Below are 72089 nucleotides of genomic sequence, written 5' to 3' on the forward strand. Positions count from 1 at the left end.
CTGTGAACTACCAAATCACAACAGTTTAAAATAATTAATAACCTTAAGGTGGTATTGGATGCATTTTCTAGAAATTAGGAAATGCTTTGAGCATGTTTTAAACAGATTAATTGAGTAGGGTAAAGTACACTGATCAATATGCCTTTTGTTTGAAGCAAATCAGACATACGGTTTCCATAATACATCAAATTATATTTTCTTTGTATCTTATTGTTTATATCATTAATCAATATAGTTTATGAGCTAAAAGGACTATAAAGGCTTGTATGTTCTTATTAATGGAAAGCACGGTGCTTATGTTTGAAACAATTACAATGGAAGCACGGCGCTAAAATGAGGTCTTAAATTCCAGCTAAAAGATTATTGGCTGCTGGTTCTAATTATGACATACTGTATCTGTCTTTGTTTTTAAAGATATACGGAGGTAAAATATATAACTGGCACCTTAATTGTTTTGCGGTCAGTACTCGTATGTAGTAAAATTGATCTTGTCCTAGTTGTTATTTCCATAAAGGTGGTCATCATTCTATCCATTTTTCGCCTCGTTTTTTCGGTCCGTGACTGTCATTTCTGATAATTGCTTGGTCCTAGGCCTATTGTATTCTTGATCAACGTGTAGATGCCCATGCCCATGAACAGCTATGATATAGCTCCATTTGCATTAAGTGCTACAGCTTAAATAAATAATTATCTCAAATCCATCATAATAACTTTATATGTTTTAAAATAGCTTTCGTAATATACATGATATAAGGGCATTGTACACGTCGTATACTGCGTCCAGCGCTATACAGTTGTAACATAACAAATTTAATATCAATTGTATATCTAATCTGTATCATTATACTCGATATGAAAATGTACGCCCACCTCCTGCCATATAAATGATTTAGAGAATAAAGGTATTGTTTTTAGCCGCTGTCGTGCATCTATCGTCTCATATAACACGGGCGATATCATTATTTTACGCCAAAAATAATGTGTCGCCCGTGTTATATGAGAAGATAGATGCACGACAGCGGCTAAAAAAACAATACCTTTATTCTCATTCTTAAACACTTCAATTCAAGTAAAAATATGTAATAAGTATTACAAATTTTAATCAAAGTAAATCCTACATTTTGCAAGAAATTATACCTAGGGCTTAAAATCGATCAGTCCCGTTGTTGCTATGCACCTCCGATTGGTTCAAATTGCGAGTACATGTATCGCGTCGATGCACACGCGCTGACCCGTACCCGTGTGATATCGTGTCATGTCACACGGGTAAGAACCAATAAGATTGCAGGAACAATCTCAAGTGTTGAAGAATTTTCAATCAAGCCCCCTAAAAAAATACGATACGCGATACAAATTTTGAAATTTCACTTAATCAGTTTTGTTGTTGCTGCTAATAACATAACTATATGTGTATGCATAGACCCCATGGTTTCAGGTTAAACAGTATTGTCCCATACCCAATATCGTTTGTACAAATCCATATACCGTAATTTCCAATATTGACAAAACATTACAATATTTACATCAAATAATACTTTACAAACGACACTGTATTTGAGAGTAATGCGAATTGAAACAAATACACACCCAATGTAGGCTACATTCAAATGCGTATTTAAAAGATCTCACACATCAAGCCATATCAAGCCTTCGGTCCATATAATGTATAATTATATAAACTACAATACCGCACAAGTTTTAACCCAGTGCTATTATGCTAATGAAAGTGGAGTACGCAATCCTTTCCGCTTGCAGGGTCAATACAAATACTTCCAGCGATCAGTCTCTCCAACTTCAGACTTGCAGTTGTACTTGTATTTACTATTCGCTGCTGTAGTGCACGTAGTACCCATTGGTTACTAGTTCAAGCCTGTGTTTATACACCTGTTCCAAATATATTGTGTTGTGATCATTTCGATCAGTGGTTCGTAAAAAAAGAAAGCGTGAGCCAGTTGACCTATACTATAGCAACGGTCATATTCTAACGTGCACTATGATAGCGAATACACTGCATACAGAGGTACTGGGTACCATCTCCAAATTCCACCCACGCATTTACTCTTTCAAAGTTATACTTCAGTCACGCGGGTCATGAGTTAAAGGGACATTCGCAGATTTTGAGTTTTTGAGGAAATTAATGTTTCACTCTGACTCTATACAATTCAGTATTCGATGTTACTATGTCAACGGGATCACTAGATTGAGTAATGGGCCCATGATGCAGTCATGTCTACAGTAGAATTCATCTCGACCTTTGCAGGACTTAACCCCATTAAAAGCTATTAAACCAAGATAACACTCATTGAAACAGCTCAACTGATTAAATCGGATCTTCTCTGGTTGTGCACAAGTGACTGTTTTCATGTGCGATATCGCAATAAAGCTGGTATTCATAGCTTCAGTTGGGTAACCGATTATAAAGGAAACGAAAGGAAACAATGTTATGTGTGGCTTTGTTCACGAAATCAGACAATGGCGTGCTTTTTGTAAACCAGCATTCTTGAAAATGAGCAACATAATGATTTTTGACTTAACACGGTTTGGAAATAATTTCTTCATATTTTTGGTGTTATCTGTCGTTTACATGTCCTTCCTAAAACACAAAAGTACGACCCTCTCCAAACACCTAAATTAGCTAAAAATTTAGGACATGTTACAAAACTATATTGTCTAGAATTTTAGAAGAGTACTTTTAATATTGGCCGGTTATTTTTCACACAGCGACGTTAACTAGGCAATGTACTATTACCTATAACATTAACTAAAACACCAAAGTACGAATATTTCCAAACATCTAAATTAGCTAAAATTTAGGACATGTTAAAAAACTATATTTTCTAGAACTTTAGAAGAGTACTTTTAATATTGGCCGGTTATTTTTCACACAGCGACGTTAACTAGTCATATCCCCATACTGTTAACGTAGGGCTATTTGTAAAGGTCACGCGTCAATGGGAAAGAGCACTGTGTATTGTGTATAGGAAAACGGACAGTAACTGCAGTATGCACGATCGAAACAATCACCACAAAAAGTGTATAAGATCCGGTAACCAAGATAATTACGTAACCCTGGACCACCAATTATGTCCAACAATAGGGCCCTATCTACATTTATTTTATCCGGCATCAGAAAGAGTCTGGAACTCTATTCAAAATACATTTGGGATTTATAGTGCACAATGCCATCCCACAGACTTCTGCACACTTAACAGATTTTCACCAACCACAGTGGCGCAAGACACAACATACCAGGAAACACAAAAATGTTCTTAAAACGTTTATGCAAAACGTTTTAATAACTTTAATTTAAATGTCGGGTTATATAAAGATCATGAATACGTTTTTAAAACGTTATCATAACATATTTTGGGCAAACATTTTTGCAAAATATTCTGTCAACAGTTAAATAACATTTTATAATATTTGAATATTTTTCGTCGCGTTTTTAAAAATGTTTTATGAATGTTTTTAAACGGTTTTTATACCCTTTATATAACCCGACATTTTTAAATGTCGGGTTTAAAAACCTTTTCTGTAAAACATGTGTTTGCTGGGTTATAAACCATTACAAATCTGACTTGTTAGAAGGCATTTCCTCATTATATATTGATGGATATGGCCCTCACTTAATTCACGTATCAGGGGCGTAGCAAAAGCCGCAGGGGCCCATGGACAAGGAGCAGTAAGGGACCCTTTTAACATCTCCTTTATCAGCCCAAGTTCACTTAGACTTTTGCTCGGGTCCCTTGAACTCAAGGTCCGTATGCACAAGAGTTAGACCGGGTCTAAAGTTAGACCTGGTCTAAGCAGAATTTAGTTCCACCAGGAATGGACCTTTACTCTTATTTCCTTCCTAAAGTAGCTAGCAAATTTTAAAGATTTAAATGCAAAGTTCAAAAATAATACAAAAGAATTTAAGAAAATGTAAAGGAAAATGTCCTTTCTCCTGATATTAAATTCCACTTAGACCATGTCTAACTTAAGACCCAGTCTAACTCTTTTGTGCATACGGACCTTGGGGTCCCTGGACTTCGTTCACCTGTCCACCCGCTTGCTACGCCTCTGGCACGTATACATTATAACCGTTAACATTTTAAATAAATTTAAAATATAACAATATACCCTACGTACTAAACAATATTTGTATCATATTGTTATTACACGATCTATGATAAATTTTTCATATACTTGGTCTGACGATAACAGCACACCATAGTCGCCATACCTAGCTGCTTTCAAAGCGCGCGATTTTTCTTCGTCCGTCATGAAATCATCTGGGTTGGTTTTCTTTCTCTTAGTAAGTTGATCGACAACGGTATATAATAAGGCAGCGACGATCCATAGTGACCCTACTATGTAGAAGCATAGATGATACGACCCCGTCATGTCTGCAGACAAGCCTGTAGGAAAAAAAAGAAAATTCAAGTTTAAAATAGAGAGTTAATTAAAGTTAAAGCATTGTCGACATACCGAAACCAAAATGTCTGGCGGAATGAGGTGAAATATAGAACTTCAACTTATAGATAGATGTAGGCCTATATCATAATGCGATCGATCCTGTGTCACAATATCAAGTTGCTACTAACGATGGATTGGGCAATATATAGCAGCGCTGCATTAAAAAAAACCCGATATACGGTAACATCTGCTCGCATCATTCCGTCTGACGGATTTCGGTTTCGTTATGTCGACGATACTTTTGTTTCCTACATTAAATTGGTAACAGTAATTTGAGCATGACGTTGAACTGAATATACAACCCGCAAGGCATTTTTGACAAAATTTGTGACAAATGATTACAACACCAAGTGATTTACATCACCACAAATTTGTGATTACAACACCATGTTAAACTTGTCCGACGGTGAACCCACTAAAAACCCACTAATTGTTATGAATTCCCGTCGTAAAAGCATATCCCACAACCATGTTAATTATCCGACACTCTCCATGCTCTCAGGCGGTACCTGACGAACAAATCGAAAATAACGACGTCGTTTATACCAAACAATGATTAATGGGTCATTGGTTGGTGAAAGTATTCCCAAATAGTCCAAGTCAGTCCTACCATTAAACTAGTTATACCGTCTGCTTGCGTATTAGGACTAACAAAACTTGAAACTAGATAAAAAAAATGTAGTCTTTAGGCCTACGGTTAGTGCTAGTCTGGTGCACGATACCCAGCACTATGGACTACAATAGCCTCATCCCAATGGCATAGTTCAATAACCTCAATTAAACAATAATATGGCAAAATTTGACCTCAAGTTACAGATTATGAGTTTTTGTACCCAAATTGTTAAAGGTCATTAATTAATGTAGAAATGTATTGGGGTTAAAGACTGTGCCCTAATAGATGAGGATGTTGTGGATCCTAGTGCAGTGAAATGATAGTGATGGTTATAGTACAAATAATCTGTTATGCATACACTAAAACAATAATTCTTATTATAAACTGCATTCGAACACTCAAGTTACGACACAATGTATAATCAAAGAAAATATTGTTGGCATACTATGTCATAGTAAATGTATGAATAATCATCCATCCCCCCCCCCCCCATTCAAAAGAAATCACATTTCACAGCAGGTATGATCCCTAACATAGATTGAAGATGAATGGGGAGCAAGTGGGCATTCCTCCTTTATTATTCCCCTCAGTTTTAACCCAGTCAGGACGAAAATCCACTGTCGTGGGCCATTGCCCAATTTTAAGGGAACATCACCCCCCGCCCAAGAAAGAAAGCAAGCGGCATTAATGGTTTCAAACATTATTGTCGAAGTGTGCCAACTAGTTTTTAATAAACTGCTTCAAGGAGCCATTCCTTAAATTAAAAAAAAATCACCATAATCACGGTTTTGCATCCAGTCTGTTTTTATAGGAGGATTAGTCCCAGACTAGTCCTAACCATCACGACCCTAACACTAGCCTAACTTCCTAACAGTAACCTTATCCATACTAACCCTGACTCCCACCTTATCCCTAACTCCTAACCTAAAATACCCTAAAACCATAACTTTAACCCGATTTGACCTAATGACCCTTACTGGGTTGTTCCAACACGAATAACTTCCTTTGATTGTGTAAAATATTTAAACCGTGATATACTTCCTAATACAGGCTGTATCAAAATGATTGGTACCCATTAGTTGTTGGTATCTATTGACAAACCTGCTTATTCAATATGCAACATTGGATCCCATTGAAATTCACAGGATTTATAGGTTTTTATCCGGGGTTTAAGAATTCAGGCTTTTTTTTATTCTCTTCAGATTTACGCAATTTCAGCTCGGTTAAGGACCATTCTGGTCATTTTCACTTTGTTTATCAGGCTTTTTGTCAAAAGTTCACTTTCATCTGTGTTTATGACCTTTTTTAAACAAAAAAGCTCCTATGTAGAATTCAATTCGGTATTCTTGTCCATAATCACTGGAAACTGATGGGTACCAATCATTTTGATACAGCCTGTATCCCACCAAAACTTAACCCCCTGAGCACTACCTGCCGATCTAAGATTGCCATTGATTGGTCAATTACGTGATCACTTTAATCACCAATCAGAATGGAGCTTTGCAAATAATTCACCCCAATTTTTGTTTGTTTTGTGTGGTGAAATTATTCTAACAATGTTGCTGATTGGTTCAATTGATAATGAAAACTTCTTTTTGGCCAATCGGCATGTAGTTCTCATGGGGTTAATATACCGGTTAAAATTCTTATAAGATAAAGATCACCAAACGTTTTGTTAATTATCTCCATAAAAATGTTTTCCAAACACCTCTGTACACAGATCTGTGGTTAGTAAGATTCACCGAAATTATACGCATTCCATCCAAAGTTAACACATTTCTTAATCCAACAGAAACATAACCGTGCAATGAAATTACCCAATTTACACCATGCACAATAAAGTGTTACAGAAATAAACTACGAGAGTGCAGTGTTTTTGTCTTCATTAACGTGTATTTAAAATGACAAATAGGCCTACATAGATGATTAACTTTCCATCACTTTAAAGTAGTGTAACTGCAAACCCAGTTAAGTAAATTAATGAATAACTCATACACATGTAAGTTCTGCATTGATAATCATTATTGACCATACACATGCACAACGTGCAGTTGGGGCCCGTGGATTGTGCCCTGGATTTTGGCAAGAGGATCCCCGGGCATGAATCCTGTGATGATCATGCCGAAATTGGGCTATTCCAGTTGCAATCTACACACCCCCTGTGGAAGATTCTGGAAATATCTTCCACAGGGGGAGTATGTTTTTTCAAATGTAATTGGCCAGGGTTAATCATTTTGAAACTCGTACTCCCCCTGTATTATGGCTTTACCTATATCTTCCACAACTGGAGTGAGTATTTCAAATGGAAGTTAACAATAATTGTCATTATCTATTCTATTCAAAACTCATACTCCCTTTGTGGAAGACATTAGATAAATCTTCCACAGGGGTAGTGTGGATTTTAAATGGAATAGCCCAATGCCATGTCCAACTGCAACATCATAGGCCGGTTCAAATGTTTGTTTATAATTCTGTGAATCTTTGGCGTTACATAACAAGCCCCTTTCATTTTAATCGATTTACTAATCTAGTCGGGATTTAGGCCGTAAGTGCCCCGTGTCATTACGACTCCGGGTTTTAGACACCTTGGAATCAGCTGTGAGAACATCACGGGTATCGCCCCAAAAAAGCCGATCTTGCCTGGAGGCATTAACTTTCGCACCAACTTTTCAATGGGCGAATTGTAACAAAAACGACTGCTACGAAAGTCTACTAGATGACTGACCTCAAAAGGTCAAGTTGTCTGTGAAAATAAAAATTGCTAAATCACGAACTTTACGATGAGCGAAAACACCTCGGCTATTAATCGTACTTTGGAATATGACAGTAATGGAAAGAAAAGTGCAAATGTTCGTATTTTTCAATACAAATAATTTAAACAAAATCAAACATTTGAACCGTGCCAGTCATGCATTAGCTGGATATGGTCATGATGGTAGTAGGACTATGCAGTGACCAGGGTAGCAGCATTCGCAAACGGGGCTTACTATATTCCCAATACTAGAATTTTATGCGTGAGTTATTCTTTTTTACATTATACAGTCTACCTGTCACTGTCGAGGTAAGTCCGCAACCCAGTCCGACCGCGATAAGCTGACTCGCGTTAGACTCGGCATTACGTTTAATTCCGAAAATACTTCGCGTAACAACATAACACAATGTAAACAGTACTGCCCTACACGCTCCTTCAACTGTTAAAAAGTAACGAAAATACTTGGTTAAATATAAAAACAGGTTATATATTTTGTATAAGTTGTAGTATTACCTGTAATTGTGGACGTTACTAGACAACCAACACCAATAGCAATAAGCTGTAAAGAGTTAGACTCTGCACACAGTCGTATGCCAAATATATCTCGGGTTACTACATAACACATTGTATAGAAGGAGGCTCTTGACAAACCAGCAACTGTCAGGAAGGAAAGGATGCACAAATATGTGGAAAATATTGCAAAAGAAAAGTAGTAGCAAAAACAAAATTAAATTATTCGGACGTGTTAATTAAAAAGAAAGTGATTTAAAACATATACTTTGCAGACGATCATAAGACAGTGCTAAAATAGTTAAAAGAAACGATCGTTAAAAAAAAAGGGAGAGGCATCAGTTATATGGACTCGGGTTGTGACGCAATTTCGGTACGGAAAGATTATGAGCCATTGTTACATTCAGCATGATCACTTCTATGTTGACCCCAAAGTTGACCAAATTGTCCAAATCCGACTGACATTTCATAACATTTTACAATGTTACGCAAAATTGCATAAAGCTATTGCCTTGTCGATTTTGATTAACTTTCGGTAACTTAGTGACCTGTTCGCAAAGTGGCGCAATTTTGAGCAATTTTGAAAACTTTTGAGCGTGTTTTCACTTTTCAGCAACTTAAGGCAACTTTGAGCCTGGATATTGTTAAGCAACGTTGTGAAACTTTGAGTAACTTTAATTAGAGAAAATGTTAAGCAACTTTGTGAACCCGTTGAGTAACTTTACGCAATTCTGAGAAAGTTTGAAGCAACTCTGTGAAATTTTGAGTAACTTTATGTGATCACGTACAATATTTTGACAATTTTGGACAACTTTGGGCAGAGGGCGCCGTTATTGACTTCCTTGCGGTGTAAACCCGTATTGGCCTTAAATCCCATAAGCCTCTGTGGGTAGACATGAGATGTCGTCATTTGACGTCACGCCGATGTGCATTTCAAAGCAAAGGCTTATGGGATTTACCGAAAAGGTCAATTGACTGGTTAGACTTCAGACGAATTAATTTTTATGTGGCCTAGGCCTAATGATTATTACAATCACATCAAAATTTGCTGCACCAAAACAACGCAATGGCTTGATCATGTTGATTCATCTTGAAACATAAAAGGATTGTCATTGCCCCTTGAAAACAATTAATTGAGAATGAAGCAAATGCATGAAAAGGAGTTTAACGTTTATATAGACAAATTATGATTTGAGAATAGCTTCCCCTGTATAATAAAGACCTAATTTTTTTTTTAATTGTAGATACTATTACCGGGACTATTACTATTTTTAGTAATTTGAATCCGCAGGACTAGGCTACTATAGGCCTACAGGGTGTCTCTGAAAGAACGGTACCGTCAAAAAATGTAATTTTTGAGTATTTTACCGTCGCGTATTTTATTGCCGTAACTAAACAGATCTGAATACTAGTAGTTCTTAGTTATTCGTTTTAAGTAAATACATGCAGATATTAAGGATAATATTAAAACCAGCCATCATGTCCCATAATTCTTTGTGGTTAGACCCGAGGTCATACCGATGCGCACATCGTTACTGCGCACTTCACGGCTTTCAATTGTGCAGTAACGATGTTCATAAACGATGTGCACATCAGCGTGACGTCAAATGATGACATCTCCGGTCTAACCGCAAAGAATTATGGGATTTGCCGAAAAGGTGACATAATGATTGATGTATTTGAATTAACCTTTTCGGCAAACCCCATCATTCCTTCCAGTTAGACCCGAGATGTCGTCATTTGACGTCACGCCGACTTGCAATGCGCAGTAACAATGTTCGCTAAATGATGACCTCAAATGACGACATCTCAGGTCTAACCACAAAGGCTTATGGGATTGACCAAAAAGGTCAATCCGTGCATAGAATTAAAAAATGAACTATCATCGTAAAAGTCTTATTTTTCTACTTTCAAAATTCAAAAAGTGTCTGTCATAGGCATACTCTGCAATTGCTCAATCTTGTTTGGGTCAGGATTACCGTGCAGTTCTATCAGAGACACCCTGCATAATTTTGTATACAATTATTCCAGTAGCTAATGAAGCGTGCACATGCAAAATATTCGTAATTACTGAAATTATTGCAATAAAATGCTTAAGGTTAGCCGAGAGTTTTTCATGCGCTTGATTTCAGAGGGCGTAAGTTCATAACAGAAACAGCCATGCAGAAAATGAACAAGCGTACCGGGACGTAGGCCTACTTACAATAGAATATCGATCCACGGTCAAGACATGAAAAGGCTATGAAACTTGGCTTAGCTCGTGCCCGGAGCTCGGATGCCAGGGGGGTGGCACAAGCCGTTTTCGGCAATTTTCACAAGGATTTTATAAATTTTAAAATTGATTGGGGGCACTTCGTCAAGCTACGCCCTGGAAAATGTGTTGATTTTGAATTTATAGCCTTGATATCTTTGATGAAATCAATGCTGCTATTCCCCTGATTACAATGTAGGCCTAAGGGTAGGCAACAACAACAATATCAAAAAGCAATTATTTGTAAATCGAATTTGGGATGAAAATCAACAAGACAGACTTAGCAGGCCTACAAATTTCTGAATTATATAAAGTGAAAAACAATCAATCACGATTCACTGCACTCAGCGAATCAATCAAATAAAACTAAAAAGAAAGGAGCAAGAAAGAATAAAGACATAGCCTAGTGAAAAAGAGGAAGAAAGAGAGAGAAAGAAAATAAACGAAAATGAAAGAAAGAAAGAAAGAAATTAAAAAAAGAAATGAAAAAAGAAAGGGAGAAAGAAAAGAGGAAAGAAAGGAAGTAAAATGAGAAAAGAGAAAAAAAAGAAAATTCAGCCACACGGAGACTCGAACCCACAAAAATAGTTCACATTAGATTATCAGTCCAATGCTCTATCCACTCGGCCATCGATCAACTTACGCAATAGACTGTTCTCAAAGCGGGTGATATAACTATAATTGGATGCAATTCAAGATGATTACAATCGCGTCCGCATTATGGCTCTTAGAATAAACACGCATGTCGGCGCTGAAATTTTGAACGAACTGATGGAGGAAAACCTCGTTTTTTTCAAAACTAGCTTCAATTTGGAGTGAAAATCAAATGGAATAGCAATTGGCAGAATGTTGAGAAATAATGTAGGTATTCAGATGTCTAAATTAACGTCTCGTAATCAAGATATCGATAATTTCACAAACCAGCTTTTTCTCAAGCAAATTCTCCAAAATTTTCCCCCAAACGGGCTTTTAAAATTTAATCGGTACTGTATTTGGTTCTTCCCCATGGCAACATTATTTCTTTGATCGATTTATAATACAATACGAAAAGAAGAAAACAATCGCTCGGTGTGGATTTATACGGAGCGCACATTTGAAAAAAACCTCATGGAACGTGTTTTTGATGTTGTGAACATGGTGGGTAAAAATGCTTTAAACGAAGGATTTTCAAATTTATTCTAATAATTTGTATATAACACACACAAAAATGTTAAGCTATATCCAATGCACCAACATTTCACTCGCTGCGATATTTGATTACTGAGAAAACTCTGTTTTAGAGAACAACTTTATACGTCTTTTATACGTTTTTTATACGTCTCTTTGTGTAACCTTAAGTACATTCTATATACTGAAAAAAAATATTTATCACACACTTCACTTCGTATTGTGATGTGTGGTTGGGAATCCGAAGACACACCCCACACATAAACCGAATTTGACGAAAGAGATGCCCAAAATACACTAATAATATTGAATTCTGTTTACAATTACGGTAAATTTGGCCAGTTCTGGAAAAAAATCCCCAAATTTTGCTTTAAAAAATAACAATGATTAATCTGCACTTTATCCATTTCTTTGAGAAAATTTTGAAAATTAAACATTTGACTAAAAAGCTTAAAAATGCCCCTACATATACCCTTCTTTACACTCTGCCGGGATGAACAGTGGCGTAGCGACGGAGGGGGGAGGCAGGTGGGGGCACGTGCCGTGGGCGCCACCCATGGGCACCGAATTGACCAATTCAGCCGATTCTGCGCCCCTCCAAGCGAAGAAAGTCAACATTTTCGCGAGCATCGCGCGCATTTCAGCACACAATCATTTGAAAGATCAATGTATACGACCGTTATTCAACTTCAATATAACCATTATAACTAAAATTAATTAGTGGTAGGCCCAATTTGTGCAAATTTTCTCTCGTTTCAGGAAACGGAGGGGCTACATTATGTATCCTTAGCCCTGGGCGCCACAAGCCCTAACTCCACGCCACTGGGGATGAAACGTAGGCCCACACTTAAAGCCGGTCCCGGGAGCCGGTCATAGCTCATAGCTATGCATAATTTTGCTGGTAGGCCTATAGATACAAACGTCAAGTTATATATATTTATAACCAAAACTGTAGGGCCCTATGTTTTTGCAGCTTCATAAATAAATAAATAAATTGGAACCGTTTTAAATTGTAATTAATGAAAAGGTAAATGTACACTGACCGTCCTTGAAAATCAAGGAGACTGAAGTTGCTGTGTCACGTTTTCACTTGATTGCATATGATTAGCAGCCTGCAAATATTAACCATAACGGCCTCCATGGTCTACCGATTTTGTATGGATGGCCGAATTTGAGACAAATTAGTGGACAAAATGGCGGCCATTCTTCAGTTTTTGTTTTGCTTATAGTTCTTGATTTATGCACGATTTTTGATGCCTTTATTATAGATTTTCGAACACACAAAAGCACACAAACATAAACACAGATAGACATACTAAATATAACAAACAGATATAAGTATATTAATACCAGCATAATCATTTTCGACTGCATGCCTGGGCTGCATGCTCGAAACACAAAACAATTTGCTTTTTCAAATCCGTCACTTGAGCAATGAGCACTGGACTATGAGAATTGTAATCTGTAGGCCTACACAGCAAAAAAAGTGGATACAAGTGTTGAATCTGATTGCAGTAAACTGATTAGACATTCAGAAATGTCCGATGCCATCATTGGTTTTGCATATCAACGAACTTCAACGCTGATGTCCAGTATACAAGTGCACTGGTTTGAAAAACACTTTTGTTTTGTGTTCCAAGCAGTCAATTAAAGAAGATATTTGACCCTTCCCAGAAACCTTTGCAACATGATATACCACCTCAGCTCATCAAATGGGATCAAATGACACTCCCATGACTTTGTACAGCTCCCCTTTGTTTTCATTTTGAGAATAGACTGACTGATGTGTCGATATATCGAGGGTTGAGAGCCAGAAAACCTTGGGGATGAAATCAAAACTCGACCGGCGGTTGACCGCCGGTTCCGTCTGGTTGCTGTTGTTCTAAACAATGATGAAAACAATTGTTCGAAACAATGGGAACCGGGCGGAACCACCGGTCAAGTCTTGATGTCATCCCTTACAGGAAGGATTCATTTGTGAATTACGGCTTTCTGGTTCTGAACCCTCGATATTATAGTCAAGAAATTTGCACTGTATATCAAATGGTATAGAAAATTGTGGGAGAAATGCATTATGGGAAGTGTAAGATATCTCCTTTGGCATAATCATAATAAACTTACCAAGTACATAAATGATAATAAGCCATAACCAAGACCCTGCCGTGCAGCCAAATGCCGCTACTCCCCCCATGAAACAAGTTGCCGAGAGAAAGACTAAGTTATTCATGTTTTGACAGCGACCGCTGAAAATTGCCATGGCGCCTCGCACTAAAAATTCGCTGACCGACATAGCTCCAACTAACAACGATGCCGTAAAATTCTCGACGCCTACATGTTCCATATAGCTAACCTGTAAGAAAAATATTTCATAACAGTTATTATGTTAAAACATGATAAATTTGACTTATATTAGGCCAAAAATATAAATGCCCTTCCAAGATAAAATTTGGAGGTTCGGTAGGTCGATCAGGTGTTTTTTTTCATGGGATCTTCCTCCAATTTCCCTACAGTTTGAAAATTGTGTATTTTGAACTGAATTGAAATGGAAATACTTCTTGTTGTTAATCAAATATGCATTTAATAAATAAAATGAATGAATAACAAAATGTCCATGATTCTGTCAAAATTTAAGGTTTCTTCTAAAAACGTGATTGCAAAAAAGGGAAACTTTTCATGGGGTGTATATGGAGCGGTCCGGAATTTTCCAATTTTAAAATGTTTTGGTTGATAGTATTAACTTTTCTTCAAGTACATATACGAGGACAGTATTGTTGATGATATATCAAAGAAACAACTGCAACTAATAAGTAATTTATGGCAATGATACAAACAAATTAATATGTTATTGCTTTAAGAAAATATTAATGATGTATCATGTATGTCCCATAGTTTGCCAATCTTTAAAACAGACATCAGACAAACGCTAAAGCAATTTGACGTCATGCAAGGGGATTTAAATAGGATTGGAAATGAAAAAAAAATGCGTCCATTACAGGAATAAAATAATAGAAATATAACAAAGATTTCATAACAAAACAAAAGTGAAAATTAAAAATTAAAAAACAAAAAAGTTTGATGGGCTCGTCCGGGATTTGAACCCGGGACCTCTCGCACCCAAAGCGAGAATCATGCCCCTAGACCAACGAGCCACTGTTGAAACCAACCCGTCAAAAATACATTATCAAGTTACGCTTCACATTAAAGCTGTGAATTACTAATTAACAAGACCCAATTAATCAGTCGTTAATAGCTCAATGCAACAGCTTGATCCTTATCACCAATGACGCAAGCGCAGTGTGCTTTTGGTGTCATTTGCATGAATGGGAAATAAACACCTACCAAAAAGTAATTACCCTCTTTCATTTCGAGATGATAACTCAATGCATCAATAGCCAAAAAGTTGTTTTGCAAATTGTCATGCCTCATTTGTCTTAATTAATTGCCCATAATTTGTTGTCATGGTGACCCTTTGAATGAAAAAGATGCCTATTCAAAAGTTGCATCTAAACCACAAATGTTGCTTTTGTTGCTAGAGTGGTCATCCTTGACCAGTTATGTATACTGCGCCAAGAAAGTATCCTTACACTTGGAAAAATAATCACAATTTCAAAACTGAACCATATTGGGGTAAATTTGTTTTTGTAATAGATGCACTATCTAATCCTGCACATTATGACACCACATTGAATCCAATGTGACATCAAGAAATACAGTTACAAGCAATTAAATATAGACGAAGGTCCAGTTTTAAAAGTGACAAACTGGCCTATACAGGGCGCAAAAGATCCAACAAAGAGACAACGCAGTTTCTTCAATGAAACTTTATTTAAAGCAGTATTCATGTCAGTTTTTACTTCTTTATACTTTTCATAACTTGCATTTTATTTGTCAGCTCTTTTGTTTCAGTTTTCTTTTGTTCCTTTTGTTTTAAATTAAAGGCACACACAAATTAGCCATTTACCACTCTCAATCCAAATGTCCGTGGAGTTTTGAATAGGCCAGTGTGTCACTTTTAAAACCGGACCTTCGTCTAATCAAATGCTTGTAACTTTGCTTCTTGAAGTCACATTGGATTTAATGGGGTGTCAAAATGTGCCGGATTAGATAGTGCATTTATTAAACAAACAAATATACCACAATATGGTTCAGTTTTGAAATTATGATTATTTTTCCAACTGTAAGGATACTTTCTTGGAGTAGTATACATGGTTACTGACTTGAGTACTTAGTAGCTTTTTAGTGCAACTTTTGAAAATGCATCTTTTTCATTCAAGGAGTCACGTCACCACGGAGTCACCATGGCTACAATCTTTGAGCTATCCAAACAAGTGAGGTATCAAAGGTTGCAAAATCAATTACTTTGTTCTTAAATCTGATGCATATATTTTGAGTTTTGTCTCGTAATAAAGGGGGTAATTACTTTTTGGTAGGTGTTAATGTTTAGGCCTTATCTTATTTTAATAATACAGTCTGTAAAAATAAAAAAGTATAGACCACTTGACATCATTTGTTTTTCAACAATAGCGAGGGACTGGTCTATCGATATGCTTGAACGAACCGCTACACTGTTCAATGGCTTTCTTGTACTATATGATAATGAAATGTGGTAGGCGATTTATTAACGCACGGTCGATGTGGGTCATTCCACTGACGAATAGTAGAAACAGCTCAAAATTACGGAGGTAAAAAGGCCCCTATTTTGTATTGAGATCAAGAGTTAAAATCTTTCTATATCAAAAGAGGATGCTAAAATCCGGGGATAAAATCATGAAATATCAAGTTAGTGTCATAGCTATTGGTTTCAAAACTCATCGAAAATAATACTTACCAAATTAATTACATTAAATACAGCAGCAATGGTAGAAAATGTAGTGGCTATAAATAATATCCAGTATTCTGGAAGACGTATTAATGATAAATATTTTTGTGTTGTAGTTTCTTCCTCACTACATAAATCATATTCATATTTCTCCTTCTCACAAGAAGATTTCAGTTTTTCTTTGGCCGCCACCGACTCTTTGTCATCCGCGGACTGTTTTAAAGGATTATGAGTCGGTTCCTTTACTATTAAAGCAGCAACACCCCCGGTTACCAAAACAAAAGCGGCTAATATGCGGAGTCCATTTCTCCAGCCACAATAAGTATAAAGTCTCTCCATTGTTGGGCTTAGCACTAGAAGACCTATAAATAAAACAAAGAAAAACAATAGGATAATTTAGTGTATGCTAACATGAACGATAAGCCTATGCTAACATGAACGATAAGCATATAATAATTATGATATTATCATTCATGATATTACCATGATTAAATAATCATGTTATTATCATGATTATAGGCTTATTGTTCTGATAAAAATAACGCAACCACCTCTTGAAGAAATTGAAGGGCTCTTGAACTGAGATCGATGTTATGTTAATAATGTGTGATTCGCATAAAGAATATAGATTCCTATGTATGATGTAGTTTTCACATATCACGTAATCGCATTGTCCCATTTTACTTTCGAGCCACACAAATAAGGTAAAACGAAAAACTGCTATTTCATTCCAGCGCCTACAATGCATGTGTATCATCTCGCCGATGGTATTGCATGCATTATTGAGCGTAGCATCACGCAGCTGGGACGTATAAATAACACGTATAAGATATAGCCATATGCACACAGTTTATACGTCACTGATAATTATGGGGATGATACTTTATGTCGCCATCTTGGAAGTCAGATATTATGGGCGCACATCACTATATGATGATATCAATACATAATGAGGTTATCCATACCTGCCGGTGTTCCATTGGTGACTATTGACATCGCTCTCGAGTAGTGCTTACCAGGAAAGTAACACGTAGTCACATGTATTGCCAATGTATAAGAAAAATTAGCACCTAGAGCAAACACAACTCCATATGTTATATAGATAACCCACATAGCATGAGCAAATGACGTTCCTATTAGTCCTAGTACGAGTAATATAATGCCTGCAGAAAGAACCTTGCGGCTTCCGAAGCGGATGAAGAGCCATGTGGCCAAGGGAGACAGTGCGCAAGTAAGAGCCCATGCAAGTGATGATGACCAACCTGCATATGGAAAAAGATAATAAGAACAATCAGTTAAAAGTATGTTATATGGTCACGTCCCTTTACCGTCAAACTTATATACGAACCGGGAAAGCCGAGATTGACCGAGAACCACGTATATAACAAACCCGTGAAAGCCGATAATTGCGTATGACGGCAACTGCAACATTATATAGTCTCGGTCGGTCCCAGCCGCTTTTGTCCCTAGTGCACGAAGGAGCACAAACCGGTTGGGACCGAGACTATACCGCAACAACCGAGAACCGCGAAAGATGAGAACCACTGATTCCGCTCTATACTGAATGCCACTTGCTTTGACCAAAACAAGGTTGCACGTCTCAGCTCTTATAGCTGCTAAACTCTCAAATTCGGGTCGATCCTTCATGTAATTATTTCGTGTAAGCTAATCCTAACTCTAACCCTAATCCTAACCATAAGCCTAATCCTAACCTTAACCCTAATCCTATAACCCTAAACTAACCATAACCTTAACCCTAATTTCGTGTAAAATTACATGAAGGAATAACCCATGGGGTAGGCCTACAATTGTGCCCCTCTACAAGCCCGAGAGTTTGCCACGATTTTTGCCAAAACCCGAGAGCAAGTTTAATATTTACCCGTATACATGTACCGTGAACCAAAATGTGTCATTTTGACCTAAGAGCTCTTTTGGGCTGGCTTGTAGTTGTAAATTGCTTCAAATTTCGTCGGTCTTGCTAGATCTACTTTTCATCTGTTTTGTTCAGAAGTGCGTGCTTAGAATAAATAACACAACTAACTTGGTTTTGATTTTATTACTGTTTACGTATTGAATGCAAGTAAAGTTCTTCTATACCGCGGGAATTGACGATTGAAATACGGAGGGGGGGGCTTTGGTGGCGCCAGCCCCCCGGGGTAAAAATGAAGGGGCGGCGGAAGAAGAAGGGGCGGCAAATGGAGGGGCGGTGGAAGAAGAAGGGGCGGCAAAAAGAATTAGTAAAGAAGAAATGGCGGAAAAAATGTTGATAACGACCGAACAATTTTTTTTCGGGCTGTTGAGGAAGGGGCGGCAAATTGAATTTCCGTCAGCCCCCCGGGTATAGGAGCGGCCACGGTACGCCACTGGATGGCGTTATACTAACACAAATATTTTAGATGTTCCAATAACAATATTTTAGGCGTATTTCCGCATGAGGAAATGCAATATTTTTGGTGTTAGCCTATGATATAACACATTTGGACGTCATGCATTCTGATGACCGAGTGGCTATATTGAGACAAAAAATAATTTGCCAAACTACCGTACCTGACTAATATAAAGGCGCTGGAAGCCCTGCAGAGCTAGAGAGGGAGAAGCTTGAACAAAATCGATATTATATGCCTATTTCAAGTTCAAAGTTCAAGTTCAAATTTATTCATCAATCAATATCATATATAATAATAACATTGAATGCAATAAACATAGTTTAATAAATATATTAACAATTAATAATAATAAAAGTAAATTGCAATAACATTAACGAAATCATATATTAATAATAGTTTGTAATAGTTAATACAACTTGAATACATAATCTATGTAATAAATAATATTACAGTTCATGATGTTTATAATATACAAGATATAATAATATAATATGTTTATATGTGGATATAGGCATACAATTTACAAATCAGATAATTTATCTTATACAATAATTAATATGACGAATACAATATTGACTGACGAGGACCCTGCTAAACGCATAGCGTGGAGCTGCAGGGACCTCAATATTTGTGACGTGTCATGTCAAAAGGAGACACTTTTGGGCAGGTTATCAATTTTGAGGTTTTTACATATCTTAAATATAGAGATATTTTGCTCCACAACGCCGTTTTCCCCAATGAAATCGGACATTCCTAAGCGAAGATATTGAGTTCGTAAGTTATGGTATTATAAAATTGGAAATTGAGATATCGGCCTTTAAAAATATTATTGACAATGTTGAGAGTAGGAATTCCTTCAAAAATGTTTCAAAAAATACAAGATGCCAGTTATATTTCGGTCTGAAACTATCAGACGATATTTTTAACATTAATAACATCACAAATTCGCAAAGAACTCAAATTGTGAAAAAATCACCCCGGGCAGATTTTTGGCTATTTCTCCATTTACGGTCTTGCCCAAAAGTGTCTCCTTTTGACATGACACGTCACATTTAATCAAATATAATTTATCATGCAAATAAACTACTTCTGGCATTTAGTTGTTTTGTTTAGCATAAAAAAAGTCTGGCTTAATAACAATGATTATGTGCATGACTTTGCATGTGTACCCTGAACATTTGCCATTCTGTATTCAGTATATTGAATATTTTGTGAAAAATAACTTATTTATAAAGCACCTTAGTAAAAACTTATAGTTCTTATGATCTATTTCTATAACACGTTAAGTGGTCTTATATAGGATGTCTCGTATATTAAGCGTTGTTATCTAAATGTTAATATTCATATCTCTTTCAGTATCGACTTTTTAATCACTAAATAACCCTTCTTCAGATTGTTTGCTCTTGGCTTCTTTACCGATGTAGTCAATCATAAGAAATAAATACCCCTGTTTGGAAAAGAATCCATAAGAATTAAATATGCAAACCTATATTCTGAATAAAATAATTCTGCTCCAACAATCCCCCCACATGATATACCATTTCCTAACAATAGTAACCGAAATGGTAACCTGAGCTTTATTCCTTTTTATTTCAAACCAAATCCTCTTACATCCCATGATTTCACACCTCTCCCACTGCACATTTCCTAATCTTCCTTTGCTTACTATGCTAATGTTACATTATTGTTTTAAAGAAAAAATATCCAAACGGTTACACGGCACCACATCACATCAAAACTCCCATTGGGCACCCATTCCTTTTTTAAAGGAATTTTTATGTAGAAATGATATAACAATAGGTCGTAAATAGCACATTTTTATGCACAGACATGAAAATATTGTCAGCTTCGCAACTTTACCATGTTTACATTACTCTTTGAACTGAGAGAGTTGTAAACAAACTCAACATAACGTTTTAAAACTTATTTTGAATAAAGTGGAGGCCGAGTGGAACACGTCGAATGTGTTTAATTGCAATTGTGTTTTCAACCAAATCAAAACTGTAGTCTACAAAATGTTATTGACACTTTTCCTGTTTTTTGCTGAACCATGAAATGGTATCAGCCTATAACTGTCTATGTTACTAGGTTACTAGGTCCCTAACTAACCTTTTGGTCTGAAATGGACATATCTCTAAATGCCACGAAGGTATGAACCTTGAGTGGTGTCATATGAAAGAGGAAAACATAAAGAATATAATAACAATATTTCCAAACGTCAGAGGTCATCCAGGGGTCATAGGGGTCAAAAAAGGTCATTTTAACCGAAAATGCTCCGATTGAGCTTAAATTTAAATGCAATGATCCTTATGACATTCTTAACATGTGTAAAACATTTTAAAATTTATTTAAGGTCATTAAGGGGTCATAAAGGGGTCAAAGGTCAAGTTTTTCAAAACGTTCCAATTGAGCTGAAATTTTAATGCAATGATCCTTATGACATTCTAAACATTTACAAATATTTTAAAATTCATTTAAGGTCATTAAGGGGTCATAAAGGGGTCAAAGGTCAAGTTTTTCAAAATGCTCCAATTGAGCTGAAATTTATATGCACTCCGGGTGACAGTAGTGGTATAGGCCTACCACAATATACTGCTGAAGCCACATGGTTCAGCTATGGTGCGGTTATCGCTCTAGTTTAATTAACAATATGTTTAAAGTCTGGTTCAATACTAAATGTACTCTCAGTTAATCTGACATTTTGACATACCTGATTACAAACAAATCATTGGGAACAATGATGCAATGATGCTGTAACTATGGTAACAACTAACAAGAAAACACTTTTCTATAGTGACAGGCTTTATATATTTTTTATTAATGATCTTTTTGATGATAATGGTTTGCATTAAATCATTTTGAGTATTTTAGGCGCCATATTAGGCATACAGGTAGCATGCATTTTATTTGGTCTTCAAGAGATCTTACATCAATGGGAAAATTACCATTGTCAAGACTTTAGGACTCTTCCATTTTTCTGTTGTCTGTTTTACCAATTCCTCCAAATGCTTTCATGAATTGAGCTTGATATGATACTGTATTTTATAATTTTATTTGGTCTGGCAAACCAGATAAGATTAATCGAAAGACCATAATCGGTGGCTATTAAATGGGAGGATTAAAGATGATCCATCTCCTCCCATTCATTATTGCTGGTGTAAAACGCATCTTGGATAATAATAACAATGGCAATTGGAAATGCTTTTATGAATATTATTTGAAACCTTTTGGTGGTAATCTTATTTGGTATTGTAACTTTTTAAGCCACTATTTCCATAATTTAATCGACAACATAATAAAATGAATATTGAATCTGTTCATCTGGACTTACTATTTTTGATAGCGACAGTATCAACAGATTCAATATTCATTTTATTATGTTTATCTACCTGGATGACTGAGAATATTCACAGAAATAAATTAATCAACAACAAATTTATTAAGGTCCTATAGGCCTATATTTGATAATTTCAAATGAATCATTCAGTTTTGTTCGACCGAAGAAAATTTTGTCTCGAATACGTATAAACCCCAAAAAGTACAATCATAAGAACCACATTTTACAAAAAAAAATGTTTCAGAAAAATAACATTTCTTTCTGCGCTCAAAACCCATTTTGGTTTCACGAAGTTGTGAGGATTATTTGTAGCTTGTAAAGTTCTTTATTATATTTATAGCTAGAAACATGAAAACAAGCAAACAAACAAACACAAACAGGTTCTTCTTCATAGAACTTGTTTAAATTTGCACTAAATATAGCCTGACAAAAAAATAAAAAGGTCATGAATTTCCCCGGTGAATTTCAGTATGATTTTATCGTGTACTTTTGTATACAATACAAGGCATTATAACCACAATTTCATCAATTCCTACAAAAACATATATCTGTTGCACTGTGCATTTTCTGCTCTGTTGATGTTGCAATACGGTTAGTATACATCGCCATAGCAACACAAACATGGTATTCACCAAGTCAATCTTTATCGCCAATTAAAAGTACGCGAGAGCATCGTATCCACAGAGAATAAGCGTGGACGTGACTTTGTGTAAGACACTATTTGATTGTCGTGTTAATTAATTTGTCAACTCAGTTCAAGGCCACGCTTTGGCCAAGGACACGCAGACGTGTTAATAATCGAGTCAAGTCCAAGTTCATTTAACAAAATTTGATTATAATGTAACCGGTTTAAATGAACTATATAGATGTATGTTGTAACAAGTGTTAGAATAAAAATTCCTTTAAAAAAGGAATGGGGCGCCCAAATTATGTGAGCTTGGACGTGATATGGTGAATTCCATGGCATGGTGTTTAGATTTGGTCCCGGGGATTTGGTATCATAATGATTTTTTCTAGGGAAGAGTAGAAGATGATCAAATGCAAAACAAATGTGTTTGATTGGGGAAGGTGTATCACAGGACCGTTTTGGATGAAATAAATTGAATTGGAATGAAGCTGTCGTGTCAATTTGCGATTATGTGGGGTGGGGGAGTGCAATTTTGGGGCATATTGTAGTGATGATATTGCTTTGGATATTGAATATTGTTGAATTTCGTTATGCGGGGGGTATATGATGGATAGTATAGAGGAGGATCTACCCCTATGTTGACCAAAAGAAAAGTTTTTATGAATGTATAACGTCTGTGATACATATACATCATAACGTCTGTGATACATATACATCATCTACTTGCTAATACACTGAAAATCTAATAGAGATGAAGGATAAAAGACAATTACAGAACATTCATTCTTCAAAAGTAGCTATATGGGTATACAATGTTTACAAGATAAGAACGTTAATGTTTTGTACATGAACGTAACATCTTTGATACATAGTTGTTAACACACTGAAAATCTGACTAGAGATTTACAATTTGATGATATCCAAAAGAATACTTACTAACTTAGCATTGAAGAATTAAAATAATTACAGAACTTTCATTTGTTAACATACACGTAGCAATGATTAACAATGTTGAAAATACAAACGTAACGTTTTGTTCATAAACATAACATCCTCGACACATCTAGGATCCGCATAATTTGTTGATTAATGTCATAAACAGTCACAAAAGATTTATGGTCTGATCATTTTATCATTTTAAGGGGGACCCGATATTGCATTTGGAAGAACCAGGCTTTTCAATTACTATCAAAACTGCTGGGTACCAAACTTTTTGATACAGCTTGTATAGTAATTTGTTCTAATTTCCATGCAAAAGGAGCCAGTTGTTTCATCCTTAAAACAAATAGGCTACACCATAATTTCCAATTACCCCATGCAGATAGATAAGACCTTGGTAAGATAAGCGTGTTAATTGTTATGTCACTATCACTATCTTGATCTTGATAAGATGCCTGACTTTGAAACTTTGGGTAAAAAACTCATACTCTGCAAGTTAGGTCAAATTTTGCACTATGATTGTTTATTTGAGCTTATTGGACTATGCCATTCAGATTAGGCTATTGTAATCCAAAGTGTTGGTCACCGTCTATCGGGTTCTAAGAGGCGGTAAACTGGTTACAAAGGTCAAAGTGGTTACAAAGGTCAAAGGTCTCGATTTATTTGGTGTTTTACAAATCCATTAATTTTGTCTTTTAAACAAAGAATATACGCACACCATTTTATCCTGTGCATAACAGAAAACAATAATAAAATAAAATCCAAGCATATTGTGGATTTATTTCTGAGCAAGGGCATAATTTTAGCAAAATAGCACAACAATTGCGGAGTAAATCTAGTAAGACTGAAATTAGAAGCTACTCACAAGTACATGCCAATATTGTGGGACGCCTCCGTAGAGGGCGCCCCAAAAACACTTATCCATTTGTAGGACAAAGCTAGGCTATTTTCTTGGGTACACGTCTTTGATTTCGATGTGATTTTGTTCAACATGCTTCTTTTTTTTTTTGCTCCGAAAGGATCTTGTTCCAAAAGTACTTATTCTTTTAATCTGAAAGTTCATTTCTCCAAAAGACCACCCGACACTACAGGTTTGATCTCAGAAATGTTATTTTTCCGAAGGACATTGCTCCGAAAATGAAGTGTATTTTTGCTCCGAAAGGTTTAGCTCCAAAGGGTCATTTCTCAATAATAATAATAATAATAATAATAATAATAATAATAATAATAATAATAACACTAATAATAACACTAATAATAATAATAATAATAATAATATCACTAATAATAATAATAATAATAACAACAACAACAACAACAACAACAACAACAACAACAACAACAACAACAACAACAACAACAACAACAACAACAACAACAACAACAACAATAATAATAATAATAAAACACAGGCATTTTTAACAGTTTTATTTTGCTTTAGTTTTGGATTGTACGATGTAAGTTGGCATATTAAATTAATTACTAATTCATTACTTTTCAGATTTTTAAAAGCTTTTGATACTAATGTTTGTGTCGATTTTTGTGAGGCTTTAAGCACCAGCTAGCAGTACTTATGTAAGAAGACGTGCGTACATACATATGTTGGAATTTTCTAAATCATTCCTTTATCAATTCCAAGAAAACTGATCCTTAGTATAATGGTTTATATGCCAAGGGTGATTTCAAAAAGTGTATAGAAAGTTCGACTGGTCTCTATAGGGTATTTTGTGAATTGGTATGAAAATATGAACTGCTGAACTTCGTTTTGTATCAGGTGTAGCATTACAACTTACGCAGGCGTTGAACAAATACATTCGTAGTATAGAGGTTTTGTGTAAATACACTCGTAAAACTATACATGTACATTAGAAAACATGAAAACTAAAACCTAATCCACCTTTGCGTTGTTTGAAACTCCAATTCAGGAAATGGAAACTTCTAACAAATAATGCCTCAAATTTGCTCCAATCCTGCACCAAACCAAGAACAGGAAGTACTGATTTTCAGTTTAACAGTGGCGAAACAAGGGTGGGGGGAAAGGCGGAGCAAGGGGGAACGTGCCCTGGGCGCCGCCTTTCAGGGGGCGCAAAATCGCCCCCTGGTTAAAAAAATGTGGCTCAAGCATTTAAAACCTTTTTGTGTTTTATGTTGCCAAAATTTTCGAATTGCTTCATCCCTCTTGTCTGTTTGCAAATTTGGTCCTAGAAATATGTGCCCCCCCCCCTCAGATACCCTTTAGCACTCTCTTCTATATAGAAGTATCTATTTTGTGCCCCCGTATTTTTTCGTGGATCCACAGCTGAACATTGTACGGGGGTAAAAGTAAAGGAGTCGAACCTGCATTTTTTACAGCTGACAGAGTGCCCATCTCTCTTTCGTTAGCGATTTTCAGACCCCACCGTGAAAATATGCTGTGGAGGGATCCCCACCTGATCCACATCTTGTCTGTTACCTTCCCAGCATTTACGAATGCCGGTACCCATTTATATACATGGGTGAAGAAGAGTAATCGAGATAAAATGTCTTACTCAAGGGCACAACACGATGGCATCGCCGGGGCTCGAACCCGCAACCGTTCCGATTATCATCCGTTCCGCTCGGCCACCGTGCTCCCTTATTAAAGCAACATTTGTAAGAAATTTGGGTCACGGGTAAAAAGTTTGGGAAGCCCTGGGCTATTTATGTTCAGGGTAACTGAGGTTTAGGCGGGGGTTTAGGGTTAATAGGGATTATAGGGTAGCGAACTTTACCCTTTATCATGTTTATTAGGACTAGCGAACATACCCGGTACACATGCTAGTAAAAGACTACGGTATATAACATCGAAGGTTTCATCCGTTTTTGAACTGAACTTTTAATATGCGCGTAGTTTTCCCACCCTTACATCATGTTCCTCTGTAAAGTTGTGGCTTTCCAAAAAATATTCGCTCTCCTAAAATGAAGCGGAAGGGGAGGGAACATGGCACATAATTCCTATTAGCATATATCCTCAGTGAACCATATATGACCCTTTTCCCTTTTCTTTATTTTCTATATGATGGATAACTCGGTCAAGGTATAACAACATGGACTCCACACCATATCGACAGAATAAAAGGAAATCGAATTATATTATCAAACATTTGACTGAAATCAACAAACGTAGAAATTGACAAACTCGCTAATGGTAACCATGGTAACTGATCACCTGGCAGTGACCACTGTGTAGCTAAACTCATCCCCGGTATCTAAATGAGATTATGTAAGTCAAATCGTGATGAGTACATTTTTGGAGGGATGAGATTATTTGGCCTGTCTGCTCTTAACTCCGGTGGTAGGAATTCGAAAGCAGCACGATATGAACGCAGTGACGTTCACCTGCGACATGAAATTGAAATTCAAATAAATTATTTCTTTCTTTGAAATAATAAATAATCATCAAATATGATTTTGAGAAAGTGTGTATTTCACTCTTTTCGATTTAAATTCATTTTCGACTTTAAGAAATTTATAGACCTACAGGCTCATTGTAAGAAATAGAATTAGCAATTATAAATGGCCGAGTCGCTATACCTCCAACCAAAATATTTGAACTACTATATAGTATATGGTGCTAGTATGCTGTAACTTTGATATTCAAAAATTCACTGTTTGTGACATGTTCTCAAGACTGTAACCCCATAAGTTCTGCTCACTTTTTTTTTTAATTCGCGGACCTATTTTCTCGATAATTGTAAAAATGCGACTATTTATGGCGAAAACAAATTGCCGTCGAAGGCAGCGAAAAAATTTTCCACCCAAACTCCCATCCCCCCATCAAATCGTGCGTCCCTACTATTCGTGCTATTTAATAGTCCAAAGACCCAGCAAACACAAAACGTTTTCGACATCATTCGCAAAAGATTATCAAAGGTTGTCAGAAAACGTTTAAATGTCGGGTTATATAAAGGGTATATTAAGAGTATAAAACGTTTTCATAACCTTAAAAAACATTTTTTGATAATCTAGGCCTACTGCTCAGCAAACAAAAATGCTTTACAGAAAACGTTTAAATGTCGGGTTATATAAAGGGTATAAAAACGTTTTAATAACATTCCAAAAACATTCTTGAAAACTTGATACAAAACATTCTAAACAGAATGTTATTTTGGGGTTGAAGAAATATTTTGCGAAAAATGTTTGCCCAAAATATAAAATTTTTCAATAACGTTTTAAAACGTTTTCATGACCTTTATATAACCCGACATTTAAATGTTATTAAAAGGTTTCGAAAAAACATTTTCAGAACATTTTGTGTTTTCTGGGTTCAAATATTTTAACATAATGTTATTTAAGTATTGACACAATATTTGGCAAAAATGTTTACAAAAATAGTTTACATTTTTTGAAAACATTTAAAAATATTGTTGCAGTGTGTATTCATACAAAATGTTTTAAACCGTTATCATGACCTTTATATAACCCGACATTTTAATGTTATTAAAACGTTTTACCTAAACCAAAAGCCAAAATATAACTTATTTAAAACGTTTTTAAAACGTTTTTGTCTCTTTGCTGGGAGCAGCCCCAAATACCTCAAAAAGTGGGTTTTTTTACCGGAACTCAATAGGGGTGCACAATTGGCGATGGCGGAACTCAGTTTAAGGTTACACAAATGGCGATGGCGCATAATAAGTGGCTAAACGATGAGTATCAAAACATGGCTTGTTTTGGTGTAAAAAGGGCATTGGCTTCTGATCCATATGACCAGACGACCTGTTGACCTTTCTCGTCTGCTTGTATTTGAGCATAAAACTTAGCATTCATTCACATATCGTTAGATACAAACAAATCCCACTATCCCAGTACACCATTTTGCAAGTTTTTAAAAGTTTATGAAAATAAAAATGGGCTCAAAATTTAGCATACACAGGCCAAATTTGTTAATGTTACTGCGCGGGGGTGGGTGTGTCCCCCCTGTTCTTTGAAGATATGTGCCACTGTTTTGGGGTTACCTTTTCTGCGATTTTGGTATATCGATGTAGGTGGGATTTCAGTGGATACCATAAGCCCAAGTGGGCACATGTGGACAAGTGCCCAATTTGAACAAATTTTGGTGCTTTTGGATGTTTGCTTTATATGAAAACTTGGTATTGAGAAAGTCTGCATCCACAAGTCTGCGTGGAACATCCACGGGGTACAACATTTTCGAAGAGGGGGTTACATACATCCATATAGACCTAAGGCCGGATTTACCATTGGGCCAGCCCGGGCCCAGGGCCCCCACAATTTGGGGGCCCCCAATTGCCCTATGCATGTTCCTTTTTAGTCCGTAAACACCCAGTTTTAGACCGAAATATGGTAAAATTATTCACATTCATTTGGGATAATACAATTGTCTGAAATGGAAAATTGTGCTTGCTTGTTAAATCGGAACAAAATATGCTCCTCCACCTCTAAATTGTAAAGCTTCTGCCGCTTCTGTCGATCTTATAATACCCCCTCAACCCCGCCACTTGAGTGTACACGGTGAGTTTGGGGGCCTCCAAATTTTGGCCTGGCCCAGGGCCCCCAAAAAGGTAAATCCGGCCCTGCATGATAGACCCTGTATGATGATACATCTGCATGTAAACCCCCTCTAAATTGAACACTGCCTCCTATTCGAATTACGATAAAGGTCAATGTTGTCTGGTCTTGCTGTGATATGAAGCCAATGTCCTTTTACACCAAAGTAGTGGAATGTTTTATCTATGGTTTTATACGCTTCACTTCTAGCACATCATCATGTTACAGTATAGGGATATGGACCAGAGATGTGAACCATCTGGAAGATTCCGTACCGGACAAACCGTCCAAGGAGACCGGCAGCTACCGGCCGCTCCCTACTTTTGCCGGGGCAAATGTGCGTGAAGCCCAAATAACTTGCGAGTTTTATGCTACAATGGGTCAAAAATCGACAGTACCTGCCCTACTTTACCGGGGCAAATGTGCGTGAAGCCCAAAAATAATTTGCGAGCCGATTTTATGCTACAATGGGTCAAAAATCAACCCTTTGTGTACAAAACTTTTTGGCACCCCCCTATCAGAGGATCAAAACCTTTTTTGACCTCTTTCCCTTGTTAGAGTTCCAAAACTTGAACCCACCCACATTCTGAACACTCTCTTACTTCATTCCACGCAGGGGCATTAACATGATCGATGATTCATTTCGTGGAGTGTGATTTGTATGGAAACTCACACAAAGTCCCTATTATTTTTTTTTCTGAGTGGGTGCTCATCCATACTTGTTATTTTTTTTATTTTGTTCATTGGGATCTGACCCTGCATTCATGCAGCCGTGAATAATGTTCAACAACTTCAGTCAAACCATACTCTGTAAAAAGAAAATATTACTACACTCTAAATTTTACAACGGTTAATGTAGCTGTGAACAAATAGTTGAACCGTTTGTTGCATTCTCTTGATGTTGCGTACTTTGAATAAACATGTGTACATGCACTGCAGTGCTTAAATATGATATAATTACCATTAAATGGCCACATGTGTCAAAATTAGTCTTTTGGTAAAGGGCTCGTGATTGTTAGAAGACAATTTATACAAATTACACCATGTATTTTCGGGACAAAGTGCACTAACACATAGTTGTCCCGAAAGTATATGCGTTTGTATTTTCGGGACAATGTGTTAGTGCAGTATAAAGAGCCACGAAATTACTTTTAACAATTACGAGTCTTTATCCAAAAGACTATTAACACCTATGGCTGCTTAATTAAATTTATATTGTAATATAGGCACTATATGTTCATAGGTTTATTCAAAGTATGTAGCATCAAGACAGTGCAACAATCGGTTCAACCATTTGTCACAACTACATTATCCGTTGCAAAATTTAGAGTATATGGTGAAACTCTCATTGCTAAAACTTATGCAGAGGTCATTAAGGGTCTACATTGGAATGATAGTCTCACAACAGTACAGCTATTATGCAGCAACAACAGTACTTATTCTCCAACATACAAACAAACAAATAAATACAAAAATATTTAAAGCCGGTTAAAGGAGTATTTCGTGATCCTAGCATCCTCTATTTATGTCATTTTTCATTTATAGATATCCACGAAAAAAACCTATTCCCAAAATTTCAGTTGATTCCGATTTTTCGTTCGCGAGTTATGCATGATTATGTGTTTACACTGCTCCATAGACAATATGTTGTAATTTCGTTCTGGTGCACCAGAACGAAATTCAAATTTCACGATATCTTTGCTAAACGAATTAATCTGCAAGAAATATTTTGTACATAAACATTATGTAGCCAGAGGTTTCCAGTGATATAAAAATCTCAACTTTTTGAGAAAAGTGGGGGATGAGGTGAGGCTGTGGATCACGAAATGCCCTTTTAATATGAAAACAACCCAAAATCATTAATAATTTAATTGACCTCTTTTTTTTTCCGCGAGCAATCTTCAGCTCCCGAGACGAAAAATGTTTGATTTAGACTCTACAATACACAACATGCAAATCAATAAGATTCTCGGCTGAGGTTAAAAACTAGGCCTATCTATTGCGAGATCGGCCGTGCCGTGGTCCTTTTCGACGGACTATATCCAAATCTAGCGCTATTTGTGATGGATCAACAAAGATGTTGTGCTAATCATTGGCATCTTAAACAGAAGACAAAAAAAAAGAAGATCAAACAAAAAACAATCAAACAAAAAAACCTAAAACACCAAAACACACACATGGGATCTTTGCATAAATACACGGAATTTGGACCAATTTCTGTCAAACCCATAGTGATCGTAGATGCATCATTTATATTTCGTTCCGACCTTGAGTTTAACCACACACAGTGAATCCAAAATATGAATGTCAACAGTATTACTTTTATATTTTACTTTATTCTTTTCCTACCAGTGATTCATGCGTAAAAATCAAGTATATTACGCAAATAGTTTGCAAGCAAGCTACCGATGAGTATCACGAAAAATGACAACCTGATGAAGCGTAATAGAAAATTGCAGGCGAGGAATCATGGTAATTCAATAATGATTGGGGTCTGAACTCCGTCTGTTTGATTTGATTTCATGTAGTGGCGGCGCCACGGGAGGGGGGGGGGGCATGAGGGGTAATTTCCCCACTCTTGCCCCTGTTGTCCCCCACCCAGTTAAAACCCAAAATTACGAAAATTGCACCTTTTGCTGTAATTTTGCGCAAACCTTGGTGACCCCCCCCCCTGAAATTCACTTTGCCCCCTCAAATCCCCCCCCCCCCGGAAAAAAATCTTACTTGCGCTATAATTTTTGAGAAAAATGCAAAAATAGGCACAAAATTGGCCAGGGGTGTAGTACCCCCTTAAATCATTGATGATTTGAAAAGATTATTGTTTGATTTACCTCGTCTAATTAATAATATCGAATGAAATGAAGTATTTCTTGGAAATACGAATTGTACTTGACTTCTATCAATCATGTCAATATTGCACAATACAATATTGCAAACAAAATTTCATTTCAAAATGAAAGTGTATCACAATGGAGGATATATGACCAAAGGCCAATAGGTTTGTTCTATGAATGCAGAAAAGGAAGCAAGAAAAAAATGATAACTTCCGAGGCAGATGCATAAACCGATAAAGATACCACTCGCTGGTAACTGTAGGGATACTAAAAATAATAAGACATTTTCCTGGTAGTAGTAACTTAAGGCATGGAAGAAAGAGATTAAGGTTAGCAACTAATGCTATTTTAAACTGTGGCGATTTGGTAGTTCACAGCATCTTGCGAATGGTAGTGAGCTTTGGCAAAAATTGCACTAAGGTTGATCATTTCATAGCGAGTGTGTAGAAGAATTCAGTATCACAGATATACTTTTGTAGGTCCTGTGGTTCTTGAGTTATGTTGTAAAGAGGACTGAAACAACAACACTTTTGTAAAACGCACATAACTCATTCACAACAATAAATCAAGCAAGTTTTCAAAGTATATGATTTGTAGAATGAACTTTTGCAAAACATCAAAGTGTTATTTTTCAATAATATATTGATTTAGATAATGGCTGCTTCGACCAACAATACCGCGTCTACCCTTAAATTTATAAAAATAAAAAGGTAAAGATTCCTCCTAAGATCATTAAATCAATTTTAAGAAAATTAATGAGCGCAAATTTATTGACATAGGTTAAGAAAACTAATAGGGACAAGATACTTATGTGCAGGGTTTAATTTTTTTAAACCATTTTTGATCAATTTAAGTTAAAATTCCTTTCTTAAAATTGGTTTAATTTCTTTCTTAAATTACATTTCCTCATTCCTAATGCTTCTACAACTTTTGAATGCAATTAAAATACCTCTAGGCCTATAGATAGATATAGTCATTTTATCTTTTGCTAAAAATTCATCTTCAAGGTGCAGAATTCAACCGGTTTTTCCCAATTTTTTTCTTTGAAATTTTCATGCTGATAGGATTGCGCACTAGCAGATCTACTGTCTCTTTGACCTTATCATGGGGTATCAGGTATAGCAGTTCTTTTTAAAATTAAAACAAAAATCGATTTAAATAAAAAAAATCTGATTTAAAAATCAAATAAATCGATTTAAAAAAAAATATCGCCAACCCAGCTTATGCGTAATGATGTGGACAATGCCTATAAAAAGTTCAAGCCAGGATCTGTGGTTTGACCAAGTTTGCAATTTGCATTGTCCTGTGAAAGAAAAGCGGATAAAGGGATCACTTGTAAAAGCTTTGCAATTTGTCCAGTGTAAGAAAAGAGGATAAAATGTGGATTACAAGCGATCTAAGCTTTCTAAATATAGGGATCATTACTATGCAAAAAAAATAAATCAAATAATTCTCATGAAGAACTATTGCAGCAACAACTTGACACTTTTGGTTGGAGACAGAAGCAGCAAGTGCTGACAGTCACCTACCTGGACAACCGATTCTTTAGAAATGCTTAGTCGCCCTAAAAGTCGATCGATACATGTTCAAATCAGCACAATTCAGAGATACACCTTTTTGCTATGAAATTAATTTTTTCGGTCAAATATAAAGCAATATTTTTTTTTTTTCAGTAATGTCAGTTAAAAACTTGGTGCTTGGATATACATTTTTTTTTAATCCTGGTGTTAAAATTAAGCATCAAATTGTATCTTTTAGTGTGATATTTTTGATTTTTATAGGCCTTGAGTTCGCCTGCGAGCTTTTTACGGAATTGATTTTTAGCGTCTCAAACTAATATAGTTTGCTAAAGAAAGATATTTCCCACCTCTGTAAAGCACATCGTGTGGGTCTATCTCTTCTAGCTTTGTCAGACTTTCCGTTTTTATTTTCCCCTTTTTCCCTTCATGCTCTGAAAATGTAAAACTCGGTGCTTTTATCTCGTGCGCAACCAGCAGGAATAGTCGATATTTTCATTGTTGTCATCCAGGGCAATTTTCCATTGAAAAGCAAAGATCATGAAGATTGCCCGACTAGCGATTTGGTAGCCCAAATCCCCAATTGGTAAATGAGGTGAATTTTAATAATTTGCTCCCGTGATAGCCTGCAATTTCAATTTATATGCATTCCATGATTATGAAAACCATTTTGTCTGTCTGTGTGTTTGTTTACCTAGGTTAGTCCGTATTAAGAGACGCACGCTTGAGGTTCATGAAAATCCACGGTCCAAACCTAGAAAAATTAGCGTGTTATTATAGGGATTTTAATCTTCTGTCCCTCCTATCTCCATGTGAATTTTGTATGACCTACCCCCGCCCCCCCCATCGCGGGTTGCCATTTTCATTACACCCTTCAGACTTGTGTTCGGGTTTCTGTAGAGATTCATCAGTGTTCGGGTTTGTTTTTAATTTGACATGTAGGCCTATATATAGGCCTAACCATATTTGTCATAATTAAGCGCTATACCTAAATGTATAGCTATGCTATATATTATTATGTAATATCATGTACATGTAGGCCTATAGGGTGGGGTGGGTGCAGAGGTGTGTAAGGTGGGTGGTGGGGGTGTATGTAGGGAAACTTTGGTGTGGTAATCAACACACTTTAACCATGACTTTCAATGCAAGGCTTATTGTTGCCACAAATGTTTTTTTTTTTCTTACGGTTATTTAATTAGTTTTTATAAGCTTCCATGTTTAACCTGGTATTGTTTTGGCTGCTTCATCAGGGCCTATGACTTTCGGTGGGTTTCCAAAAGCAGTTTCAAACAAACACAAACAAAAGGCACCATACCCAGTCACCTTCATGACAATTGAAACACTACGTCAAGTATTAACATCCAAGTTATTCTGTTTTTAGGCAAGCAATTTTAAATAATTGCTTGAACAGGTTTTTGTTTAAAAACAAAAACCTGTTTAAGTTAACAATGAAAATGAATGGTTCTTATAAGGCACAATCTCTGATGAGGAACTCAAAGCGCGTAAAGCACGAAATTTACAAACAAACATAAAAACAATCAATTTATAAAGATGTTTAAAAACAAAAACCTGTTTAAGTTAACAATGATAATGAACGGTTCTTATAAGCCACAATCTCTGATGGTTCTTATAAGGACAATCTATTTCTGGCGTTTAAATAACGAAAGTCTGGGGCGTTACGCCGGGGCGTTACGAAGGTTATTTCTTTGGAAGTGTCTTCCAAACAGTTTGCTTGATCATAAAACATACAGCGTAATATAATGTTTTGTAAAAGAAAGTTTTGTTTAAAATATTGCCCAATTGCATGTAAGCCTTCGGGCAAAGTTGTTTTGAGGAGAAGCAAATTTCAACACATTGGTCCGAATCACTCACGTGATGATGAAATATCCTCATCGTGCTATAAACATGATCAGTATAGGAGCGCTATTAGGCCTGGGAATTTCGTTGCTATATTGAAGTTCTGGCAACACTGTATCATGCCCAGCGCACTGAATGGTCTATTGTTCTATTGTGTCCGATTTGAGCGCTGACATATTGGAAAATGTTGCCAATCAATATTCATGAGAGTGTACATTCAACGTCCAATTTTCGAAATTGGGTGACTTGTGCTTGGCAGGTGTAAAATACATCTGACTGGGCGTTTTAAATACGTAACGCATAAAGGCATTGACATCATCGAATGGCTGCCTATAGTGCTGTTGGTGTTAGGCCTATGTGTGTGTGGGGGGCTGTGTTTAGTTTCTATAATTATTATTTATTCTTTCTTTATTGAGGGTAATACTGCTTCAGTGACAAGCACTGCTTTTCAAGCAGGCCCTCATTGTATACATGTTATAGCAACAAAATATATTACGATACACAATATTTACAAAAATAGCATACATAATATACTAGTATTACAAATAAGTATAATGGTATCATCAAATACAAGAAAATTATAAATACCATGATTCAAAATACAGAAATACAATAATTATATTTATACAAAAAATAAGCAAGCAAATGAACAAAATGTAGATAAAGACAGGCCTAAATTTCTTTAATTTTTGACTGAAATTGGCCTAAAGTCATATTTTCCATCTGCGCTCTTACTGTCGGTGGCAAAGAATTCCATGCATAGGCTGCCCTGACGTGAAAAGTACGTTGACCTGAATTTGATTTAAATTTTGGAACAATCAATGTATTAGAAGTATGATTTCTAGTTATATGATTATGGTTATCATGAACAAAATCAAATTGAGAAGATAAGTATGATGGATATTCGTTCTTTAAACATTTGAAAACAGTCATTAATAGAGTATTATGCCATCTTTGATCAAGTTTAACCCACTGCAATGTATTCATTAAATCATTAGTTGGTGTCCTTATATCTGCTGAGAGAATTATTCTAGCTAAATTATTATGAAGTACCTGAAGCCTATTATGGTACTCTACACTAAAATTTGACCAGACCATGCTGCCATAATCAAAGTGGGGAATAACAAGAGCATTTGATAACATTACAGTGGTTTTATATGGAAGGAAATATTTTATACGTTTTATTATACCAGTTCTTTTGGAAATAGTTTTACTAACATTATCAACGTGAGCTGACCAAGACATCTTGCTATCAAATTTTACACCTAGATATTTAAACTCATCTACTCTTTCAATATCATTGTTGTTATATGATAAATGTACATTGTTGAACTTTTCAAGCATTTTGTTTGTACCAAAGATCATAAACTTAGTCTTTTCAACATTTAAAGTGAGTTTGTTTACTTTGAACCATTCAGCTACCCTACTTAGACATGACTCCATTTGAATTTTAAGATCAGATTCATTTTAGCTTTACACATTAAAGAGGTATCATCAGCATACATTACAGTTTTACATTCAGACACAGCATTAGGTAAACAGTTAACAAAAATGATAAACAGTAAAGGACCTAAAATTGAGCCCTGAGGAATACCAATATCAATTGGCCTAAAGTCAGAAAGAGTTGAGTTAACATTAACAGTTTGTTCTCTGTTGTTTAAGTATGATTTAAACCATAATAATTCATCCCCATATACCCCATATTGTTTAAGTTTCCTAATCAGAATATCATGATTTACAGTATCAAATGCTTTCTTTAAGTCTATAAATAAAACGCCTGTAGCATAACCTGTATCCATATTCTTTAAAATGTAATCTTGCACATCTAGAAGGGTTGTTGTTGTGGAATGATTCGGACGAAATCCTGATTGAGCATTTGATAACAGTCCTATATTACTCATATATTCATATAATTGATCATGGACAGCTCTTTCAATGATCTTTGATACAATTGGTAATACAGAGATAGGTCTATAGTTACTAACATTAGTTTTATCACCTGATTTAAATATTGGAGTTACTTTAGCCTTCTTCCATGCATCAGGAAAAGTAGACCCATTCAAAGACAGGTTGCAAATATGAACAAGGCATTTTGAGATGAAAGGCGCAGCCAACTTTAATAACCTTACATTGAATGGATCTAATCCTGACGATTTACAATTTTGCATTTTACTTATTTGTTTGAGAACAAATTCATTAGATATTGCTCTAAAACTAAATTTGTTTACACTGTAATAATTATTATAATGCCTACATTTATTTGTCATTCCTTTCTTTTCCTTTCTCTGTACTTATTCTTTCCTTGCTAAAGTATCACTCCCTCTTCTTATCTCCCTTCCCTTCTCCATCCCCTCATACTTTTTGTCCCTCTTTCTCTCTTCCTCCAGCCCCCCTCTCATTCTTCATGTCCCCTCCTCCACCTCTTCCTCCCTCATCCCCTCCCAAGACCTCTAACAAAAGAGCTGCCCCCCTTCAGTACGCCACTGTTTATGACATTCTCCTTCTTAAAATAAAATAAAATGTCAATTTGTGAAACAACTTTTATATAGGCCTATACCGGTATACTTATTATATGTTACATGTATACGTAGATATTACCATTATACAGTAATAGACATGCAGACATGGCAGCCTTGATCTGAATCATTCAGCAAGCGCATTCAATTTATTTAAATGAAGCACCTACAGTCAGTGGGGTCACAACGAACTGCATCAGCGGCTAATGTGCCTTTTGAGCTTACGGCTACTCAATTACACCCTTGAGTGGTATGACAACAAAAGGTACTTTTCGTTATAGTAAGCGCTTTCACGCGACTTTCGTTTGATCACTTATTGACAGTAGTCTGCTAGGTAAAGCGTTAATACACTGTCGGGTCAGCTTACCGATTTAATGGTGGAAGCCCTTTGTCCCAAACAAAAGGTACCTTTCGATGAATAGCTTGTCAGATTTCAAATCGGCACAAGTGTACAATGCGTTACATAATCTATTGCCTCTCCATTCTTAATAGCTCCATGATCATGCCGGTATTCCTATTAAACCCAGGGATATCGATCCACAATGCTAGTATTATTAGCCTTATATTTCACGCGTTGATTTTGAAAAAAATTCAGCCGGTGAAAAAATGGTGAAATCAAAACGTAAATTCTGACAAAACTATGATATATCGCTCACGGTGATGTGCGTTAGAAAGTTGGAAAAAATCCTTCATTAGCGTACTATATTACTTTGAAAAGTTAAAAGGTTGATCCAAGAAAAGGCTCGCGGGCAGAGTTTAAGCCTATCAAAATCGAAAATCTTACACGAAATGACTGAATTTCACGCCTAAGTTTAACACTAGGATTTGAAAAAAAAAAAAAGTATCAAGCACTACAATTTGACCTGACATTTACTGAAAAAATGAAAATGATTGCATTTCATTTGGCCGAGAAAATTAATTTTACATTGAAAAGGTGTAACTCAAAATTTAGCTCGTTTCAACACCAAATTCGATCGTTTGTATTGCCACATTAAATGACTGAGTGAGCCTTGCTAAACAAAAAGAATCGGTTGTCCAGGCTGCTAACTGCTGAGGGCGGATGAAGAAGGAATCTTTTCTTTCATTCTCAACGGCCACTGGACACCTGTTGATAGGAGTTGCGACCATCAACAGTATTTAGCAAATGAAAGACATTATGATGGTGAAAACTAAAAGCACCAGGGTTAAAGCCCCTGCAAATCTTCCTGCTGGTGAAGCCCTTCACATCAATTGTGGAAGTCATGACGTTGGTACCTCAAATCCAACTGGAAGGGTGGCAACTGATGGCGGAATCAGCAGGGGAGCCCAATTTCTGAAATGTAAGAAACCAATTAATATTGCTACAAGTACAATGAATACAAGGACATTGAAAAACCCGCACAAACAACTTGAACTATGTGCATTAGCCAAGAAATACAGAATTGAGGTACTTGCTATCCAGGAGCACAGGATAGTTCACAGCGACAACAGTGAACTCCAATTTGAAGATCTCCCAGAAGGTTTCCAACTGATAACAGCCTCTGCCTACAGAAACAAGATAGGAGCATCAATAGGTGGAGTGGGCATTCTTCTTAGTTCATCTGCTAAGAGAGCCATGTTATCTGTCAGATTCATAAATCAAGAATTTTACAAGTTACACTGGGTGGAAATCCAAAGACTACCATAATTACTACCTACTCACCAACGAACGTCTCGGATGAAGAAGATGTTGAAGAACACTACAAACAGCTGAATGCAGCTACAAAATCTGTACCTGCTCATAACGTATTGATAATTGCAGGAGATTTTAATGCAAGAATTGGACTGGATGATGCAAAATTTGCATACCACCAAAACACAAACAGAAACGGAGACTTCCTACTTGAGTTTGCACAGGAGAACAACCTTATCATCACCAATACCACATTTCAGAAGAAGAAGTCAAAACTTTGGACATGTGTGCTGCCGAGTGGATTCAGAGCACAACTGGATTATGTTTTAATCAGGAAGAAGTGGAAAAATTGTGTAATTAATACACAAGCCTACAACTCTTTCGCCAGCACAGGTTCAGATCATAGGATAGTGACTGCAAACATCCGACTCAGTCTAAGAGCCAACAACAAATCACCTTCAAAGAGAGTGAAATATGATTGGGCCAAACTAGCAACAGACCCTGAACTTCAGGACAGGTATACTCTGGAGATTAAAAACAGATATTCTGTTTTATCTGATGATAATTGTGCAGACCAAACACAAAAATATAATTACCTGATTCAGGCCAACAAGGAGGCTGCTGAAAAGTAATGCCTAAACTACCAAAGAAGCAAAGAAAAGCACTTTGCTTTGACTCAAGAGTAGAACAAGCTAGACAACACCTAACAGAAGTCAACAAGAGACACGTCAAAGAGAATACCAAAGATACTCATTTAGAATTTGAGCAGAGCAAGGATGAACTAGACCAGGCATATGAAAGAGCAAATAGGGAGTTCATAGAGAACAAGTTGAAGGAATATGAAGAGGCCAATCTGAACCCAGACATAAACTAGCATGGGGTATTATCAATTGTGTTAGTGGTAGGAAAAATGCAAGGAGTGGAAGACTAAAGGATGACAACAAAGAAGAAAGACTGAAGAAATGGCATGACCATTTCAAGAACCTACTAGGGAATCCACCACAAGTGACAATGGAAAATGAGGATATACCAACTATATTTCATGAACTACCCATCAGAACAGATGCTTTTGATATGGAGGAATACCAGAAAGCAAAGATGGCTATTAAGGAAGGCAAGAGTTATGGAGAAGATGGTATTCCACCAGAGGTGATCAAGAGATGCAATATTGACTTGATTTTTGCAATCAAGTACTACTAAACCGACAGAAACCTAACCAGTGGTCCATCTTGAACCTCATCCCAGTACCTAAGAGCGGCGATCTCAGCCTAACAGCCAACTACAGGGGAATCAGCCTAAGCTCAATAGTTGCTAAAACATTCAACAGGATGCTCTTGAACAGGATCAGACCACACCTTGATGATAAGCTCAGACAGAATCAATGTGGCTTTAGAGAAAAGAGATCGACCACTGAGCAGATTCTTGCCTTGAGAAGGATTATTGAGGGCATTGAAGAAAAGAACCTCTCTGCAGTGGTAACATTTATTGATTTCAAAAAAGCTTTTGATACCGTCCACAGAGGGAAAATGATCAAGATCTTGAAAGCTTATGGCATCCCAGATATCATTGTGAATGCAATTGAAGACACCTACCAGGGTACAGAGGCTAAAGTGACGACCCCAGATGGTGACACAGATGAATTTGAAATTTTAGCAGGTGTGTTACAAGGTGATACGCTGGCACCATATCTGTTCATCATCGTCCTAGACTATTGCCTCAGATCTGCAATAGACGGCAGGGAGGAGAGATTAGGCTTCACTATAAAACCTAGAAAAAGCCGACGAGTTGGTCCACTGAACATAACTGACCTTGACTTCGCAGACGACATTGCGCTACTATCTGATACTGCCAACCAAGCACAGGAACTGCTCAAAAACGTAGAAAACGCTGCACTTCGTTTGGGATTACACATGAATGCGAAGAAAACACAATTCATGGTGTACAACCATTCAACAGATGTTGAAATCCAAACCGAGGATGGCAGCTTCCTGGAAGAAGTAAAAGACTTCAAGTACTTGGGGTCGTGGGTCAGGAGTACTGAGCAAGACATCAGAGTAAGAAAGGCAATGGCATGGAAAGCATGTAACAAGCTCAATAATATTTGGAAATCGTCTCTACCCAGACACCTCAAAACACACCTATTCCAAGCTACTGTAGAAAGCGTCCTGCTGTATGGTTGTGAAACCTGGACCATTACCAAGAAAATTGGCAAAGCAATGGATGGCTGCTATACAAGAATGTTAAGATCAGCACTAAATGTGAGCTGGAAAATGCATATGACCAATAAGGAATTGTATGGGGACATTCCACCTGTGACCTCAAAAATCAGCACAAGACGGCTACGGTTTGCGGGACACTGTAAGAGAGCCAAAGGGAGGATTACATCTGATCTGGTAACATGGAAGCCCACCCAAGGAAAACGAACCAAAGGACGTCCCAAGAAGACCTTTGTGGACCTGCTTCAACAAGACACAGGATACACAGTGGCAGAAATTGAGACCAGCATGCAGGACAGGCGGTTATGGCGAGCCATCATTGATGCCCGACAGCAAGAGTCGACGGGTAAGTAAGTAAGTAAGTAAAATGTGTCTTCTGATGATGGTTTTACTTGTAATGATGCAGAAACAGTCAACCAATTTAATACCAGGGTTACACCAGTGGCGTAGCGTAGGGGCACGGGGCCACGTGCCCCCCAATCGATCTGAAATTTATAAAAAAATCCAATAGGAAAATTGCGGAAAAACGGCTTGTGCCCCCCCATCAGACCCGCTGCCGCCGCCCCCCCCCCCAATCTGATGGCCCACGCTACGCCACTGGGTTACACGATATTCAAGTGGTGACAAAAGTGATGTCAGCAACTTTAGGGGCTTTAAGGCCCATCTCAGTTCTTTATACTGCAGTTACTGTCCGTTTTCCTATACACAGTGCTCTCACCATTGACGCGTGACCTCTAAAAATGATGTTCGTCGGAAGAATGGGCACTTGCCTAGTTAACATCACTGTGTGAAAAATAACCAGTCAATATTTTAGCTATTCTCCAAACTTCTAGCAAATATATTTCTCTAACATGACCTAAAATTACAGCTAGGTTAGATGTTCAGAAATAGTCGCACTTTTGTAAAATATGAGTGAGGGCAAGGCATAGCTAGCCAACTCCCCGTGTTAATTGAATGGAGATTTGACCGAAAATATTGTTATCGGACCGCTCACTTCTGAAGGATGCCACAAAAAAACGGTACAAGCTACATCTTAACTATTCTAAATAGGTTCTAGAAAATATAGTTTTGTAACATGTCCTAAATTTTTAGCTAATTTAGATGTTTGGAGAGGGTCGCACTTTTGTGTTTTAGGAAGGATATGTAAACGACAGATAACACCAAAAATATGAAGAAATTATTTCCAAACCGTGTTAAGTCAACAATCATTATGTTGCTCATTTTGAAGAATGCTGGTTAACAAAAAGCAGGTCTTTGTCTCATTTCGTTAACAAAGCTACACATACCATTGTTTCCTTTCGTTTCCTTTATAATCGGTTAACCAACTGAAGCTATAATACCAGCTTTATTGCGATGTCGCACATTGAAAACAGACACTTGTGCACAACCAGAGAAGATCTGATTTATTCAGTTGAGCTGCTTCAATGAGTGTTATCTTGGTTTAATAGCTTTTAATGGGGTTTAAGTCCTGCAAAGGTCGAGATGAATTCTACTGTAGACATGACTGCATCATGTCCCTGTTTTTCTAAAATTATGGAACGTAGAAGCAAAATGTTTTGGGACCCCGGGTTTCACACCAAGGGTATAACTTAATGAAAACCCTGAAGAGCATTAAGAAGTAAACAATATATGTCACCTTTTCCAGTTAACGCTTTGCCAAAATATTTACCTTTTAGAACCCCGGTGAGAACATAAAGAAGTCCTTGGCAAAGTCTTGATATTTTATACCCAGTAAACACAAAAACGTTTTAAAAACGTTTTAAATAAATTATATTTTGGCTTTTGGTTTAGGTAAAAATGTTTTAATAACATTAAAATGTCGGGTTATATAAAGGTCATGAAAACGTTTTAAAACGTTTTGTACGAAAACACACTGTACAGCAATATTTTAAAAATGTTTTCAAACTGTTATTGTAAACTATTTTTGCAAACATATTTTGCCAAATATTTTGTCAATACTTAAATAACATGATGTTAAAATATTTGCATCTAGCAAACACAGAAATGTTCTTAATATGTTGGGTTTTTTTTTCAAAACGTTTTAATAACATTTAAATGTCGGGTTATATAAAGGTCATGAAAATATTTTGGGTAATCATTTTTCACAAAATGTTTTTTCAACCCCAAAATAACATTCTTTTTAGAATGTTTTGTATCAAGTTTTCAAAAATGTTTTTGGAATGTTATTAAACGTTTTTATACCCTTTATATAACCCGACATTTAAACGTTTTCTGTAAAACATTTTCTGTTTGCTGAGCAGTAGATTATCAAAAAATGTTTGTTAATGTTATGAAAACGTTTTATAGGCCTACCAAGGGTATAACTTAATGAAAACCCTGAAGAGCATTAAGAAGTAAACAATATATGTCACCTTTTCCAGTTAACGCTTTGCCAAAATATTTACCTTTTAGAACCCCGGTGAGAACATAAAGAAGTCCTTGGCAAAGTCTTGATATTTTATACCCAGCAAACACAAAAACGTTTTAAAAACGTTTTAAATAAGTTATATTTTGGCTTTTGGTTTAGGTAAAAATGTTTTAATAACATTAAAATGTCGGGTTATATAAAGGTCATGAAAACGTTTTAAAACGTTTTGTACGAAAACACACTGTACAGCAATATTTTTAAAATGTTTTCAAACTGTTATTGTAAACTATTTTTGCAAACATATGTTGCCAAATATTTTGTCAATACTTAAATAACATGATGTTAAAATATTTGCATCTAGCAAACACAGAAATGTTCTTAATATGTTGGGGTTTTTTTCAAAACGTTTTAATAACATTTAAATGTCGGGTTATATAAAGGTCATGAAAATATTTTGGGTAATCATTTTTCACAAAATGTTTTTTCAACCCAAAATAACATTCTTTTTTAGAATGTTTTGTATCAAGTTTTCAAAAATGTTTTGGAATGTTATTAAACGTTTTTATACCCTTTATATAACCCGACATTTAAACGTTTTCTGTAAAACATTTTCTGTTTGCTGAGCAGTAGATTATCAAAAAATGTTTTTTAATGTTATGAAAACGTTTTATAGGCCTACCCTTAGTATACCCTTTAGGCCAAGTAAAATAAAAACATGTTTCACGTCCGGGTTTTAAAAAAAGGAGGAAGAGGGGCCTTTTTATTTTTTATTTTTTATCGCAAAATCGGTGTAAATACCCATAATTAGAGCTGTTTTAGCGTATTCAATAATGCCTGGAAAAAGGAGGAAGCCTCATTTTATTTGTTGTTCTGATAGATAGGCCCCCTCTAACTATCACAAAACCTTATAAAGGTGTTCCTTGTATATTAGCAAGGCTATAGAAAGCATCTCTACTTCCTAGACATATTTTTTGAAAAGTTATTATTACTGAATTTCATAAAATAAAAATAAAATTGAAGAAACCTCAAAAAAGGAAGCGGGAGGGGACGTGAAACATGTTTATTTTTTTATTTGGCCTTATATAACCCGACATTTAAACGTTTTTGACAATCTTTGTAAACCTTTTGCGAATGATGTCGAAAACGTTTTGTGTTTGCTGTGATATTAACCTTTAGATGAAAACCCTGAAAAGTAAGAAGTGAACAATGTCACCTTTTCCAGTTAAAGTTTTGCTTATATATATTTACCTTTTAGAACCCCGGTGAGAACATAAAGAAGTCCTTGGCAAAGTCTGGATATTTTATATGGTATTTTACTTTCAATGCCAAACCAAACAGTTTCCCTTAATAGTCAGTGTTATTTGAATCCATTTTGAAGGTCCATTTATTTTAATGAGGGAAGTTGTTTTTTTAATTTCATGCATTTATTAACAGGTGGGGAAAGGTTTTTTTTTTTTTAGTGTTGGTGGGGAAAGTTGTTTTTTGCTCATGTAGTGGGTGAAGTTTTTTTTGATTAAGTCCTTGGCAAAGTCTTGATTTTTTATATGGTATAAATTTACTTTCAATGCCAAACCAAACAGTCTGTGTTATCGAGTCCATTTTGAAGGTCCGTTAATTTTAATGAGCTCGGTTTGGTTTTGTTCATCGTGTTCATGCTCTCATATGGAATACGTTTTAATATTTTTGGGCGTAGTGTATTAACAATTTAGCCCCTATATTTGTATGGCATCGATTCAATATTTGACAACCTGTTGTTTGTTGTTGTGTAATTTCTAGGGTCTATGTTTGCTGTCTGCTTTTGTTTGGTTAGTATATAAAGTTTGGAGCACATAGGATTGAAATTTGAATGTTATTAGGACAAAATGTAAGGCCGAAAAAATGTTTTGGTTGGATTCCTTCCCTTAATTAATTTCTTGGATTTGTCAGTATCAGATGACTTGTCATATTACATGTATTTTAGACTTTGGAATGCTTTAGGAAAATTTCACACAATAAGTTTATTTAAAAGGACCACCTCCATCACCGTGGCGAAGGGATTTGTTCCTCAGAACATAGACTGTGCTCAGAATCTCACATTTGAAAAAACAAAACAGCGCTATTCCATACTTTCAATCTATTGAATTATAACTAAATGCCCTGAACTGTTTTGCATATTTTGACTTTTTAAATCTGGTATTTGAGCTAATTTTAGCCTTTTAATGGTGTCTATTTATAATGTTTTTGAATGATGTCTTGAATAAGTGCAATATTTTATTCTATCAACAGCAGTTGCTGGATACTGTATTTTTTAATGTTTAATTGTTTTTAATATTGTAAACCACTTGTAATTTGGCCTGAGGGCCACTATTTGTGTGTGAATAAAATATAGTACTATATACTAAAATATAAATATACTTTTTAAAGTTTTAAAGTTTTTGTAAAGTTTTTTAACAGTTTAAAAACTGTTCTAAAGTTTAAAGTTTTAAAGTTTTAAAGGTTTTTTTTAAAGTTTTTTAACAGTTTAAAAACTGTTGCGATTTGGTCGTTCATAGCATCTTGTGAACAGTAGTGAGCTTTGGCCCGGGATTTGGCAAAAATTGCATTGATCATTTCATAGCGAGTGTGTAGCAGAATTCAAATATCACAGAATAACTTTTGTAGTGCCTCTGGTTCTTGAGTTGTGTTGTAAAGAGGGCTGAAAAAATAAAACTCATTCACAACAATAAATCAATTATCAAGCAAGTTTTTAAAGTATATGATTTGTATTGAATGAACTTTTGCAAAACATCAAAGTGTAATATAAATTTTTCAATAATATATTGGTTTAGATAATGAAAATCGATTTTCGACCAACATACCTAGACTACCCGGTATACCCATGTTAATAACAGCAATATACATTAACCATTGTATTTGCGCTTTATTTTCAATCTAAACTACGCAAAAAAAGTTTCTTTATGGTTAGGAAATTTACCCACTATTAAAATCTAGCAACTAATTGTGTACGTTTGCTAAATAATCGCATGCGGGGGATTGTCCTGCGCATTTTGACACCTCAATCACTACCCTACGACACTTCTGAGAAAAGATATGAATATTTAAGTACCAAGAGGTCGACAAATAAAAATTGCAAAGAAGCCTATTCAATGATTTTAGAGCTGATTCACTGATCCAAGACAGTTTCATTATTCACGCCTTTTCAATTTGAATTTAAAGCATTTTCCTTGATGCATGTTGGATAATCCTTTGTTTATTGCGCAGTTGAATGATCAAAGACAAAGGTGAGTGGGTACTAAGACATTTCTGTTTTGAAAGATGGGTTTGGAAAAGGGACTCAAAACAGATCATGATTACAGCCAGGACATTAACAGCTCAAGAGACGAGTCAACAAGAAGATAAAGGCAGATACAACTCTGGTGGGATTGCGTCGCATCGTTATCAACGAGTGCATGGAACTGGATTGAGCAAGGTAACCTTCGACGCCTTATTAGGAGCATGAGACGCCGCGTGGCTGCTGTAAGGGAAGCCAACGGTGGACACACAAAGTACTGAAAGACTGGTAAAGAAAGAGATTAATCTCAAGTGAAGTTGGAAGCGGCAGTATGATGCCTGAAATGGGCTCAGCAAGTAAACAAAAATGTTATCTGCATGTTTGTTGTTTTTGTGTTCTTTTATGCTAAAAACTTGAATAGGCCTTTTCGCAATTTTTATTTTTCGAACTCGTGTTACTTAAACATTCATATCTTTTCTCAGGAGTGTCGTAGGGTAGTGATTGAGTTGTCAAAATGCGCATGATAATCCCCCTGCAAGTGATTATTTAGCAAACATACAAAATTAGTCACTAGATTTTAATAGTGGTTAAATTTCCTAACCATAAAGAAACTTGCGTAGTGTACTTTAAAACAATGTTACAAAGAATTGGAGCTCAGACTCCGGGCTCAGACAAACTGGCACTATAATGTTAAAACAATGTTACCTAATACCCTGCTCTCTGCAATACAATAAAAATATTTATTGGTTCTGTTTATTGAGGTCCATTATTTTAATGAGCTCGGTTAATCGGTTTTGTTTTGTTTATCGTGTTATCTCCTCATATAAGCTCATATATGAAATTATCTTTAGTAGTAGATATTTTCCCTGGAAAAAATTCTTATGAACAAACCGACGTTATTAATAGCAATGGAGGCTCTATAAGGCCAAGTAAATAAAAAAACATGTTTCTCGTCCCCTCCCGCTTCCTTTTTTGAAGATTTTGCATTTTTATTTTTATTTTGCAATCTTTCTGTCGTAACTTTTTGTATTTAAAAGATACTAGAGAAGCTGCAACTTCTTCTTATAATAAGCCTTTACAATAATATTAGAAGCATTTGTGAATTGTTTTGTGATGACCAGAGGGGTTGACATCTCAAAACAACAAAATAAAAAGAGCCTCTTCGTGTGTTTCTAATCTTCACGCTATAAAAAGGATAAAAAGCGTCTAAATAGGGCAATTTAGGGCATTTTTAAATAAAAATAAAAAGCCCCTCTTCCTCATATTTTTCCAAAACCTGGACGAGAAACATGTTTTATTTTTTACTATGCCTAAATAATTTATAATCAATATCTTTCATATCTGTAAGTTCTGACAAAATAAAAGAATTTCTGACCCTTGAAATGCATCAAACCATGCAAAATATATAGGCCTAGGTCAGTCAGCTGTAGCCTGTAGTGTTTATTTTTATTTTTTATAGTACAACCTTCGAGCCCGGCCATAGAGACACAAATATTTAGATGGCAATTACAAACAACCCTTTATATCTAAGGTCTGATAAAAATAAAAAGAATTTCTGACCCTTGAAGTGCAGCAAACCATGCAAAATATTGGGCAGTTTAGCAATATGGTTTAGCTGTCAGTGTATAGTTCGAGTCTGTACATTAGAGATACAAATATTTAGAGTGACAACATGTACATGTACAATGACCATTCAGATTTCAGATATACAAATAAATATCGATGGTACCGGTACAACTGATGCAGGGTGATGCAGTTCCCAAACGACTGGGTATCAAGTAACATTTACATAGGCATTACAGTGAATTATTTTACATGGGCATATGAGCATTAGATAATATATTTAAATGTAGAACGTTATTTTGAGCTATAAAATATTTATTTATGCAGCTTGCAGATATAGATATATGGTCTTCCACCGAGTGGCAATAAATCGCGATACGTATTAGCATACATATAAATTGTAGGCATACTGAATATATTATATAAATAGTTGATTTATAGGTCTTTAACTATAAGAATTACCTGTAGCCGTTGCAGTCGAATTAAATTCCTCTTGTAGGTAAACAAATAAAATCACATAGGAACACTCTATTCTAACGCAAGAAACACAGCTGAAAAACAAGCAGCGCTAACAATCCAACGCTGGTATCGCTCGAACCAAGGCGGTGGAAATCCCTGTTCGAACCAACAAAATGTTCCAATTCGATCGGTACGGTGCATTATTTCCTTCACCATATCTACCTTGTTGTAAAAACAGATAATTTGTTAAAGAAGTTCAAATCTAAAAGCATTTTGTTCATGAAGAGCGCATGTGACATACGTATTAACCTGGGTACGCGATGCAAAATATAAAAAGTTTGTTGCCTGTCACTGTGGTTGCCTGTACACAATTAATATGCCAGTCGCGAGTCGCTCCAGGGTTTGGCCTCATACTGGACAAATCCAGCAGCCGACACCACCTCTTCAACAGACCTTATCAATCATCACTAAGAGTCTAATTGTCCGTATACATGTACGGTTCAATAGAGGATTTGGTATAATTGCGCGTGCGGGATTAGATTGTGTAGCTTTTTGTTTCCGATCCCGATGCCAGTTGTGCGACGTATATAGGGTACCTGCAGGTAATATGGGACCATTAAGGACGTTTAGCTTATGTGCATAAAAACTATAGAAGATATGCCCCAAAGAGATTGTTATGATGAACAACCTGTCCTTTAAGATTAATAAAACAGGCAATGTTATCTTGTTTTTATGTTTGTTTGGACGCTATGACGTCAAAATGACGTCATCGTCAAGTGTCCCATATTACCTGCATGTGCAGGTAATATGTGACACTGTGTTATCTCTATGGGGAAAATCAAAATGTTCAGAAAATCACTCTTTTGTTCTAAAAACATTTTTGTTACATGATTTTGAATGTTAAATGCAAATTTCAACAAGAAAATTCAATTTTCTAAATAGTTTTGCTTTTCGCATTGACAATGCACACAATTTCCTATGTGTCCCATATTACCTGCACCCATTCAGTTGAAAATTTATAAAAGGAAAGTGCCACTTTTCAGTGGAATTTTACCTGCTGATAAGCTTAACCCATCACCTAAAGATCATAAAAGTGACAAATGCACCCTCAGTACCAGAGTATTTGGATACACAATCATAAAATGTGGCGTCATTGATTTTATATCAGGCCAAAAAAACGACGTAAATTTTTGGGCAATTTCACTCTTTTGGCATTGATTTCAAGAGTTTGATACACAGACTCCAAAACTGCATTTCTAGAAGCACAATTGATGTCTCTAAACACTTAACAAATCAACTTAAAGTGTGTACCTTCTCTAAGCTACTTTTTGTTAAAATGAAAACAGGTGTCCCATATTACCTGCTGTCCCATATTACCTGCAGCTACCCTAGTATGCATTAATCTTTGTGCGGGTCTTTGTGGTGGTCCTCCTACTCACTGCTATATGCTACCGCACTCTACAGGAATTCATTTCCAACTAGCTGGAGTGGACCCTCATATTAAACTTTTTCCATTGTCTATTATTCATCAAATGAATTCATCGTCATTTACACATGTACTGAATAGAACCGGTGACAGTGCACATCCTTGATTAACTCCTCGTCCAACATCCAAGGGCCAGTTTGAAGAGCTCTCCGTCTGAGCCCAGCTTCTGAGCGGGCTTCTGAGTCAATCTGCAGCCTAGGTACCGCGACCACCGTGAGGCTCATGGATTCTTCAATCCGGGTTCAACTTGTGATCTTTGATGCATGTTCCTAGCTGGAATAGTTCTTATGGTTCTTTTTGTTTTTGTTTTTTGCTTAATCTGTCTGCTTCATCTTTGTCTTTCCAACAGGCCCTCCTGTTGAATATATTGAATCTGATAAATGCAACCGGTTGTGTTGATGTTGTCATTATCCGTTAACTGTATCCTTGTTTGGACAAACAGTTTCCTAAAACCAGAGATGTGGGTGTATAGATTTCGGATCAATTGCATGTAGGGGATGATAGCAAAGGCTCTGCTGGTCGTCCTTTTTTTTTCTTTGGCTTAAGCTGTTGTTTCATGGATTTGATATTGTTGGACTTTCTTGACAGCCCCCGGGGACAGCCCACATCAGGATAACGCTTTCCGGATCTTTTGTTCTTATTAACCTCTTCTGTATACAACTTTGTCCATCAAGTTCTCGGTGACTAACCTAAGTTGTGCCGAAAAAGATGGTGCGCTTGGAAAGTCATTGAGGTACTCTAAGTGGGTCTAAACATTCTTCCCATAAACCAATATTACTCCGGCACGAACAACTCCGGAATGCACCTAACATAAGCGTTCTCAAAAACGCATTGAAAGGTCACATTCGTGATACGAACATTAGACTACTAAAGTATTATTTTGCTACGCAAATATGGACTATTGTTATGCCGCCGAGTTTGATGTTAATACGTACGCCCATTTGCGTGGTAGCCTATCATGCCTATGGATTGGAGGCACGGTTGCAGAGCCAGAACCAGAGTGTCCATTACGTTTGGTATACTACAAAAGTACATCTCGACGAGTGAGTGTAGTGAGTACAATAATGATCGTCACTCGTGTGCACCACTTTTGGCTAAGCTATTTTTAATTAGATTTACTTAATTTTAATTATATACATAGTGCAGTTATGCTGCACAGCAAACATGATTCGACCTTTGCAGTACTTAAACCTGGATAACAGGAAATTACTCCAAAATCAATCGATAAAGTTTAGCCCATCCTCCACATTGAATGGTGAACTGCACTTATGCCCAAATATGGCACTTGCCAATCAATAATCACCCACTTGAAATCCCCTGTTTTTGCTGTTATCTGCCATTTAGGCCTACATATCAGGGAGGTACGAACATTTTGCAGATGCCCCATCACCTACTCAGTTTTTAGCCTTCACGTACATGCCGATCCATGCTCGTCCTCGCAGGTTTTTCTCCGGGTGCTCCGGTTTTCCTCCTGCATCGAAAATCAGACCTCTTCCCATATCCCTGTCCCGTCGCGTCATATCCGGATGGCGTCCCTTAAATTTAGTAGCCTCTGAGCACTACTGGGATTAGCCTGCCTTCGACCGAATGTTATAATTAAATAAATAAATATTCGAGAGCTATCGTCAGTGGCGGCACGGGGGGCAAAATTGCCACAAAAAGTGGAACTTTACGTAATTTTGGGTTTTTTTCCTCAAAAGTGAGGAAAACCGGGGTAAAATATTACCCCCGTAGCGCCGCCACTGGCTATCGTTCTAGTCAGGGCCGCCTCTCGGCAGATATAATAGGCCTAGTTCATTTTAGCAGGTCTTTTCATAGCCACCAAAACTTCAGGAGGCAGCGAGCAACGGCAACTACTACTTGTATTGCTCTTTTCAGAGACACCGACCCACCCACAACATGACTCCATACTTAGCCAGGGCTCTATAGTACCGCGGAAATCGCGCAAGAAATGTGGGACTAATACGGCCATAATACAGCTACCAACTCACAAAACCTTAGTAACCCATCTCTTACACTACGACCTGTGCTTACACACAAACATGATGCGTGAGTGATTCTGTTCCTCTCCTCTGCAAGCCAATGGAATTTTAGTCCAGTGTTTTGTGAATGAAACTTTCAAGACAGTTTGAAAAGCATTGCAAATAATTTGATGATACATGTACAATCAAATCACACAACTTCAGACTGTTCTTGAAAAAGTCTCGTCGGATGACGGACGAAAATTTGAGTAAGTCAAATTTTTTTCTTAAGTTGTGTGACCAGTTTAAACTTACCTCAACATAAAGCCTTCTAGTTTCAATTGGTACTATTGCCCCCCTGGGGGCACATCAAAAATTTTGGTGGGTATGCTCCCCCCGGAATTTTGAGGTGGTGGGTCTTTGGGAGCTGATGGCGTACCGGTAAAAGGGGTCTTTCGGAGCTGCGAACCGGGCTGCGAACAAGTAAAATGGGGTCTTTTGGAGCTGCGAAAAGTCAAAATCAAGGGTCTTTCTTGGCTTTTTGGTTGAAAATCGCCTGAAAAAACAAGAAATATGAGGAATGAGCAATTTTTGGGTCTTTTAGAGCTGAAATTATCAAAATCAAGGGTCTTTTGGAGCTGTATTTTGGTCAAATATAGGGGGTCTTTCGGAGCTGCGAAACCCAAAAGGGGGGTCTTTCCGGGGGAGCATATCCGTATGGTCATTTGTGTTGAGTGCCCCCCCCCCCCGGCTATTGCCCTTGAATTGTAGAAAAACAGTTCGTTGAACACATGGTTGAACATGTCACATTGCAGTGTCATCACACTCATTACAGACAGGAGGAAACAATAAACATGATAAAGAGCTATATAGATTAGAGTTGCATCATGTTTATAAATTTAGCTTATATCCAGTGACAGAGAAAGGCGCTAGGATCCCGGCTAGGATAGGGAAATTTTACATTTTGCCACACATATAAATTGCACAAATAGCATGAATAGCTAGAAGTACGTGCAATTGACAAGGGTTAAGGCTTAAGGCCTTTAACGTGCCGGCTATATAAGAAATTATGACATTTATCCCCAAGTCCCTTCTAGCCGTCAGCAATTTGTGCAATTTATGCAATTATCAACTTAGAATATTTTTTCATATCTGAGTTGCCTCCAGTAAGCGCTATTTTTGCTATTTGTGCAATTGGTGGAAAGGGCTTTACGTACCCGCTATAAAAGCAATTATGACATTAATCCCCAAGTCCCTTCTAGCCGTTAGCAATTTGTGCAATTTATGCAATTATCAACTTAGAATATTTTTTCATATCTGAGTTGCCTCCAGTAAGCGCTATTTGTGCTATTTGTGGAAAGGGCTTTAACGTACCGGCATAAGCAATTATGACATTCATCTCCAAGTCCCTTCTACGCCGTCAGCAATTTGTGCAATTTATGCAATTATCAACTTTGAATATTTTTTTCATATCTGAGTTGCCTCCAATGATCGCTATTTGTGCAATTATTGGAAAAGGCCATATCGCACCGGTTATGCAAGCAAGGTTGCCCTGAAAAGTTGAGTGTTACCGTAGTTAGGGCGGTTTTCGGACTTGTTTTTACTTTCTAAACATCCTCGTACGTATTTCGGTTTGTAACAAGGCGGTTCTCAAAAGCAATGGGCAGCGCTATATTTTGGTAGAATAATTACGCTATTATTAGCGGGAATAAGGGCTAAATCAACAGGGGAATTTTGTTAGATATGAAAATGGAAAGTTAGAACAAATTACTATACACCTGATCCGTGAACTGTGTCTTTTTGAAAGACTCTTCTTGTTTGTACTTTCTGAAATTCTAGAAAATATAGTTTTGTAACCTAAATTTTTAGCTAATTTAGATGTTTGGAAATATTCGCACTTTGGTGTTTTAGTGTATAGGCCAGGGTTAAATCCTTGTTTAGGGTGCTTTTCAAAAGTTGATTATCGCGGATATGGTGTACAGGCTACAATGGGAGTGACCCCCGGGTACTGTAGACATGACTGCATTATGGGAGCCCCGAAAAGTTGAGTATTCCCGTAGTTAGGGCAGAGTCGGACTTGTTTTTTCTTTTTAAATATCCTCGTACGTATCATTCTTCCTTAAAATTTCTCGGTTTGTAACAAGGCGGTTCTCGAAAGCAATGGAGCAGCGCTATTTTTGGAGTAATTACGCTAATAGCGGGAATAAGGGCTAAATGAATGCGTTTTGAAACGAGGACATTGTTTGGACTTGAGTGTTTTCGGATAGCGTTACGTAGTTAGGGCGGTTTTCGGACTTATTTTTTTTTGTTATCATGCTTCCTTAAATTTTCTCGTTTTATCATGTTTATATGAAAGCGGTCCTCGAAAGAAATGGCGCAGCGCGAGCTCCGAAAAGTTAAGGGTACTTGCCCATGAGTTTCATTCAGGGGCGTGTTTGAAAAACGGCACAGCGCATTAGTAAAAAGAATAAAAAATACTACAATTTTCACCGGGGTTCGAACCACTGCCAATTTCACTGAATGCTAAAGATGCCTATACTGTGCCACGGTGACAGTGGTTAACATTCGGCGATTTTCAAAGATATACATATCAACACGTTTCTAGTGTATTGAAAATCATTTTGATTTTGATTTTGGTAGGAATACGGTCATAGAAAGACATATGACTCTACTTGTCTGTTTGTTTTCATTTAATACAAATTAATTTTGATGAATTGAACTGGTACAACTCTTAGCACTCGTGATAAACGACGATTAATTTAGTAATAATAAAATGAAAACGCTGGGTCATTCACGACGTCATTTGTAATTTATGTCAAACCCTGGGGAGGACCACACACATCCGTGCTGCATGTATACGTGCGCAATCGATACTCAATGATCCAGACAATAGCGTTTGAATATACCGCCCTGCTTGACACATCTTGTCACTTGCGGGAAGATATACTATAGGCCTACCCTAATAGCTTACAATAGATACCCCACCGTAAATAGCTCTGTTCATTATCTCGCTGTGCTAGTTTATACGCGTAGTGTACGAACTTTTGAACCATATTTTGTTCAAAAATGATAGGAAGGGACTGTTTTCAGCTAAAATGTTGGTTATCAGCAGATGCTTAATGATACCGGGAAGTGTTGCAGAAAGGTAAGCGTACTCTTTATTTATTCAAAATATGTATATCAATGAATTTAAATTTGAAATCCAAAAGGAAATGTCAGGTCAAAATTCTCACCTTAGAATTATTGTGAAATAAAATCAAACCAAATTTAGGCTCCGCAAACAACGTCCAATTATTCCCATTGGTGTTTGCTACACGTGCATATAATAAATTATGATTTGGGGCTAATTTGAGAAGAGTTAATGCCTCGAGTTTCAAAATACACCGAGTGATGTTTTTGATCAAAAACATCGACAATTCAAGACTCTGTAAAAACAAATCAAGAATTTTCTGGGATAATTGCAACTAAGTGCAATGAAAGTTATGATCTAAGCTACCAGATGCATCATTAATTTCCTGACTATGATATTTAGTTGTGGGAAAAGATTACTTTAATGTTTTGGCGGGATTATTTCCCGCCAAAATTTCAACCAAAAAGAGCATGTAGCCTTAAGTGTAACCGTATATATAGTTAGGGCGGTTTTCGGATATTTTTTGTTATGAACATCCTCGTACGTATATTTCTTTCCACCAATTGCACAAATAGCACAATTAGCGCTTACTGGAAGCAACTCAGATATTGTCATCATTGCTTTTATAAATGGCACAACTTGTGCAACACCTGTGGCTATTTCTACAATTTGTAAAAATTGCTTACGTGTTATACGTATGTGGCTATTTGTACAAATTGCACACTTTCTTGCAACTGTAGGTTATTTGTGCAATTGACTGGCATAAATCACACAAATTGCAACACGGCTATACAATTTGTCCAACATAGATTGCATCAGTGCCACTATCTGTGGCTATTTATGCAATTTGTAAAAATTGCTTAGGTACTTTGTGCTATTGTACAAATTGCACACTTTCTTGCAATTGTAGGCTATTTGTGCAATGGCCAATACTGCGCCTTTATGCAGTGACAGGGCTGTCAACTATTGGGCGTGACCCAGCAAACACAAAACGTTTTCGACATCATTCGCAAAAGGTTATAAAAGGTTGTCAGAAAACGTTTAAATGTCGGGTTATATAAAGGGTATATTAAGAGTATAAAACGTTTTCATAACCTTAAAAAACATTTTTGATAATCTACTGCTCAGCAAACAAAAATGTTCTACAGAAAACGTATAAATGTCGGGTTATATAAAGGGTATAAAAACGTTTTAATAACATTCCAAAAACATTCTTGAAAACTTGATACAAAACATTCTAAACAGAATGTTATTTTGGAGTTGAAAAATATTTTGCGAAAAATGTTTGCCCAAAATATTTTCAATAACGTTTTAAAAACGTTTTCATGACCTTTATATAACCCGACATTTAAATGTTATTAAAAGGTTTTGAAAAAAGATTTTAAGAACATTTCTGTGTTTCCTTGGTTCAAATATTTTCACATAATGTTATTTAAATGTTGACACAATATTTGGCAAAAATGTTTGCACAAATAGTTTACAATAACATTTTTTTTAAACATTTAAAAATATTGTTGTAGTGTGTTTTCATACAAAACGTTTTAAAACGTTATCATGACCTTTATATAACCCGACATTTTAATGTTATTAAAACGTTTTACCTAAACCAAAAACCAAAATATAACTTATTTAAAACGTTTTTGTGTTTGCTGGGGAGTCTCATGCATTCAGTGGCGTAGATTTCTTTTTGACATTGGGGGGGATGGTGTTGAAAAAAATTCTTGAAGAATAGTGAATCCAGCACCTTTTGGCGACAGAATAAGTTGATGTTACAAATGCGCGCGAAGCGCGCGAAAAATTTTGCTATTTTGAAGCTAAACTGATGAAATATGGTGCAAAAGTTGAATAAATGCGCGCGAAGCGCGCGAAAATTTGCACTTTTGGGGCTAAAATGGGCAAATGTGAGATAAATTTGGTCAGAAACCTATATTCAGGCGTCAACATTGGGGGGGATGATTGTATGGAGCATCCCCCTGGCAAAATATTGGGGGGGATAAATCCCCCCATCCCCCCCGGGATCTACGCCTATGCATGCATTGGGTCAATTTCTCACTGTCTCACGCCAAGGTAGTATCACGCCAAGGTAGTATAAATCTCACGCAAAAAGCTGGAAAATGAGTAAAATATCACGCATCGTCAAAATAATTTGTTATCCCTACTCCCCTTTCAGATTCTCGAGTGCGGTGGGTCAAATAATCATGGGTCAAAATGGGTAAATCCCGGTACGCCTCTGTCTTACACCAAACAATTCCAAAATGTTGACAGCCCTGCCCAGTGATTTCAATTGGTAACCATGGTAACGATTGCCCTTGAATCAGTGATGAGATGGACATTTCAGTGAACATGTATATGGTCAATTCCAGCCAAAGCGGGACAAAATTCTCTCTGGGGGCCATTTTGAAAATGTTTTCCTTTTCAATTCTAGACTTATCAAATGAGACGATCATATCTAGTGAACCATCAGGTGGAAGTGCCATCGGATTGAAAAATAACTTTTCTTGCTAGACCAAATAAAGTGTTAAATGCGCATATGCATGTTACCCACGAATTCAAGCCTTTTTCACCTGTTGTACGCCATAAAATTTCACTTTCTTTAATATCTTTCAATATCTTATGTGTGACTCATATACACTAGAAATCGGTGAAGACTTTGAACGTCTATATATATACCCGTATACGTCGCGTCGTGGCCAGTGCATCAGCAGATGTTTTGCTAATAAACCACCAAACACTGTACACTGAATATTATTGTCATTTTAAGCCTTGCCACTGTTAGCCTTGCCCTTGTCATTTTAATCATAGCCATCGTCACGTAGACATACTAAGTAGTTCATTGGTTGTTTAAAATGGCTGTACAATAAGTATGAGCCCTGGGCCCTGGGCCGTATAAAATGGGGGGGGGAGGTGTTGGCCAGCCGAAAAGGGGGGGCAATTTTGGCCAGCCAGGGGGCGATTTTGGCACACATTCATGGGGCGCCTTTTTAAATAAACGCTCTAAAAAGGCTTGGGAAACAGTACGGAAACGCTTTAATAATTTATTTTATGCAAATTTTGCTGCTCGCTGGGGGTAATTGTGGCCCCGGGGTAAGTGTGGCCCCTTTGTCTATCAGGGTGTCTTTATACTATGCTTTGGTCAAGGACTTTGTACTGTATGAAAGAGTGGTTCTTTAATGCTACTGTTTGGTGAAAAAATTATTCAAATACATTAAAAATTTTATGAGGGGGGGTCTATTTAGTAGAGCGACATCGCAAATGACTTTAAAAAAGTGGCAAGTCCCCTTTTTATTCATGGGTGGTACTTATTGGTTGCATCACTGACTTGTGATCAATAGAGGGGCCTAAAGGACGCACCATTAGACTTCAAATGAACGAATGAATGAATGAATGAATGAATGAACAAGTGCATGAACTAAAAGCAGGACTCCGTTCTAGACTAAGTCTTGCCGCTTCATTATGAATGTGTGAATGAAAAAATGAATGAATGAGTGAATCAGTGACCGAACGAAAATGAAAGAATTATAAGTTTCAGTTTCAGTTTCAGTTTTATTTACCAATTGAATCATTTAAATCAAGACAAACGGTATTACAATGGAGGGATGACCAAAAAAGAGCACAAGGCTCGTACAAGTTTGGCCACCCTGAAAGAAATTTATAAGAATACTACTAATACTTATTATACTACGTGCAAAGACGAGAGACATTATGAAGCGACATAGCTACAATGTGCAAAGCGAGACAGGACAACACAGGTGGGACAGACAAATATGTTGGCAATGACGATATCATATAATCCTGATAATAATACAAATTCCCTTTAAAAGGGAAGGCCAGCCTCAATGCAGAAGAGGTCTTGTAAATAGTTTGGGTCACCGTGAAAGGCATTTTTAGGATCACGCTTACATCCATGTTACATGACAGTTCACCAAACCATCAATGGTGAGAACATGCACACTGAAACAGCAAAAAACATTAACTCCTATAACTCCTGTCAACTCTTTAATATTACTCCAAATTGTTCTGTCTTTTTGCGGCCCTGATTTGGTAAAACGATCTAACTTGAAATTTGGACATTTTGAGATAAATCCACATCATGGGTAATGTGAGGCCGCTCTTTCCATTGGTGACATCCTCAAATCACCACCATGCCACCAAATAATGAGATTTTATATTTTCTAAGACATTAGATCTGTTTAATAATTTATTTTATTCAAAAAGAAAAACGGCAAGTGTTCAAACTTTAAAGCTCTTTTTCTCGAAACAGCGATTTTAATTTCAAGTTAGATCATTTTACCAAATCAGGGCCGTAAATTGTCTTTACTGCTTTTTACCCATGCTTATTATTAAAATCAAAAAATACACTGCAGTTGTTAGTTAATTCGCTATGTAAACTCAACTTACATGCACATTTTATTTTAAAATGATTTTATACCTATGCGAAAAAGGCATAGTTGAACTATGGTTAACCATGGTTCAACCATGGGTTTTGACCATGGTCAAACCATGGTCAACCATGCTTTTGAAAAATGGCACCACGGCCAGAGACCATGGTCAACCATGGTTAACCTTTTGACCATGGTCTATCTAAAGTGACCATGGTCAACCATGGTTAAAACTTAGCATGTTTGACTTTGGTTGAACCATTGTCAACCATAGTTCAACAACCAGGGTTTTGACCATGGTCAACCATGTTTTTGACCATGTCAACCATGTTTTTGACCATGGTCAACCATGTTTTTGACCATGGTCAACCATGTTTTTGACCATGGTCAACCATGGTCAACCATGTTTTGAAAAATGGCACCACGGCCAGAGACCATGGCAAGGATTATTAAATCAGGATGTGACACTTCGTAATTTGCATGTGTCCAATTCATATGTTAATAGCATATTGTTATTAAAATGATGGTCTGACCTGGCTAGAGGGCGTTAATATAATAGACGTTTGATCAAGGGACAGAGTAGTTGCCGTTTGTATCGGCTACCGAACGAAACATAATTATTATGCACATTCCGACCAGACTAGCTTTGCCAGGCAGAGTAGGCCATGACGCGTAGGCCTATGTGCCGATTGCCGAACGTACATTTTAAAGTATTTGCATAACTCTTTTGCATGAAACTGTAATTGTCATCTAAAACAGACAAACAAAAACAATATTATTTGAAGTTTTAATTTTTAAAAAATTACCCTATTTTACTACGGTAAATTAAGATGGCGGTAAATTACCATGTAAATTAAGCGGTAATTTACCGACTCACAACACTGACATGAATACAAGTTTTAGTATTATTTAATAATATTATTTCCTCTATCGTTGGGGGGGGGGATAGTTTTGTACTTAATATGAGGGTGGGGTCATAACAGTTTTAGGTCCATTAACTTGTGAGACCGGGGGTCAACAAAGTTTTGGGTTCACGAAGAGGGGATAGGGGGGTTAAAAAATTTGTAACACGAAAAAATATATTGTCCCCACCAAAGTATTTCTGAACACTCTAAACTTAGTTGATTTTCAGCAAATGTTATTTTTCAGTGTGTTTTGCTTTTATTCTGTGTTAAATTATGGCAAACGGAAACAATCAAAATATGATGTAGCAAGGAAACAAATAGGCCTACTATAATCGCTCCTGGGTGTCACCCATGCTGCCATGCATACTTTTTGCATACCGGTAGGGCTAGCTCGAGATACTCTAGCTAAAATACAGGTTTACATTTACTATCTTACATTATCTTGCTGTATTTCAGCTAGAGCTCCAAACGACAAGCTTCCGTGTTTTTTTGGAGAGCAATACTGTTACGTAAGATGAAGAAGAAACCCGCCTCGGAGCCCGCCCTACTCATTATTTCATTGTACTTATTGCAATTTGCCTCCACACATTACGTAATCAACACAAAGCTTTTGTGAGGATTGGTGAGTGGATAAGAAATTGACAGTGGAGGATACGAAGGACACGCCGATTGTTAGTTGTCAATCATGAATTGCCGCAACGTATTAATATTTTACTGCATGGCATTCCGCAAACACCAAGACAAATTATGCCGTATTTTTCCAAAGATCATCTCATATGAAGTAAGCTGAATGCGATCTGTACTTTTGTAACATTCCGATCGCTTTTGATCACCTATTATCGGCGAATTTGCTTGAAAACACGTGAGTTCATGTTGTGTAAACATAATTAGCATAGACACAAATGAAATTACGATGCAATACAATGCAATTTGAATGCGCAGCAGATCTATAGAAATAACTTTGCCCGGTTTTATGCAGAATTAGACCCTGTCTGGGTAGGGCCTATTGCCAATCACAAAGTTTGAAATTGTAATTGTTTAAAGGGGGTAACCCTATTGGTTTTGGATATGGATTGTCTTTAAAATTACATAATAATATCAAATATCTCCCCCTTTATGCTGCTTTGTGAAAAAACGAGAGCATTTTCAGCGTAAATGTGAATAAATAGCCAAATTTGCAATCCAATACCTTGTATACGTGAATTGCATTCTGGGTAGGCATGCAACAACAACAATTCCCGTTCGTATGACGAATGCTGACATGCTGCAATGCCCGGCCCGTATTGAACGGAAAATATTAGTTTTTTTCGTTACAAAAAAAAAAAAAAGGAAACAAAATATATTTCCCATTGCAATATGTACATTTCAAATGAATATAAAAAAGTTTGGGTTAAAAATGGAGAGGAAAAAAACCTTCCGATACCGGGTTTTGAACCGGGTACCTCTAGGGTAAAAGAACGGCGCGCTAGTCAATTGAGCTATTTCACCAACTGAAATAACCAAGGAATTGTTTTAATTATATACGGCGGACCGTCTCCTCAGCACTTAGCGTAGTCTCGAGCCAGACTGTATGTGGCTATCGACGAGGATCGACGAGTGTCAGACCGACGCAAACTGGCTGTGTAGGAGACTACACTTAGCGTAGTTCGCTTTTTTCCGAGTCTTCCCATGATCCGAAGTAATTTTTATTGTTTACAAACTGGTATACCTGTAACAAGAAATGTCTTTAAAAAAGACGGCGCAGTGAATGAAGAAAAAATGTTGGATTTCACATTCACTGAGAGGACCTTTGGCTTAAAATGAGCTTTTAGAAACGACACTGTAAAAAAGGAGAATGATGTTTGTTTCCTTTATTTTATTTTGTCTTAAAACCCACAATGAGGGCACAAATTAATTTATATGCTGAGTACTTAGTTCATTTCTTGGTATACTTAATAACATATGATGACATTTACTTAAAATGAAGAACATATTCTCAAGTTTGTACTTAACATAAATGAGTTAAAAAGTTGTATGCATCTGAGCCTTTAATAAGGCCTAGGAATAGTTCATTTCTTGGTATACTTAATAACATATGATGACAAGTTTACTTAAAATGAAGAACATATTCTCAAGTTTGTACTTAACATAAATGAGTTAAAAAGTTGTATGCATCTGAGCCTTTAATAAGGCCTAGGAATGATTATAAACATAATACTGTGGTATGGGGTAATAGCAATTCCTCATTGATAGCATGGATAGTGTCTAAGTCTGATGACGAGTCTTCAGGTTCATATTGTGGTTTGGATATACCATTGACTGACATCGGGTATGGCCATTGTTTTCAATTTTGCGATGAATAGTTATATCATTTTATGAACCAATTACAGGTAGGCCTATTTCTGGAAAGCATTAAGAACAGAGATTAAACTGACCAAAATTCGAAATCAATATTCAGGGTGTACTAGACGATATACAGTGTGTAAAAATGAACTTTTTAAGGAACATGTGGTATATTTTTCTTTTCAGGAATATTTTCTCAATCTGAGGACCACAAAATCAAACAGAGCTTGAATTGAAAAAGCCAACCAGAAATATACTTTATTTTGGGTGCGATGTTTGCTTCTATGTATACAGGGTGATCAAAATTTACTTCATTAACAGACCTAATTATTTATTCAAAAGGTTTAATTAGTGCTAATTAGCTGCTTAAACTGCTTTCAGTCATAAATACTCATTCCAAACCAGAGAATACAATATCTCTTTGTCACTTTTAGACTACACTTGCAATTCTGATAATTGACTGTTTTACATAGACCCCTATGAGGGGTGTAAGTATTCATTTTGAAAATATCATTATCATTTCATTTGTTCAAGAAAAATGTCATGCCGTCAGTCTTTTGGGAGTCTCAACTTATAACCGCATGGTCCTTTACACTGCGCCATTAGGCCTATCAATTTAATACCCAGACCGAATAGGCTATTTAGTAATAAATAAAGCAACTTGAAACAAAATGATGGAGAAATTATCACTTTCGTAAAAACAAAATAGTATGGTCCACAACACAGAAGTCCTAAACAAACTGTAGGCCGAAACAACGGCCGAAAATTGCATAAAATAGCTGACATGTACCGCAATATCAAAAACTGCATTTGGTACATTTTACAGGTTCACTTTACCATGCTTACAGCACGGTGTGTCAATTGCGGGAAAATCCGTCAAGGTGTCCCGAAGAATAATCATTTACAGTTGAGTCACGGTCACCGGCCATCTCGTTTGCATATCCATATTAAACTACAGCGCCTCTAATGACGTGCATGCACTGTTACTGGAATACTGTGCGACTGAACAACCTTTGTTTATTACTTTAGTACCGCAAGCCGTATCGGATATTCAACGACAACAATGAAACTTAACGACAACGATGAAATTTTGCACACAAGTCTATGGAGCATTTCGTTGTTGTCGTAAGGTCAACTTTTCATCGTTGCGTGCATGCTCATCGTAGATTTTTATACGATCAATCACCAATATCGCGCCAATGCAGGGGCTCAGCGAATGATCGTCGTTGTAACATTTCATTGTTGCTGATTTTCTTCATTGTCGCTGATGTATTGCTTCATTGTTGCTGGTTGTAATTTCATCGTTGCATTCTACATTGTTGCTGTTTTCTTCATTGTTGCTGTTATTGTCGCTGTTGTTGTATTCATTGTTGCTGTTTTGATCATTGGTGTTTGGTACTAAATAATTCCATTGTTGATGTTTTTCTTGTTCTTTTCATTGTCGCATGTTTTCCTTTATTATTGCTGTTATTGTCGCTGTTTTTTTTTTTTTTTATTGTTGCTGTTTTGTTGTTGTTGTTGTTGTTGTTGTTTGTTCATTGTTAGCTATATGGGCCTACATCGTCGCTATTTTCTACATTGAGAGAAAAAGAAAACACGTTTTTATTTATTTTATTTTAAAGAAAATGAAAAGAATAAAAAAGAATAATACTAGAATGGGATCAGTGATAGGAATTTTGTGATTGGATTTTACATCTCCGAATATATATACTTTTACACTCTAAATAAGTCACGAAGGGCAAGATAATGCCGAAATGATTACATTAAACTGAGAAGAAATGATTGAAAGAAAAATAAAACACATTTTTTATGTATTTTATTGTACAAAATACATAATATCCCATTTACCTGTGTTGTAGGGAAAACTTATACACAGTTTAATCAATCTGACGTACAAAATACATTGTTGTATAGACATGTGGGCCAGCAGTGGCGCGTCGAGAGTGCCCAAATATATTGTGTAACATTTCGCTTTTATACGGCGTGCATAATGCTTGTCGTTCAGCTTGGCGTATACATTGACCTAATGTAGTACGTTTCGTATCGGACTCAATGCACCGTGATGCTTAAAATTATGCACTTATGAGTTAACAGCTCTGTATACGTCAGTATTGCTAACGTGGCAAACGTGGCGTTTACCGTAACATCGTTTGCACGTATTTACAGTATAAATGAAGCCAAAATAATATTCAATTTTAATGCATGACTTGGTTGTTTTTGTTTGGTTTTTTTTTTGCATGATTTGTTGATTTCTTCACTATTGCTGAACCAAGAAATGATATCAACCTATGTTAGTCTTACTTACTTACAAGGGCGGCGGAACCGGGGGGGCCAGGGGGGCCAGTGGCCCCTCCACTTTTTTGACTGGGGGGACCTGGCCCCCCCACTTTTAACCCATAATGTGCTGTGTGTAACATGTCTGGGTGAACATAAATAATCAAATCTCTATTCTAGACCTTAACATGCTTAAAGAAAGTGTAAAAATTATGCACAAAATGGCTTCAATTGGACCTTCATTTTGCAAAATTTTCCAACTCCCCTGTATTAGGACACCCAACACTAAAAGCAATAATTTATACAATTATAGTGAAAACTTATCCACGAATGGCTTCAATTTGGGCCTTCATTTAACCCATTTTCGGATTTTTCAAACTAAAATTGTACACAATAATAGTGACAGAATGGTCCACCAAATGGCTTAAATTGGGCCTTCATTTTGCAAAAGTTTCTCACTTCTGAGGGGGCACATCCCCTGCGTCGCGCAAGCGCGACGCGATGGCCGCTTCGCGGCCATTATTTTGATTTTTTACATCACCCTGACTGGCCCCCCACTTTCAAAATCATTCCGCCGCCCCTGCTTACTTACCCGGTATACTTACTTACTTACTTACGACGACGTAATGGAGTACAGTTTAATAATCCGACCCATTTTGTGTCCCCATTTTCATCACTGAAATAACAATAACAGTATGACTACTAGTACTGCTCTAACTATACTAAATTTACTATTACTAGCCTACTGCTACTACTACTACTAAACATCTCAAACAAAGGAACTAACCCCCTTAAATAATGGCCATTTTTTAATAAAAGGGCTATTGTATTACAAATCTGTAAAATGCGTTGGAAGCAGAATTTATTTCTGCGCATTTTGACACCTCATTTGATACGATAGCCCCGCAACCAATAAAACACTGCAAAGTAGTGAGATCCAGATTTGAAAGTTGCACTTACATACAATTTTTTACAATACAAAAACACTCAGATATCAGTACACAGATTTCCTTCCATTATACTGAATACAAAATCAATACAATTTACTGCATTGATTTAAATGTACGCTGTGACGTCAATATTTAATAAATTTCTACAATTGCGAAAAACAGTTTTTACTAATTTGACCTCAGATGGCCCCTGAATGACCTTGGGGGACCTAGACCCACTAACCAATACAAACTTGTTCTGTCTCAGGTCAAGAAGCACTCACCCACCAAATTTGAGGAACATGCGACCCAAGAGAAGAGATCGTGCCTATCCCGTGACCCTTTGCGTGACCCTTTGCGGTCGCTACTCTGGAGTTGTGATACACACGTGATACGTTGTTCTCTTGTGCGACCCATAGTCTCCGAGACTAAATAGGCGGACAGACAGACACACAGACAGATTGACGATGCGTATTATTATATAGATATTAAACAATAATAATAATAACTAGAGCGGTTCTCGGGTTGCGCGGTTTTCGGCATACGCGGTTGGTGTGTAAGGTTGTTGGGTGATGGTATGGTAGTGGTTGTGTTTAGATGTGAGTTTCTTTTCAGAACCCTGTATGGGCGAAGCCTGGATGGTGGATATGGGGAGTGTGGGGTGATTAAAGAAGGAAATAATATGGAAATGTAATAGGCCGCACGGCTGTGTAATGTTTATGTTTTACAAGATGCCCAGAGCACGGGTTGGGATATGGGATATCCCCTCGTGGTGTCGAGTTCACAACAGGTGTTGGTATTGCTTTACCAAAACAACCCGAGCCGTGTGGTGGAAGTTCAGTTTGTATGTATAGACAGTTTCCTAGCAATATTGACTGTACCCACCAAGTTTCATGCCCATACGACAGATGTTAGTCATTTGACCTCAGATGACCCCTAAGTGACCTTGGATTACCCCCAAAATGACCTTCCAAACATTTGACTCTTAATGTTGACTGTACTCACAAAATGTCATGCTGTTATGTCAGTTTTTAGTAATTTGACATCAGATGACCCCTGGGTGACCTCGGATGACACCGAAATGACCTTCCAATAATTTGAATCTAAATGTTGACTATACCCACCAAGTTTCGAGCCCATATAACAGTTTTTAGTAATTTGACCTCAAATGTCCCTGGGTGACCTCGGATGACCCCGAAATGACCTTCCAAAAATTTTACTCTAAGTGTTGACTATACCCACCAAGTTTCGTGCCATTATGGAAGTTTTTTATGAATCTAAATGTTGACTATACCCACCAAGTTTCGAGCCCATATAACAGTTTTTAGTAATTTGACCTCAAATGTCCCTGGGTGACCTCGGATGACCCCGAAATGACCTTCCAAAAATTTTAAGTGTTGACTATACCCACCAAGTTTCGTGCCATTATGACAGTTTTTTAGTCATTTGACCTCAGATGAACCCTGGGTGACCTTGGATGACCCCGAAATCTATTCAGCTCTACAAATACAACTGACCAAGTTTAGGCGATACACCATGTTGTTAAAACCCCTGTAGACCCTATAAGGGAACAAACCAAAAGATCGATGACGTCCTATAAACGTAACTAGTTTCATTTCTCAGCCGACCCCCTCCCTCCCTGCCAGAAACGTAATAATGAAATGTTGAAAATTTTGAATTAATAATAATAATGACACATTCTTCAGACCGATGGTTTTGTACAAACGTAATCGAGTATTTTACCCCTCACCCCTAAACGAAACTAGTTTCGTTTATAGGACGTCATTGATCTTTTGGTTTGTTCCCTACTCCCCGGCATCATCGCACATGTTGACTGCCAAACTTCATCACAACATAAGCTTCGAAAACGATCCATTCATACTGTCCCATTTATTGATACCTTCTGTTTGTATCAATTGCCAGTGAGCAAAATACACGTGCTCTGTTCACTATACACAGCAAGGTATAGGTAGCTATGTGCACGATATTACAACCTCTACCTTGATGCATTTGATTTGCAGTTCTGACATCTGGCCTGCGCCGGTTTAACAACCAGGTCAAACCTTTGGAGCGGGGCTAGACAGGGATGACAGAATGCTGTGTCGTCATAAATTAAATTAAATTTATTACTTTTGGTAAACAAGGGTTGTCTGAGAAGAAAAAATGTGGAAAGGTGAAAAGCAAAATGAAAAAAAAAGAGAAGAAAAACAGAAGGGGAAAATGGAGAGAAACGAGGAAATTATGATTTCCTTTCTCCATGCTCAAAATTAAATGTTGAGATTAAAGTTTTCATTTTTCGTTGGAAAGGGTGTGCCCGAGTGATTGCGTATTAAAACAAACGTTAACAAAGAAAAACAAAATTCCCTGAATTGTTATGCCAAAATAAAACAATTTAATCTTGTAAATTTTTGGCTCTGTGCAAAGTTTGGAAGGATTTTTGTTTCTCAAAAAAGAAAAAAATCTGGGGTCATAATGAGTCAAAAGATGTGTTTTATACAGTAAATGAAGGAAAAATTATGATGCGCAGTGATTATTTCTAATCTTAATATTTCGTCTTTTTGTCAAAATTCAAAAAGTATTTAGTTTTGTTTTAGTGGCGTTAAAATACCCAAACAATTAAGTTTCTGACGAAACAGTTCTTTCAGGGACACCCTGTATATAGCATGTTTGTACTACAGTATCGATTTTATTGAAGGTCATTGGTAAATAAGCACTTGATAGTCTGTGCCTCGGGCCAGACTGTATGTGGCTATCACGATGTTTGTTCGGATCGCCCGACACAAATTGGCTGTGTAGGAGACTAGGTCTGTGCAAACAAATTAACGACATTATAGCGGGCGCGAGTGTTTCCAAAAAGCAACACAAAAGCAAACAAAAAATACACCCATTGCCCGCTATTTACCGTACGAAATGAACGACTCTAATCATGTACCGCACGAAATGAACGACTCTAATCAGCTGCGGCAATTCCCCAATGGTGGATAGGCCTATACTATACACATATTCTTATTCGTGCATTTGACGGACTTGGGTGTTTTTGTTTTTGTTAAATATCTCCTCTCCTGAACACATATTATTATAGAAAATCTATCTACTTCTTCATTCGATTACATACTATATACCCTGCAACTTTCAATCTATACAGTGGCTAGATAAACCCTTAAACGTGCGAACAAATATTGCAAAACAAAATTAAAGTATGGCTCTCTGCCTATGGCTCCGCCCATACAATAATAATGATAAATCTAACCTACCCGGCTACCTAACTAAATAAATAGCTAAATTACAAAATGAATAGGCCTACTAGTTAATTAATGAATAAATAAATAATTAATTAATCAATAAAAAAATAATAAATTAATAAATTAATTGATAAATAACACTGATTTACACAATACACTATACCCACAACGACGAACAACGATGAAGATAGCCATATACAGGCCCGTACGCAGGGGGGGGTGCAGGGGTTGCGACCGCACCTCCCCAAATTTGCAAAAGTATACAAAAAGTCCCAAAATTTCATAATTTGCGAACGCTTTTTTGGTCAAAAAATGTCCACATTTGGGGAAGAAAGTCCACTTTTCACAAAATCGCCCCCCCTTGGAAAAAGTCCACTTTTTCAAAAGCAGCACCCCCACCCCCAAAAAAATCCTGCGTACGGGCCTGGCCATATACAGGGTATATAACCATACACGGTGCATACATTCGTCGTCTTATTTTTACACGATGACATTTTCCCATTGAGATGTGAACAAAAAAGCTTCGCTGTCATCGCAGCATGAAAAAAATCTACGACAAAACACTTTGACAAAAAAAGGAAATCGTTTTGTTCAGACCTCCTATGGGAAATTTACCAGATACCGCAAATTAGTAGATATACATGTAGACGGAATGAGTGCCTATTCCCCGCAGGCGATACCCCGTACGAGTTGGTTGAAAGTTAAGTTACCACAACGATGAAAAACTTAGTCAAAAAAATTGTGTTGTTTTGTACAGAGCTCCTATGGAAACTTTATCACACCCGCAAACGCAATAGCTGGACTGAAGCATTGCCTATTCCTCCCAGGCGATACCCCGTAATAGTTTGTTGAAATTTAGCGCAGCGATGAAAAACTTAGTAAAAATTAAGGGTCACACAAAAGCCTATTCCTCACGCCCAGGCGTGCGTAAATCTTAGCCTTCAGTATGGCGTATATATTCACCTATGCAGTACGTTTCGTATCGGACTCATTACACCTGCTTAAAATTACGTATTGATCAGTTAACATTGTCGCAATAATTTGTATACGTCAGTATTGTAAACGTGGAAACGTGGCGTCTAACGTAGCGCGGTTTTTGCACGCAGTTTTCACATGAAGTTATACTAGGCCTAGGCCTACATGTAGTTGATCAATAATATTTATATGAATAAAACACTGGCCAAAATAAAGTTCAATTAATTAAATGATTTGTTGGTATATAGATGAGTTGACTTCTGACGTCAATGCCTGGCAGTATGCCACGCATCATCACAAATTGCCTCGCAGTATGCGCGCGCACCATATTTTGTTTAGGGCTCGTGTTTTAAAACTCCCGCCACATCACAATGAGGCTATTGAACAGTGCAGTGGTTGCATGGGGGTTCACTCAAGCATATCGATATACCAGTCCCTTGCCTTTGTTGATAAACATTGAGGTCAACTCATCTATACTATACATAGGCGTAGATCCCGGGGGATGGGGGATAAATCCCCCAATATTTAGTGGGGATGGTCCATACAATCCCCCCCCCCCCCCAATGTTGACGCCTGTATGTGGGTTTCTGACCAAATTAACCTCTTATTTGGCCATTTTAGCCCCAAAAGTGCCAATTTTTTCTGTCGCCGTATAAGCCCTACTTCAAGAAATTTTTCCAACCTCACCCCCCCTATGTCAAAAAGAAATCTACACCACTGGATCGTCGGCTTTTCATCCCAGCTACATACACTTTAAGTACAAACAATTAGATTTATAAAGTTGGCTTCGAGGACTATTAAATAAACAAAAAATATCAATTGTCAATAATTTACCTTAAATTTGTATTACACCATAGGTTAAATTGGTGCG

General features: G+C 36.8%; 2 protein-coding genes and 1 non-coding gene across 4 annotated transcripts; 1 reads left to right on the top strand and 2 right to left on the bottom strand.

Annotated features, from left to right (window-relative positions):
* Positions 1 to 3529: 3529 nt before the first annotated feature.
* On the bottom strand, positions 3530 to 50038 carry LOC140140133 (uncharacterized). Of its 2 annotated transcripts, none has more exons than XM_072161972.1 (6): positions 49619 to 50038; positions 17536 to 17832; positions 16580 to 16932; positions 13873 to 14101; positions 8119 to 8262; positions 3530 to 4400 (listed from the first exon to the last, which is right to left on the bottom strand). In XM_072161972.1, exons 2-6 carry the CDS (start codon positions 17681 to 17683, stop codon positions 4147 to 4149), a joined length of 1128 nt encoding a protein of 375 aa, XP_072018073.1. In that variant the 5' UTR covers positions 17684 to 17832; positions 49619 to 50038; the 3' UTR covers positions 3530 to 4146. The 2 variants fall into 2 exon arrangements, with proteins under 2 accessions (XP_072018073.1, XP_072018072.1); XM_072161971.1 differs by lacking the exon at positions 8119 to 8262 and adding an exon at positions 8337 to 8480 and having other exon boundaries at positions 49619 to 50036.
* On the bottom strand, positions 14829 to 14900 carry Trnap-ugg (transfer RNA proline (anticodon UGG)). The gene has a single exon. It is a non-coding gene; the product is annotated as a tRNA-Pro (tRNA).
* Positions 39265 to 40391, top strand: LOC140139102 (uncharacterized). The gene is made up of 2 exons (XM_072160883.1): positions 39265 to 39711; positions 39765 to 40391. The coding sequence occupies exons 1-2, from the start codon at positions 39265 to 39267 to the stop codon at positions 40389 to 40391; spliced, it is 1074 nt and encodes a 357-aa protein (XP_072016984.1).
* Positions 50039 to 72089: the final 22051 nt, after the last annotated feature.

This window comes from Amphiura filiformis, chromosome 18 (assembly GCF_039555335.1).
Source record: "Amphiura filiformis chromosome 18, Afil_fr2py, whole genome shotgun sequence".
Classification (NCBI taxonomy): domain Eukaryota; kingdom Metazoa; phylum Echinodermata; class Ophiuroidea; order Amphilepidida; family Amphiuridae; genus Amphiura; species Amphiura filiformis.

Bases quoted from the DNA above. Each gene is read 5' to 3' on its own strand.
- LOC140140133 (XM_072161972.1), bottom strand. From the start codon at position 17,683: ATGTGGGTTATCTATATAACATATGGAGTTGTGTTTGCTCTAGGTGCT. The intron at 8,263-13,872 runs GTAAGTTTATTA...ACTTTTTAACAG, and splicing joins TATTATCATTTATGTACTTG to TTGAAGGAGCGTGTAGGGCA. The intron at 4,401-8,118 runs GTAGACTGTATA...TTTTTCCTACAG, and splicing joins ACTTACCTCGACAGTGACAG to GCTTGTCTGCAGACATGACG.
- LOC140139102 (XM_072160883.1), top strand. From the start codon at position 39,265: ATGATGGTGAAAACTAAAAGCACCAGGGTTAAAGCCCCTGCAAATCTT. The intron at 39,712-39,764 runs GTCAGATTCATA...GGAAATCCAAAG, and splicing joins CTAAGAGAGCCATGTTATCT to ACTACCATAATTACTACCTA.